The following is a 61,056-nucleotide window of genomic DNA, read 5'->3' on the forward strand; positions in this document are numbered from 1 at the left end:
TCTTCCTGTACTTAGAAAAATCATTAACAGAGATATCTGTTCTTTGTGACTAGCAGCAACCTTCTACTGAGATGTGTGCTTGACTGCATGTACCCCTTCTCCAAAAATCACATATGTACTGACCTCCCTCCTTACATCTCCAGAGCAGCTCCTCAGAGCTATCCCCAGGCTATAGTCCTCAATAAATCTCCAAATAAAACTAAACTCACAGCTCTCATGTTGTGTTTTTTTTTGTTTGTTTTTTTTTTTTAGTTGACAAAAGCCACACAAGAACTGGGAAGCCATGACACACTCAAGACATGTAAATATGTTTCAGCCTTTCTGGACACATTGCAGTGATACAGACCTAAGTTCAAAGTCAAGGCCATCTTTCTACAAGTACTCATTGAATAGGAAAATGAATAAACTGCATGGCCTGTTTGCACTTATATCCTAGATTACTACTGGGGTGTCTTGAGCAAGTCCCTTGACTTCTGTAAGCCTAGTGTCCTCATCCATAATACAGAGGAAATGGTATTTATCCCATAGAATTCTTGCATGAACCAATAAGAAATTATACCTAAAACATTTAACGCAGTACATAGATTATAGAAAGCTCTCAAAAAATGATTATTCTGATTATACTATCCTATGATCTTAGAGATATAGCAAAACAGGCTTTGCATTAGTAATTAACTCTCTTACAGTAATGCCTAAGGATAGGAAAGTTAATTTAAAGATTCCAACTGAACCTTCCTCTGATTTCACAGTCATCTGCTTACAAACATTCAGGCTTTTATTTAGAATTTAATTCATATAATTTCTCATATGTATTAGGCACTGGAGTAAGCACCAAGAAGGACAGAGAACGTATGATTCAAAGATTTGTTATTTTGGCTTCTTTGTGTGGGTGTGTATATTTCTGGACTTTCATTGGTGGAGCAGAGGTAGATTATTTAGTCCAGAGTTGTTTTCACAGCAATAAATGTGCATATTATACGTGTCCTGCTCCTTCCTGCTACCTTACACAATCATAAGAAATTTTCATGATCAGTAGCTAACGCTTCCACAGCTCAGCTTCTCCATCTAATGGCCTGAGTAAAACTCAAAGTTGAAAGTTAGGGAGCCATCCCCAGCCTTTTCTTAAATTATAATGGAAGGTTGATTTCCAACACTCACCCCTATGGTGTTGACTCTCTGAACGCAAAGAAGGCTTTGCTCAACACTGGACCTAATTAAGCCACCCTTGGGGCAGCGTCCAGGCTGTTTGCTCAAGCTGCCCTACCCAACGTCTAGGATAACTTAATTTATACTGGTGAGGAGTCAACAATTGCCCTACTCACTGGCTAACTCCCTTGTCCATTTTTTCTTTCCTCCATGATGCTGAAAAACTCTGGTTCCCTGCTTCTGACCTCTAGGTGGTACAACACGTAGAGAGGCCACTGAGGAGAGGGACTTTAAAGTAAATTTTTAATTTTTTCCTGAAAGTAATAGGGAAGAGAAAGGTTATTATAACAGTGTGTCAAGACACCTTCATACTCTCTCTCTCACACATACACACACACACACACACACACACACCACTTTCTTCACACACAAAATGGCAGACCATTGGCTGTTATCTCAGATTCCCTATATATGGTGTAGGGGAACAAAACTTGCCACCCTAGACTATCCCTTTAGCTTGAGAATTATTTGGATTGGAGATTTTTTTTAAAAAGCAAAAGGCTCAAGAACTCTTTCTTTTTACCCACCTCCTCCTTAACTGCCTAAAAGAATTTAGACAAAGAGCCTGGTCCAGGAAGAGCACTACCACCAGAGATACCTACAATGAATTCGGGCTACGTGTGGTATGGGGAGCTCACCAGAGCCTGGAACCCAAAGTCCTGTCTGTGTCCCGTTGTCTCTGCATGGCCCAGCAAACATTTGTTATCCAACATTTACATCTCCATCTCCATGTGAATTACCTTCCTCCCCTTTGAAGTCTCAGGTCCCTAACCCCTTCTTCTGCTCTCAGAAGGCATATTAGCTTCAACTGCCTAACTTGTCCTTGGGCCTCATATTCTTATGGAGCCCCCGTAAGTATATAACTAAATTTGTTTTTTTTTCCTGTTACTCTGTCTCCTGTGGATTTAATTCTTAGACGAGCCAGAAGAACCTAGAAGCGTAGAGGAAGTGTAGTTTAGTTTTGTTTTTTTTCTCCCCACAACAGAATAGAAAGCTTTAGATAACTTGGAAGAAATTCCTTAAAATTTATTGTAATTATTCAACTTGGGAAAGGAAGTGGTTTTGACACAGGAGAATGGGAGAAACAGATTAGGGCAGCCCCAGATTTCTTAGATCTGTATGCAGTAGACATCCCTAATTTTTATATATGCTTTGTTAAGAATTTTCTTTCTTCACTGTTCAACTAACTTACTGAGGAGAAGGTTTCCTGAATTTCAGATATTCCCAAGATAAGAAAATTTGCTATCTTAATATCTTTCCTAGGATAAATTACCCAAGGGATTAATGAAAAATTGAATGGAGGTTCTGTTGGAGAAATATAATTAAAAACGCACAATCTCCTGCTGCCCCAGAAAATCTCTCCACAAAAGTAGAAGGAAGAGAAAGTTTTATTATTGAATAAGCATTAAACCAGAATGTAATGAGAATCATAGGCAATCCGCTAAAGAGATTACAGAAACAAAGAAATCTTGCCCTTTTCTGTAGCCAAACAGATACAATCCATTGTATACACTTTTTCAAGATAAACAATGTCTAGTCCTCAAATAAGAGGACTTGACTGCACTATTTGTCACACATTATTCACCCTAAATGCATTTGGTAATATGTTTGCTGATTGTCCTTGAAAGAGAAATTTTCCTCTTATCCTTTTGCCTGTAGGTAGGTTTGAAATTTGGAGCCAGGGGTCAGCTGAAGTCTGGCTCCTATTCTCCCAGGAAAACTGGGACATAAGGGCCTTATCTTCCTTGTGATTGCATTTCAAAAAGATGGGTCCCAGGTTCCGGGGGAAATGTTCCGGATTGTTTATTCAATTTTTAAAAGATTTACATGTATTTGAAAGATGGAGAGAAAGAACTTACAAGTTTTCTAAAATAAATGCTCTAAAAAAAGGGAGGGGGAAAAGTCTCTGCCCTTATTTTCAACAGAGAGAATTAGGCTCTTATCTTTCATTTGTATTTTCCCTTGCAACACTAAAATGTTATCAATCATAATATATTTTACTTCATGCATTGAGCCCTCCTAGACTGGCATAACCCTTCTTTCCCTCTCACAAGCCCTACTCACTCCAGAATACTTTGTCCTCCTAGGCAAGTGTTGTCCACCTCTCAGCCCATTTGTCATAAAGTGCTCCTGGAAACCCCCCACATAGACAGCCTGATGTATGGAGAGCAGCAACGGGGGCACGAGTGATGTGTGATGGGTCTGGTGTTGCACAACTAGTACCCCAGCTTCTCTAACATGGTTTCTTCTAAGCTGCTTCCCCATGCTGCCCTGCCTGTTGCAGGTATGACCTCTCCATTACTCGAGGACAAGCAGTAAGGTCTTTTGCACTTTGTTTCATTTCATTTCAAGGAGCTCCATGAGGGCAGGCCTGTATCTGCTTCATTCACCACTAAACCCACAGTGGCCAGCATACAGTAGGTGCTCAGCATATACTTGTTGAAGGAATGAAGGAACAAATGAGTGGCCAAACTTGAACCAACCATCAACTATAAGAATAATTTTAAAATTCTGTAATTCCTGTCCCTAAGTTAATTTCTTTCATATTTAACCTTTCTTTCTATTGAGATAATTTACACATGGTAGAATGCATGCTTTTTGATATACAGCTCTATGAATTATGAGAAATGCATACAGTCATGTATGTCACCACCACCACAAGATACAGAACAATAACAAAAAAATTCCCTCCTGATCCTTGAAGATCAAACCTTCCCCTACCCCTTCTCTGGCCACCACTGATGTGTTTTCTGTCCCTACAGTTTTGCCTCATCCTGAATGTCACAAAAGGTAGATATTAAATCTGGATTCTTCCACTCAGCATAATGCATTTGAGAATCATCTATGTTGTTGTATATATTAGTAGTCCATTCCTTTTTATTACTGGGCAGAATCCCATCGTGTGGATGTGACATAGTTTGTTTAGCCATTCACTACTTGAGATTATCTGGGTTATTTCCAGGGATTTTTTTCTGTTTTGTTTCGGGGGCTTTTTGGCAATGATGAGTAAAGCAGCTATAAACATACACATGCAGGTTCTTAGAGATCTTAATTTTTTATTTCTCTTGGGTAAATGCCTAAGAGTGGGGTTGCTAGGTTGTGTGGTAAGGCTATGTTTAACTTTGTAAGAAACTGCCATACTCTTTTCCAAAGAGGCTAAACCATATTGCATTCCCATCAACAGTGTGTGAGACTTCTAGATGCTCCACTTCCCTTGTCAGCACTTGGTATTATCAGTTTTTGTTTTTATTTTATTTATTTATTTATTTTTTTTTTAAGAAGATGTTAGGGGTAGGAGTTTATTAATTAGTTTATTTAGTTTTGCTGTGTTGGGTCTTCGTTTCTGTGCAAGGGCTTTCTCCAGTTGTGGCAAGCCGGGGCCACTCTTCATCGCGGTGCGCAGGCCTCTCACTATCGTGGCCTCTCTTGTTGTGGAGCACAGGCTCCAGATGCGCAGGCTCAGTAGTTGTGGCTCAAGGGCCCAGCCACTCCGCGGCATGTGGGATCCTCCCAGAGCAGGGCTCAAACCTGTGTCCCCTTGCATTAGCAGGCAGATTCTCAACCACTGCGCCACCAGGGAAGCCCATCAGTGTTTGTTTTTGTTTTCAATGTTATCCATTCTAATAGATGTGCAAAAGCATTGCGTTGTAGTTTTGATTTATATTATTACACCCCTAATGACTATGGTGTTGAGCATCTTTTCATGAATTTGTTTGCCATCCACATATTTTCTTTGATGAAATATCTGTTCAAATATTTTGCCTATTTTGTTATTTGATGTTTGTTCTATTCTTAGTAAGTTTTGAGAGTTCTTTACACACTTTGGATAAAAATCTTTTTACCAGATGTATGTTTTGCTAATATTTTCTACTGGTCTATGGCTTGATTTTTAAGCTTTTTTGTTTTAAAACAAAGTTCCCCCCGTCTGATGTTTCTTGGACTACAAAGTGCTTTAGTAAGTTCAGGCATCTGAGGTGAAAAACCCCCATGGCCTGTTTACAATTGCAGATGGGGCTTCCCCATTTGTTCAAAACTCTCATTGACTAACGACTTCTGGTTAAGGGCAATAACCCAGTTGGTTCAGCCTCTTGACATTTTAGGAAGTTGTGCATGTGTGCACTTCTGAATCTCCTCCCCCCGGGCTCCTCCTCTCCTCTGCAAAGGGATACTCTCCTCTCAGCTCTCTCTGCCCTGGTGGCTGAGCAGCGCAGCCCTGTCTCTAAGTCAGGAGCAGCGCTTGTCAGAACACAGGGCAAGCCGAGGGGAAGGCACCAAGAGGACTGAGAGGATGGGGAACTCTCTGCTGAGGGAAAACAGGTGAGCCCAGACTCCCTAATGGGGAGCAGAGGAGATGGGTCTGGGCAATGTAGCCGGAAAGAGAAAAAGAGGTCTGCTCTTGGGGAGAAAGCAATTGGGTGAGGGACTGACAAGAATGAAGTGCCTACTATGTGCCGGAGAACACATTCAATTCCTTATAGGTTGGCCTTCTCCCCAGAATCACAGTGAGCAGCTGGTGGAGGACAGCTGAGAGGCAAGACTTTATCAAGGAAGTTCTGTGCCATCGACTACCCCCTAAGAAATGGAAAACTTTCTGGGGGCCCGGAGGGTATGCTCTTCTGAGGTTAAAGACACCACCACCCTTTTAGTCACTATTAAAGTTCGAAATAAACAGCAAGCTTCCTGATAGCATAAGACCTTACCTGGTGCACATTCCCTGCAACAGGTAAGCAGAGGTCATTGAAATTGGTAGAGAACTTGGCTTAACTTTTCTGGGCCTCAGTTTCCTCATGATAACTGGAAATAATAACACAATACCTATGCTGGAGGGTTCTAGTGTGTGTGATGTTAGCATAGTACCTGATACAGAGTAGGGTTCAATAATTAGAAGATATTCTTTTTTTGGACCATCATCTTCATTAATGTCAAAGCAGCCATTGTAAAAATTAGTACCACCCAAAACAAGGGAATCCTTATGGTACAAAGTGAGGTGGTTTGGAGAAAATGAGCTAGCTGGGGAGTTGGGGGGTGGTCTTTACAGGATTGTGTTTGGTGTCCCAGAGCTCAGTTCGTGCCATTGAGAGCTAGAACATAGAATCTAAAAAGCCACCTGCCAAAAGGAGGCTTGGTGAACCCGAGGAATGTCTCCCGGCCCTCCCTGAGGGTCAGTGTTGTCTGCGACTTCTCCTCCTCAGATCCTCACAGCCTTCATTCTGAAACTCTAGCATTCTTCTATCAGATTATAAGTCCCTATTTTTATGTCTAGATGTGAGGTCCTCAAAAGTAGAGACTGTTTCTTATTCATCTTTGAATTTCTGTTTCCTAACATTGTTTCTGGCATATAGTAGGCACTCAATAAACACCAAATGAATGACTGGAAACCTAAATAAATACTGTCTTGAAAAGAAAAATAAAACAAAATACAGGTATGATGTGACTGAGAAAGTTATGATTGATGTTACATTTGTAATTTTGTATTTTAGAACTTTAGTGAGGCAGTGAAGGATTGTGACATTAATACATGTTAGTTGTAAAAGAAATTGGAGAATAAATAAAGTATAAATAAGAAAATAAACTGGGAAATCACAGTTATAACTATTTATAACATTAGAAGCATTATTTTTATTTTACTGTCTATATCAGAGATGTGTATTTTTTCATCTGTGAAGAGCTAATATGCCTTTTGCCCGCTTTTGTTTTGGATTTCGGTCTACTTTGTTTTATTTATTGTAAAAGCTATTTTTACTTTGAAGAAATTAGCCCTTTCTCATAAATATTACCAAAAAGATTTTTGTCCAATCTGAGTGTCTTGTCCCATACAGAATTTTTATGTTTTTCTTATATATTTAAACATAATTGAATTAAATCTAGAAAGCTTTTTGGTTTCTCCTTCATGTATCATTTACGCTTAAAATTATTTCCCCATCCCAAAATAAGACAAATCCACAGTATAATTTTCATAGATTTATTGCTTTACATTTAGCATCATACATTCATTATATGGTGTCAGATAGAAATACATATTTTTCTATATAATTACTCAGCTGAGCATCTTCATTTCTATGCTGACTTAAAATGTCTTCCTTACTATACTCAAAAGTCTTATATTTACTTGGATCTTATTTTCAACTTCACCTTCACCACCTGGTTATCATCCAGTCAGCACACTCCACCATGTCTCTCCAGATCAAATTTGTTACAAAAAGCAGGGAAATTCCCACCATCAGGCAGAACGGCACCGATTTCCTTCATGAAAGGAGCTCAGAGTTTCAGAGGATGAATCTGCCAGAAGCAAACTCAGCTTCTCCCACTTGTCCTCAGACAAGTTGCATAAATTTTTTAACCTCAATTTCTTCATGGGTAAGACATAGAACCATAATACCTACCTCATGGATTTATTCTGAGATTAAGTGAAATATAACATAGAAAATGTATATGTTATTTACATTTAGGAAGTAGTATGTATAGTAAGTAATATATATATAATAGTAAGTAGCATTTATAGTGTGTGTGCATATATATATGTGTATATATATATATATATATATATATATATATATAGTAAGCACATAGTAAATTGTGTTTAATTTTTAGTTTCTTTTTCTCTATACCCTAAACTCCCCACAAATAAAAAGAGAGTTATACAGAAACCCAAACAATGAGCCAATTTATTTTCTTTATTTAATTCTTTCCTTCCCTTTTATCCCATGTTCTCTGCCTTGGTGCTTTCTGTGAAAATTGCAATTTACATGAGACAAGGCCAGTGCCCTTCTCGGTTCCTGTGGACAGTCCCTGAAACTGCATAGAGCGGATAAGCCTCTCTGTACACTGATATTCTTGCAGTTGTCATGAGGCTGTCTGGACATTTGGGAACAAATGATTGGGGCCTGGTGGTGTACGGCAGTTGCTGGAGAACGTTGCGAGGGCTGTTCTATGGCAATGGAGGGGAGGTCAAATCAAGGACAGACTGAGGTATATGCTTTAGAAGGGCGTATTAACAGATGGGAGGGCAACAAGAGGAAGCCGAGGCAATTCTGGGGTTACACACAAATAGCAGAAATGAAGAAAGCTGGAAAAAGTATCAAGCAAGGTGGGAAGCCTGGAAAGGAAAGACTTAGCTCATTCTTGATATGTTGAGGTTTGGGTGGCAGCAGATCTCTCAAGAGACACCCTGGAATCTGAGAAATCAAAGCCCCACACAGAGAACATCCAGGTGAGAGCAAATCCAACAAAACTTCTCCCAGGCTTTGCCTGTGAGGAATGAAGTCTGTCAGGTCCTGGACTTCACATACGCCCCAACAGAGGACCCTGCTTAGACGCAGCAGCAGTTGTAATGATAGTAAACGTGAAGACAAGACAGAAACACTCTGAAACCTTGGACAGAAGATGTGCCATTTTGCTAGGAATCTAGTGTAACTCCTGGCAGCTGGAAAGAAGACCCTTATTTCCTGTTGTCTCTTTGTCTGTCAATTTCATGTACCTTTCTGCTCCAGCTCCATCCTGGCCATTTCACTTTAAGCTCTGAGTTTCTATTTCTGAGGTAACCACATCCTCCACACGGCTACAATTGTTGAAAGGGCTGTGCAGAGAGACACTTGTGATTACCCCGATGCTCTTAAACAAAGTCTTCCTCATCGATCCTTTCTGACCAGGCCTTTCGAGTGTCAGGGAATCGCTAAAATATGGAACGAGCGTCCCTGAATCCAAGAATCCCGAAGTGTGGCAAAGTCGGTTGTTCCGTGGCTTGAAGAGTTATCTACACTTTCCCCATGGTTTCAGGAGAAGTTTTTGAAAGAGTATCAGTTAAAAAGCAGCTACACAGCCAAAGGCTACACAGGCATCCCCCCCAACAGGGTGCTTTTCTTTGCTGCAAATTAAGGATCAAATATTTGGTGTGTAGGTTAAAGTATACAGTCCAAAGGATGAAACAGACTGGAAGGGCCATGGGCATTAGAAGAAGGGAGAACACTGGGCAGACTGGAGCCAGGGAAGCTTTGTGTAAGAGACAGAAACCTGGAATTGCTGGCACATAGCCTGAACCTACCCCAGACCAAAACTCCAAACTGAAATGCAAGAATATATTGCAGAAAAGTTGACTGGGGGAATTAGTTTGAAAATAGCTTTTGAGCATATTTAACTTTACGTGACCCTTACAACTCCATGAAGTAAGCGGTATAAGTATCCTCATTTTATACATAAAGAAACTGTGGCTCAGGGAGTCCAGAGATATTGATCCAGTAATGAAAAATTAATCATCTCCTTTCATCTCACTCCTATATCTCCTCAGCGAACCTGATTTCTTAGCGTGAGTGTGATTTAGTGGTTTCCTTCCGGTGTTTCTTTAATGGCAGAAATAGGAGATATAAGCAAATAGGCTAAAGGACCCTGAACGAAGCCTGAAAAGGAGGAAGAACTACAGCCATACCTCTCAGCCCCAAAGGCTCTAATGGTACACAGACCCCAGAAGCTGTCAGAAGACTCAGCACGCTGGTGCCCACAGCCAAGCTCAAGTGCAGTAGCCTCTCTTCCACTGTCCTTTCCAAGAGAACTCCATGAAAAATCTCACTGGGGGAGATATTTTTGTGTTTTCCAAACATTTTTGCATAGTGTTACTGGTACATGCAGTACTTTATAAAGGCCTTTCCCAGTCAACCGTGTAGGTAGTTAACCATGCCTCAGTTCAGAAAGATGCCCAGACTTAGCCTCAATGTCTGATTGCAGAGAGACCCTGAGCCTTTCTGCCATTAAAGAGATAACAAGTCCTGTTTATATAGCTATACCTTGAGGTCAATAAGGCAGATCTGATGATCTGAGCCAGTTAGAGTTGCTCTGTTCTTAGCCACTCCTTCATTTATCAAATACTTATTGAAAATATATTTACTATGTGCCAGACACTGTGGCATATGCTGGTAATCTATACCATGATGAACAGACAAATACGGTCTCCAATCTTGTGAAACTCACCTTCTAGTGTAGGATATAGACAAGTGAGCAGAAAATTATAATAGAGTGTAAATAGGAGAAATTCAGAGTGCAGTGGGATCCTGTGTAAATATTGCCTAATCGGTGCCTAGAAGAAATTTCTCAAATGTCCACACACTTTTACTTTGATCTCCTGGAGATAACTCTGTGTGTCCTTCATCACAAGAGGCCACATAAATCGCTGGAATTGGAGATAAGCAAGCCTATTTTTCTTTGCTGGGAACACAGCAGAAAGTTCCTTCTCTGATTAGGAGTTGATAATGTCATATTTCCAAAGGTCCAGTTAATGTCCTGGGAGGACGAAGCCATTCTAGTATGACAGATGTGTCCAAGTCACCTAGAATGAATATTCTCTTGGGGGAGAAAAAAAAAAAAGGGTTTTTACAGAAATGACAAAGGGAAGAGAGTCACCCTAACAAAGGTGCAGAAACTAAACTTGTGATTTGTGTCATCTCTTGGGTATTTTAGATGCTGGGACTGCCACATCGCTGACGGGTGTTTCTGCCTTCCGTGGTGAGTGGAGAACTGTTTTCAGGGGTTATTTCCCTATAAGTGTAGTTTCAATGTGGTATTTGCTGTAAGTTACCTGTGAATTACCCACTGTCTGTGGCCACAGTGGAAGCTGGGCACTAGCCCAGGCACCATCATCTGAGAGTCAGTCAGGGAAGTGATGCTTCGAGTTTGGTGAGAAACAGGAACAATAGTCTCATGGGTGGTTACACACTCTTCAAACGGGAAAGCCTCAGAAGCAAGGATGAAACTGGCCATCAATGTAGAGAAAGGCCCCTTAATCACACTGCACATCCCAGCGTCTACCTGGGACAGAAGCATGCATTTCCGTCCCTTGCACAGAGAACGTATAGCCAGGGTGACCATATAATTCATTGTCCAAACTGGGAAACTTTTGCGAGTGAAAAGGAGGCTAAAAATAGTTAAGTGTCACTAAATGATTGATAACAACGTTAACTAAACTGTCTGTGTAAACCAGGACATATGGTCATTCTCCTTAGAGCAGATGCTGTCCTTGTCTCCTGTGAGGATAACTGGCTGCCATTATAGTTAGAATGTGTTTTTCCAAGGGTCATCAGTACAGTGCAGTCACCTCTGTGCTCACACGGGAGGTGTTTGATTGCTCGCTTGCTTGTTTGTTTGGATATCATAGATTGGGATTGAGGTTGGGATTGGCTATAACAATGGCTCCTTGATATAAAAGAAATTGAAATTTTGTCAGAAAAAAAACTCTCCAAAAAGTTATGTAGAGGGGACTGCCCTGGTGGTGCAGTGGTTAAGAATCCACCTGCCAATGCAGGGGACACGGGTTCAAGCCCTGGTCCTGGAAGACTCCACATGCCGTAGAGCAACTAAGCCCGTGCACCACAACTATTGAGCCTGCGCTCTAGAGCCCGTGCTCCGCAACAAGAGAAGCCATCGCAGTGAGAAGCCCGCGCACCGCAACGAAGAGTAGCCGGTGCTCACCGCAACTAGAGAAAGCCCGCGCACAGCAACGAAGACCCAAAGCAGCCAATAAAAAAAAAAAAAAATTATATATAACATAACCATAGTTCTCCATCTATAAATCAATTCCATACCAGCCTCAGAAAAAGGAGGAGGAAGGAGAAAAAGGGAGAGAGAGAAATGCAAAGGAGTAGATTTCTATTCGATCTTATCTTTGATTTTTTCTTTTTCCTACCCTCTTAGTTCTCTGGCTGAAGGCGGTATTATAAGAGGCTTATAACTTTAACAAATGAGTTAAGCATAAGTTTTCATAGTTGAGTGTAACTCCCTTTGAGAGTTTCTGAATATTAAAACAACCGATTTCTTTTCCTTCTCTTTTATAGGAAAAAAATGCACATTTTTAAAGTGAGACAAGACTCCCCAAAGCAAAGTAAGTCATTGCTTTCACATCATTTTTACTTTTGACAGACTTAGGTTTCCAAGCTGCCCCTTCCCTCTGCTCCCAAAGCTCCTTGGGCGTATTTCTAGTATAACACTCACACATTTGCTGCAATTTGTTCAATTGCAAGTCTCTTTTTCTCCACTAAATTGGGAGCTCATTGAGGCAAGAATGGGCTTATCGAACTCCATAGCCTTCTGTTATTTCCCGAGGTCTGCAGGCTGAAGGAGTTAAAAGGGAACAATAAAAGCAAAAGGTGGCGGTGTGAGGCACATGTAAGGAACTGCAATGAGGCCAGTGTGGACACAGAGAGCACAGAGGAGGGGCAGGGCCTTGGGGTCAAGTTTAGGGTTAGGGTTTTTGTCTTGAGAGCTACAGGAGGCACTGAAAGGCTTTAAGCAAGGGCCAAGTATGACCACATTTGCATTAAAGACATCACCCAGTTTGCTGTGCAGAGAACAGATTATAGGAAGGAGTGACAAGAGCGGATGCTGGAAGACCACTTAGGAGGCTGATGCAATGGTCTCTGGTGACTGAACAGGGCTAAAGTTAAGGAAAGAAAAGCATTTGAAGGAGAGAGTGGTGAAGAGTGTCACGTGTAAGGGGAGAAGCAAAGGAAGTACAGGCCTGAGGACAGGCCACAACGTTTCTAAAGAAGAAAAACAAATGAGTTTTGCCTTTGCCTTCCTGGGTTTAAAGAGGAGAGCCTGGTTCATTCACTCTGACTCTGAAAAACGAGCCCTACTGGTGTGTAAAAATATCATACAGCCCTCCCACCCCTAGACTTTTCACCCAGGGGAATTGTGGGCGCAGGAAACCCCAATCTGCATCACAGCGAAACAGAAATAGAAATAGACCTCTAATGGTAGAAATAAGACCTCTAATGCCGAAACTCACAGACCCTTCTAGTTTTTTTTTAAATTTTATTGAAGTTATTGACATATAACGTTACACTAGTTTCAGGTGCACAACGTAGTGATTTGATATATATACCATATATATCACATATATATAATATACCATCACCATACAAAATTATTATAGTACTATTCACAATATTCCCTATACTGCATACTATGTTCTCATGACTTATTTATTTTATAACTGGATGTTTGTACCTCTTAATCTCCGTCAACTATTAACTCACACCCCTGCCCCCTCCCCTCTGGTAACCACCAGTTTCTCCTCAGTATCTATGAGTCTGTTTCTGTTTTGTTATGTTTGTTCGTTTGTTTTGCTTTTTAGATTCTACATATAAGTGCAATCATATGATATCTGTCTTTCTCTGTCTGACTTATTTCACTCAGCATAATACCCTCTAGATTCATCCATGTTGCTGCAAATGGCAAGATTTCATTCTCTTTATGGCTGAGTAATATTTCATTGTATATATATATACCACATCTTCTTTACCCATTCATCTACTGAGGGACACTTAGGTTGCTTCCCTGTATTGGCTGTTGTAAGTAATGCTGCAATGAACATTGGGGTGCATATATCTTTTCAAATTCGTTCTTTTGTTTTCTTCAGATCAATACTCAGAAGTGGAATTGCTGGATCGTATGGTAGTTGTATATTTAATTTTTTGAGGAAACTCCACACTGTTTTCCATAGAGGTTGAAGCATTTTACAGTCCCACCAACAGTGCAAAAAATTCCCATTTCTCCACATCCTTGACAACAGTTGTTATTTGTTGTCTTTTTAATAATATCCAGTATAGTAGTAGAGTATTTGTACCATAGTACTACTATAGTAATAGCATACTACAGTAGTGTAATATAGTTTGAAATCACCAAGCATGATACCTCCAGCTTTGCTTTGCTTTTCTCAAGACTGCTCAGCTCTTCTGCATCTTTTGAGGTTTCATACCAACTTTAGGATCATTTATTCAAGTTCTGTGAAAAACAGTATTAGTTTTTCAAATCCATGAGCACAGTATATCTTTCCAATTTTTGTGCATGGTCTTCAGTTTCTTTCATCTATGTCTCATAGTTTTCAGAGTACAAGTCTTTTACCTCCTGGGTTAGATTTATTCTAGGTATTTTATTCTTTTTGATACAATTGTACATAGGATTGTTTTCTTGATTTCTCTTTCTGATAGTTTGTTACTAATGTATAGAAATGCAACAGATTTCTGTATGTTAATTTTGTATCCTGCAACTTTACTGAATTTATTAGTTCTAATAGTTTTTTTTTTTTTTTTTTTTGCGGTACGCGGGCCTCTCACTGTTGTGGCCTCTCCCGTTGCGGAGCACAGGCTCCGGACGCACAGGCTCAGCGGCCACGGCTCATGGGCCCAGCCGCTCCACGGCATGTGGGACCTTCCCGGACCGGGGCACGAACCCGTGAGCCCTGCATCGGTAGGCGGACTCTCAACCACTGCGCCACCAGGGAAGCCCTAGGGTTTTCTATATATAGTATTATATCATCTGCAAAGAGTGATAGTTTTACTTTTTCCCTTCTAATTTGCATGACCTTTATCTCTTTTTCTTGTCTGGTTGCTGAGGCTAGACTTCCAATATTATGTTGAATAAAAGTGGTAAGTGTTGGGCATACTTGTCTTGTTTCTGATCTTAAAGGAAAAGATTTCAGCTTCTCATCAAGCATGATGTTGCTGTGAGCTTGATGTATATGGCCTTTATGCTGAGGTATATTCCCTCTATATTCAGTTTGTTGAGAGTTTTTATCATAAATAGATGTTAACTTTTGTCAAATGCTTTGTCTGCATCTATTGAGGTGATCATATGATATTTATCCTTCATTTTGTTAATGTGGTCTATCACATTGATTGATTTGTGGATATTGAATTATCCTTGCATCCCTGGAATAAAATTCTACTTGACCACAGTGTATGATCCTTTTGATGTATTGTTGAATTTGGTTTGTTAATATTTTGTTGAGGATTTTTGCATCTCAGTTCATCAGGGATATTGGCCTGTACCTTTTTTTTTTTCTGTGGTGTCTGTCTGGTTTTGGTATCAGGGTAATGCAGGCCTTGTAAAATGAGCGTGGAAGCATTCAATATTTTAGAAGAGTTTGAGAAGACTAGGTATTAACTCTTCTTTAAATGTTTGGTAGAATTCACCTGTGAAGCCGTTTCACCCCAACCTTTTGTTTGTTGGGAGTTTTTTGATTACTGATTCTACTGATACTAGTAATTGGTCTGTTCATTTTTTCTATTTCTTTCTGAATCAGTCTTGGAAAATTGGATGTTTCTAGGAATTATCCATCTCTTCTAGATTGTCCAGTTTGTTGGCTTACTTGTAGTTGTCTCTTGTGATTGTTTGTGTGTGTCTCTCTCTCTCTCTCTCTCTCTCTATATATATATATATATATATATCGTTAGTTTTAAGCTGATAGTTACTTGTTTGAATGCATCCTAAAAGCACTACATTTTTACTGCTCCCCACCTATGTTTATGTTATTGTCATCATATTTCACATTTTTATTCTGTGTATCCCTTAACTTCTTTATTGTAGTTACAGTCGATTTTACTACTTTGGTCTTTTAACCTTCATACTAGCTTCTTAAGCGGCTGTTCCACTGGCTTTAATATATATTTGCCTTTACCAGTGAGATATTTTCTTTCGTATAGTGTCTTATTTTTAGTTATAATCTTTTCTTTTCTGCTTAAAGAAGACTCTTAAACATTTCCTGTAAGGCCAGTCTAGTGGTGATAAACTCCTTTAGTTTTTGCTTGTCTGGGAAATTTTACCTCTCCTTCAATTCTGAATAATAACCTTGCTGGGTAGAGTTTTCTTGGGTTGTTCAGGTTTTTCCTTTCAGCACTTTAAATATATCATGCCACTCCCCTCTGGCCTGCAAAGTTTCTGCTAAAAAATCAGCTCATAGTCTTATAAGAGCTCCCTTGATATGACTTGTTTTTTTCTTGCTGCCTTTTATCTCTTTAACTTTTGCCATTTTAATTATGATATGTCTTGGTGTGGATCTCTTTGGGTTCATCTTGTTGCTTCCTGGACATGGATATCTGTTTCCTTCCCCAGATTAGGGAAGTTTTCAGCCATTATTTTTTTAAATACATTTTCTGCCTCTTTCTCTCACTCTTCTCCTTCAGGGACCCCTATAATGTGAATGTTAGTTTGCTTGATGTTTTTCCCAGAGATTCCTTAAAACTATCCTCATTTTAAAAAATTCTTTTTCCCTGTTGCTGTTCTGATTGGGTGATTTCCACTCTTCGGTCTTCCGATCACTGATCCTTTCCTCTGTATCATCTAATCTGTTGTTGATTCCCTCTAGTGTATTTTTCATTCCAGTCATAGTATTCTTCATCTCCGATTGGTTTTCTTTCTTACATTTTCTAATTCCCTCTGGAGGTTTTCACTGTGTTCCTCCATTCTTCTCCTGAGTTTGTCAGCATCTTTATGATCATTATTTTGAACTCTATCAGGTAAATGACTTATCTTCATTTCATTAGGGTTTGTACCTGGGGGGTGATTTTGTTCTATCACTTGGAACATTCCTCTGTCTCCTCATTTTGTTTGATTTCCTGTGCTTGTTTCTATGAATTAGTCAAAACAGCTACCTCTTCCAGTCTTGCAGTCATGGCCTTGTGCAGGAGTAGCCTCTGTGTAGACTGTATGTGCTGGGCAGCTTTGGTGGGATGGCTGGAGCTGGGGTAGGAGTTGGGGGTGGAGAGCCAGAGTGCACCCCCCTGGTGTTGCTTTTGGGGGGTGGCTGGAGCTTCTGTGGGCCTGGAGCCTGCAGGGGCAATCTTGGCAGCCTGGCTGAAGCACCTGGACTATGTTCCCATCTGTGCTATCAAGGTGAAGGAGGAATGCAAAAAATGGTGCTCTCCAGTGCCTTTGAACGTGAGGAGTGTGCCAGTAGTTGCCTGCCCATTTGGCAGATGCTCTAGGGGTAGTAAATGGATTTCTTCACACAGAGTCTAGGTGCCTTTTAAACCGCTATTCTTATTGCTGTGCCCCCCCGGGGGTGGAGGCAAATGTACACATGGGCCCCTCAGTGATACCCCTCCTTCCTGCAGGTTGCTGTATCAAGGACGGGGTTCCTGTCCATACCATCTCTCCTACCCATCTTTGTTTGGTCCTTCTGTCATTTATTGTGCAAAGCTGTTCAGTCAGCCCTCAGTTCTTCTTCAGAAAGAATTGCTCTATATGTAGGTGTAGATTTGGTGTGTCCATGGGAGGTGCTGATTGTAGGGTCTTCCTAAGCCACCATCTTGGATCCCCACAGACCCTTTTCTTGCAGTGATAGTCACAGAAGTCCTAGATAGCCAGGGGAATTTACAGAGATGCGAGAATCTGGAATGTCAGTACTGAGGGAATATAAATCTTTACACAGCAAGGTGGCCTGCATCAGCACAACCACCTCCCAAGTAGGGTGATATCCTGAGGCTTCTTTGTGAATTCTCATGTTTGCTTATTCAGCTAGTGTGTTTGCCTCTTTACTGAGTGGCCAGAGCCAGCTGGTTTTAAGTACACTGGCTTTTGAAAAATTGGTCTGCTTATGTTTGTTTCTGCCAGCAGTCTCAAAACTGGGAATGTTCAGTTTAAGAGTTTCTTTCTCTGTAAAGCTTTCCCTGAGCACCAGCTTCCACACTGTCATCATCCCCTGTCACCTACAGTAGAAACGACAGCTTTCCTCTGCATTGTGGATCTCCCTTAGGTCCTTGTCTGCCTCCTATGCTTGCCTGTGAGCCCCTTGAGGACAGGGACTGTCTGATTCTTCTTTGTCTCTCCAGTTCCTGGTACAGGGTAGACATGCAACAAATTTTAGGGAAGGAAGGACAGAGAAGGAAAGGAGTGAGGAAGGGAGGGAAGTGTGATTTCCTATCCAAAGACCCACTGAATGTGTTTCCGTCCACTCAGCATCTCAGCACAGCTCTGGCTGTTTCTTGTCTGGATGGCCCTGTCACTCCCCAGGGAGCTGAAGATCAGGCTAGCCTGAGGAAGACTACCCCTGCTGTTCCTTGATTCTCTGGTTGCTTCTCTTTCAGTGTTCCTCTCCTCCCCTCCCAGAAATCTCCCCATGACCTGAAATTCATTAAGTGTGTTTTCTTTCTCCAGGTGAAGAAACATCATCTGCTCCCATCCAGGTAATGCAAACATTTCTGAGACTTTTTCTGAGATGACAGTAGAAATGCAGATACCTCAGACAGCAGGAGAAGACCTCCAACACCCCTTCTGACCTTAATATTGAATTCTTTAGACACCAGTGCTTGTGAGCCCAGGGACATATGCAGAGCCTGACGGCAGAAGCAACAGCCATCTCTGTTGTACAATTTATTGAAAGGAACTAATATTTTTTGAGTACTTGGTTCATGCCATGCAGTGGGCTGAGCGCTTCACATGCATCAGCTCATGTAACTGTCACAACAACCCTGTAAGATTTGTACTATTATTTTCCTACCCATTTTACAGATGAGAAAACTGAGACATTAAGTGATGTTCCCTCAAAGCCGGACAGCCGACAAGATGGCAGGGGCATGATTCAAAAACAAGTCTCACTGCCAAATCCATGCTCTTTCTCCTGTACCTTGCTGTTTTGCTTTTTATCTCCTGAGATTTCACTGAATGAGTCTTTTTAATAATGCAGATATCTCTAGAATGGGTGGTTAAACACCATAACCCAAGCACTTTAAGGTGTCTTCAGATTGTTCTCTTATATAAGAATGAGAAGCCTTAGGGTCCCGAGACTTTGGGAATTACATAGTGTGGTCTGGGGTCACTCTGGGACGTGGGGCAGAGAATGCATGCCTGAGTAGGCTGAGTTCTCTGAGCAGCATGAGAACTCTGGCAGCTTGGGCTAGTGGTTGGGCTGGGGCAGCCATTTAGGAAAACCAGACACAGGAGATGGAAGGGAAGCGGCCGTGTATGACAGACTTTGCCCCAGGCTGAACCTCTGTTGAGACGAAGTATAAAGGGAATGGCAAGAGGCCAGGTCTTGATGATGGCTGTCCTTTGACCAGGAGGAGAATGCTGACCAGGGCTCCTCGGAGGATCTGTGCTACACCCTCATCAACCACAGCGTCCTCGGGAAAAGGCCATCAGGGAACGCTGCTGAGGAGTGCTATGAGAACGTTTCCTTCAAGGCTGAGAGACCCAGAGAGTCGCTGGGCGGAGACGGGACTGAGTATTCGCTTCTTCGTGTGCCTTCCGCCCCTAGGCGTCCGTCCTCCCCAGAAGATGAATATAAACTTCTCATGCCCAGTAGAATCTTCTCTGACTCCCTGATATAGCCACATCCACTTACGCCCCCTTCTCAGGCTCAATCTTCTCATTTCTAATGAAGTGATTGGATCAGCACTTAATACCAGCAAATAAAAGCCAGGGTTGGGGAGCTCTGGTTGAAACAGGCATGGGGCACAAAGCCCTTTCAGCTTATCTGCCCCTCAACACACACACAACGGCCCTTTCTATAGGGGTCACTGGAGAATGTAGTTTGCAAGCCTCAGGGCCTCCTAGATCCTTCTCAATGTCCAACATCCAAAGATCAACCAACTATCCCAAACACCCACTCTTTGAGAAGGAAGTGACCATCTTTGGTTCTAAGTGGCTTTAAGAAATGGGCCATTCTACTCAGTGGTGGGAAGAACTCCCTCGTCCCCTGCTCCTCTGTTCAGGTTCTTCCTATAAAATGTCCACACGACTGTCCTCTGAAGTCACAGGGAAGCTTCACCCATCATAGTAAGTGCACCCAAAGGGGAGTCCTCATTCCACACATGTGTGTAGACCCAGCTCCTCACTCATAGCCTTCCGGGTGGGCACCTGTGGCGTTCCTCTTACTCCACACCTCTAAGCAGTGTCCTTCGCAGAGCGTCCTTTGACTCATTGGCTCTGGTGGTGTGGTTGGTTACATGGGTTGAATTAGTAAGTTCCAGGCCAAGTTTTTATATATTTTTAATCCATATTTTTTAACTTTGTATTTCTCCCTAGAAATCTTAGGAAAATCATAGCATCAGAGAAGGATAGGGTAGATCATTGGAGATCCTTTAATCCCATTATTTTTTCTGGCTCAAAGAGGATAACTAGCTCAATGCAACATTTCAAGTGACTGGCAGAACTTTACCTAGAGCCTGATTTCCTGGCTTCCAATTCAGTGCTCTTCCAATATACTACATAGAACGGCCTCTACTACAGGGTATATGTATGTGTTAAATAATATGCCACGTATAAACTATGAATAGTGTCCACACTGGAAAAATCACACACACACACACACCCCTCTTCTCTAATGAGCATTTCTCCCTACGCCCCAATTATTTATTTTCCCTTATCTTTCTTTTAGTGTTTCTACAATTATGCCTATCCCCTAAAACAGGGGTCAGCACACTATGGCCCACAGGCCAAATGTGGCCGACTCGCTGTTTTGGTAAATAAAACGTCACTGGCCCACAGCCCGCTCATTTGTCTATGGCTCATTTGTCTGTGGCTTCTCAACCTCAGGAGAGTTGAAAGGTTGTGATGCACACTGTAGGTCCTGCAAAACCAAAAATATTTATTTGGGGGCCCTTTTCAGAAAATAAGTTTGCAGACCCCTTCCTTAAATAATCATAACTATAGATAAACTAGACAAAAGTGTGTTTGGGTATTGGTGTAACCTGTAAGAGCTAGTACCAATAAAATGGTATGGAAATATTAAACCAAAAATTAGGGTGAGAGCAAGAATAATTAGCAAATTAGACTATTTCTATATGCACACCTGCGTTCTCAACTTCCTGTTTTATTTAACCCATAGCTATTGTCCTAATTTTTAGGGGTGTTAAAATAGTAAAAAGTTTGTTGAGATAAGCAGTAGATGCATTACGAGTTTAATTACTGTTTTGTTCCCCAACCGAACCAAAGTTAAATAATTTTGCTATTTAAAGTGTGCTAGGGGCCCAGCAGGGATAAATCCAGTGGCTTAAGGTTGGATGTGTCAACACAGGTTTGCTGAGACTTCAGCCAGTTGATGGTCTTGATCTAAGAGCCAATCACATCTTAATATCTTATACTCCACTAACTTCCTATTTTTAGCAAAATCCTTCCACATGGAATCCTAACTTTGACCTTTGGCCAGGATTCACACAAGTTCAAAAGGAGACATGCATGATAGCAGGGAATACAGTACAAGACGTAACATGGCTTAGGGCAAAGAATGCGGATACTGGAGTCAGATAATCAATGATTCGAATCCTGATTCCTGTTCTTCCTCCCTCTGAGAACTTGAGCAGGTAGATTGGAGGCTCAGTTCCATCACCCATAAGCAGGAGGATTATATTCAATGTACGTACATCATCTGTTACAGATTCTGAACAAATGATATCAAGAGTAAAGAGATACAAAACTCTTTATGATGTCTATAGAAAAACATGTGCTGATGGGCCTGGTGATGCAGGGCCACCTGGCAGTCTTCCAGAGAGGCAGAAACACAAAATTGCTGGGGTTTACACTGGGATTTTTCACTTGGACGTTGGACCCCTGTGGAAGTTGATTGGTTTAAATATTCTTAGTACAACATGATAAGTTGTAGTTGTTTGAGTCTTACCCCATGAAAGAATTACTTGTCCCAAATATGTTTTCTAGGGAACATGTTAAGTATAAATGCTTAAACAAAGAAAATTGTTCTTATAATGAAATGTAGAGGGATTCTGAAAGGGAATTATTTTTGAGCGGGAGAACCCTTTGGGAGTGCTTTGAAATACCTACTAGGGCTGTATATAATGCTGATCTATTTTCCATAGATTTCAGGATTTCTGATGAAAGCAGGGTACCCTCTTTACAGAAAATGTACATTCACACACACACACACACACACACACACACACACACACAAATATCTGTATACAATTTCAAGGGGTTGGGGATGCAACCCCTAAGTTAAAGAATTTCTGTTCTTGATAAGAGACTGAGGATTTAAATTGGTCCCTTAAGTCACATATATAATCAGAAAATTCCCCTCCCTGATGTTGATCGTAAAACTATACACAGCCTAAGTTCACAGAGGCATATTTTATGCAGTATGTGCAGGCTTTGTGGTTTCCGCTTTAAGTTCATACTAGTAGCTATAAATAATCTTAGTCTGTGAATAAATTCTTACACAGAACAGAAGAGAGGTACAAGAAAAAGACAAAGATAGGTCAGGAAATCCTACCGTTGACAACAAATAAATTCAAATGCTCACGTTTTTAAGACAACCTTGGGTGACAGATGCTTCCAATATGCTCAGGAATGGAAAGGCATAGGTAGAACAGGAAAGTTGAGTCCCCAAGATTCCACAGGAGCCTTCCGAGAAAAAGGAGATTCTGTTTACATTTATCTGACTCTGTTCTTTTCCGAGCCAACCTACTGAGTTCAGAAAGCCACTTGATCTGAGTGTGCCTCGGTTCTGTCAACAGTTACATGGATCTGTGTAAGTCTCTCCCCCTTTCCTAACAGAGGGTTCCTTTGCGAGGCACCGGGTGAAGCGTTGAGTGGTCGTTATCACCCCAGAGAGTCTTGTACAGTCTGATAATCACAGCTCTCAACCCATCCCTTCCCCCTCACCACCTGTGCTCCTCATGGATTCCCAGATGGTAGCCCAGTCTGAACTGAGCATGACCCTGGGGTGCCCACCAGTTGGAGGCCATTGATCATGTGTGGTTGCCCTCTAGACGGGACTTTGCTCCCCAACACTGTGGAATTCTGGGCTGGTCCTTTCACCCCTCCAGACTCCGGTTTCCTAACTATAAGATGAGAGGGCTGCCTTCTGTTACTAAGAGGATAATGAACTTTAATCATAAAGGAAAGATTGCTGCTAGCAATGCAGTAATAGTGTGAATTAGCTTATTTTAAAACAATGAAACAGTAATGGGAGCAGAGAAGGGAAGACATAGAGATTTCTCCCATTTTTCTCACCACTAATCAGACTCTGAATAGGGCAGAATCCATGTCTAGAGTCCACATCTAAAGGGGAAAGGAGAAAACGTGCAGCTCATCCTAAGACACAAACATGTGTAAAGGAAAGCAAATCTGTTTATTCAAATCCCACCATTGCTTCAAGGTTCAGCGCCAGTCCTACTTCCTAGGCAAAGCCTTCTCCAATTAAACTATACTTTTCACCCTTTTCTCTGACCATCACGCAGCCCTGCAGTTTGTCTTTATTTTTAACACCTATTTTTTCCTGCTGTTTCCTGTTTCATCTGTACAGAGCCTGACTCCCTAATAAAACCAGTGGCTTTTTTCCTTATCATCCTCTTCTTCATTGGAATATTCTATAGCCTTTTGCAACACAGATCATTAAAAAATCTGCAGAACTAAGTTAAATTGAAAGGGAGAAAAGAATAGGACACGTGGCTAGAATTTTTGTCAGTAATGGGAGGAGGGGCAGGTTCCACTGATCTGGCTGTATCCTTTCTGCCTGTACCTCAGTGACTCCCAGAAAAGACCAGTTTTTTTCCTCAAATCCTTCAGTGAGGGACTTCCCTGATGGTCCAGTGGTTGAGACTCTGCTCTTCCACTGCCGAGGGCCTGGGTTAGATCCCTGGTCGGGGAACTAGGATCCCACAAGCCACATGGCCATAAAAACAAAACAATACAGAACAAAACAAAACAAACAAAAAAAGCCTTTCAGTGATACCACAGATATTCGTTGAAACCTTCTTATGTACCTTCATTATGCTCGTCATGAAGATGTGTGATGGCCAATCAATTCATTCCCTATAGCATAGCAGTATATAAGTGCCATTTTCCCCCCAGACACCTCAAAATGCTTTAGTCACAAAGTTCAGTTCTTTCCACACCATTTGGGCAGAAGAGTCAAAACTAACGGAAAGTCCTCTCTATGACTTTCAAGTGGTCAGAACCCAAGACAAGGTGCCTGCACCTTGGTGGTTTACAAAAGAGAAGGGAAGATCAGAACCAAACCCGGTCCTGCCTCCAGACAGGAAACAGCCCTTCCTTCCAGCCCCAGGCTCTTCAGACACCTGGTCCTGCCTGAGGGGCCCCGGGGGCGGGTGGGGGGGGGGGTTGAGAGGAGAGACGGCTGCCCTGCTCCCCAGGCAACAGGAACAGGGAGAGGAAGACACAGGCCAGCCCAGTTCAATCTTATTCACTCAGAAGGGGAAGCTGCCCTTGGGGAAATGAAAAGGTCACTTCCAATACCATTTACTGTGAGAACATGCCAACCCAAATCCTGGCCCTGGAGAGTCAACCCCTACGCAGCAAAGGTCAACGTGGCAATGCGGAGGCAAAAATAAAGTTCTTCATTATTTTCTTAAAAGTACAAACATGAAGGTTTACGTTTGACATATAAAATAAGAGGAAGAAGGGAAATTCACCTGTTTCACTAGTTGGAGGAACTATCCTCAAAATGAAACACCGACTTACGATAAATGCTATCTTTTAGTTAAATAACAAAGCACATTCACATTATGCAGAGTCCTGGGTCATAAAGAGCCCCAGGCAAATCTAGCCTGAGACTCGTACTCCAACACATCCCGGAACGCAGCTGCCCCCAGCCTGACTGTCCACCCAGGGCCAATTTAACTGAGATACTGAGGCTGAGAAACTCTCATTACATGACCACAAAACTCTCCTGGAAATTTCCAGCAAAGCCATTTTCCTAACAAGACACTTTGTTCCCTCGTGACAGGTAATTCTATATCTGTAGAGGACCAATAGAGTCACTCTTGTTCACTACACCCTCACCCCTCCAAAAGGATCTGACGTTGAACTTCCAGCAGTTTATTTCCGAGCGTGGTTCTTCCTGTTTCACAACCATCTTCAATAAGATACACAATCAGTGCCTGAAGACACTGAATCCTACAGGAAGGCTAGTGACTCTGGACAACAAAAACCAACATGTACTACCTAGAGCAGATGGTAAGCAGTATTAATGATTCTCTGATGAAAGTTGATGAAAATATAAATGGAGAAACTATCCAAAATGAGAGTCGTGTGTTCAAAACTAACATGGACCCGTGTTTCCATAAGAGGTGTTCAGCAGTAGCAGGAACTATACACAGGAGGGAAATAAGAAACACACACCTCATTTCTGTAGCTCTACATAACATTGCATGGAGTGCCAAGGCTAGTTTGCTGAGATACGCGGCTATGGAAGGAGACACAGACGATGCTGCTTACATCTGGTGAGATGCCTGCCTTTTCCTCACAGGCTTGCTTGGAGGTAGATCAGACATCGGGGTGGGACGGAGGATTTCAGGGAGCGATTGGCTCAGCTCTCCCTCACCTTGCCTCTCCCCGTTCTCTCGCCAGGGGCTCAGGCTGGCGGGATCCTGCCTCAAAGGCCACCCTTACCCTGAAGAGAGCGTGTCCACGTGTGGGTGGAGGCAGAGAGTGCTTCAAGAACAGCAGCGACCTGGCTCTGCAGGTCCACCCGCCGCCTGGTCGCCCCGCCCCATGTGGACCCAGCTGGGGCAGCCCTGGGTGCTGTTTTGCTGGACGTAGTGCCAGACTCTGTGCAGAATCAGGAGAAAAAGGGCCGTCTCCAGCCCTGTAGTCACTGTGCGTCCTTCTACGTTAAGTCACAGGATCTCTTCTGTAAAACGGAATGAATTCTCCTCATCCCAGAGTTCAGTGGAGTGCTGCTTTCAGACACAGATCGACCTCGACCACTTCATTCTGAAAAGAAAATGCAAAGTCACCATTTTTTAAAAAGCATGGTTATTCTAAACATTGATGTTTTTATTTTATTTCATTGGGTTTGATTATAAACTCTAATGTAAAAGTGGAATATCTGTAAATTCCTAACAGAGGAGGTTTACTCTTCAGGCAACACACACACACACGCATGCACGTGCACACGTGCACACACATGCAGAGGCACACATGCAGAGGCGCACACATGCGCACACACGCACACAGAGGCACGCGTGCGCAAACACACACGCACGCATGCACGCAAAGGCACACAGCTCTGAACTCCTTTCAAAAGGCAAATGACATTGTTTGCTTATTTGCTTCGGTATAATTCATGATAAATAACATTTTGACGAGGCCCTTCGGATGCAGAGGACATTTTAACAGTCTTTTTGCATAATCTAACCATAAAAATACCTCTAAATTTTCATTTTTAATACAGCGCAATATTCAATGAGACATTCTGATGAGGGAAATGGCGCACAGCTGGCCTGACTAAAGCAGAGGAACCCAGGCAACGACTCGGGACAGGACACAGGGGACCCACGTGCGCCACAGCAGGGTTCTGGCCGTTGATGTTGGGGATTTCTTTGCCATCAGGAGCTGTCCTGTGCATTGTAAGAGGTTTAGAAAAATCCTTCTGGCCTCTTCCCACTAGATGCTAGTTTCCCACCAACACCCCCAATTGTGACAACTAAAACGTCTCTGGACTTTGCCAAATACCTCGGAGCGGGCAAAACTGTCCTGGCTGAGAAGCAGGGCTCTTTGGCTAAACTCTGTGTTTCCTGGGGAATCTACCCACAACCTAAATGTGTTCCCTTGACATCCCAGGCAGTCCTTTCAAGGGCAGAATGCATACACTGGCCTCTCTGCCAGCAGCCAGCCCATCCATTTACCCCAAATCTGTGCAAACGAGATTCACTCTTCTCATTGCCTAGAGCTTTTTCCTCTTCTCTCTCACATTAATCAGTTTTTGCTTTTGTTCCTTACTCAGTCTACTGGTTAACTCCTTCACATGTCAGAAAACACGACAAAATAACTTACCCCACGTCCAAAATCACTCATGCAGCTGTTTTACATTGTAAAACAGATTTCCCCTCCTTGTCTCTGGACCCCTCCCTCCACTCGGTGAAGAAGCTCAAAGGTAGAAGGGAGGTGGGCGCAGTGATCCAATAAAAAAAGTCCCTTAACCTTGAGGACATTGTGCCAAGTAAAATAAGTCAGACAGAGAAAGACAGATACTGCAGGATCTCACTTACATGTGGAATCTAAAAAAACAAATTCACAGAAAAAGAGATCAGATTGGTGGTTGCCAGGGGTGGGGTGTGGAGGGGGAACTGGATGAAGGTGGTCAAAAGGCACAAACTTCCTATTATTACAACATAAATCAGTCCTGGGGATGCAGTGTACAGCATGGTGACTATCACTAACACTGCTGCACGGTACCTTTGAAAGCTGCTAAGAGAGCAGATCCCCAAAGTTCTCGTAATGAGGGAAAAGAAACTTTTGTAACTATACGAGGTGATGATGATGGCTGTTAACTACACTTACCACAGCAGTCATTTCCTAATATGTGTGTCAAGTCATTATGCTGTACCCCTTAAACTAACACAGTGCTATTGGTTAATTATCTCTCAATAAAGTTGTAAGAAAATATAAATTTAAAAATTCACTTATGGGCTTCCCTGGTGGCGCAGTGGTTGAGAGTCCGCCTGCCGATGCAGGGGACACGGGTTCGTGCCCCGGTCCGGGAAGATCCCACATGCCGCGGAGCGGCTGGGCCCGTGAGCCATGGCCGCTGCGCCTGCGCGTCCGGAGCCTGTGCTCCACAACGGGAGAGGCCCCAACAGTGAGAGGCCCGCGTACCACAAAAAAAAACAAAAAAAATTCACTTATGACTATAATATTAAGGGAAGTTTTTATTTGTAGAAGGCATCAATATGCCTGCAGTTAGGCCAAAGAGTTGTCATATGTCCAAATTAGAGAATGAGAAATACACACAAAATCCCTTAGGAATCCAAATTACAAGCTAATTTAAGGTTCTGACTCTTTAGCACACACATAGGAACCCCAGAGGAACTGCAGCCCGGCTCCAGGGAATCCTTGGAATTCCTGAAATTGTAAAATTCTGTCTAGGGGGAAGAGTGTGTGCATTTTTTCCTGGGAGAAGGTACATGGCTGTCTCCAAATTCTCTAAGGGGCATATGAGCCAAAGAATTTTAAGAATCTTTGCTCTTTGTAGAACAGAATTGTGGTTGCCAAGGGGGATGGGGGTGGTGGAGGCATAGACAGGAAGTACGGGATTAGCAGATGCAAACTATTACATATAAGATGGATAAACAAAGTCCTACTGTATAACACAGGGAACTGTCTTCAATATCTTGAGATAAACCATAACGGAAAAGAATATGAAAAAGAAGGTATATATATGTATAACTGAATCACTTTGCTGTACAGCAGAAATTAACACAACATTGTAAATCGACTACAGTAAAATAAATTTTTTTAAAAAGGAGGAAAACGTTAAAAAACCAAACAAAACAGGGCTTCCCTGGTGGCGCAGTGGTTGAGAATCTGCCTGCTAATGCAGGGGACACGGGTTCGAGCCCTCGTCTGGGAGGATCCCACATGCCGCAGAGCAACTAGGCCCATGAGCCACAACTACTGAGCCTGCGCGTCTGGAGCCTGTGCTCCACAACAAGAGAGGCCGCGATAGTGAGAGGCCTGTGCACCGCAATGAAGAGTGGCCGCTGCTTGCCACAACTAGAGAAAGCCCTTGCTCAGAAACGAAGACCCAACACAGCAAAAATTAATTAATTAATTAATAAACTCCTACCCCAACATCTTCTTTAAAAAAAAAAAAAAAAAAACTTTTCTCTTTGAAGAATCAGAACATCATCTTTGTGGGACGGTGCCTGCCCAGCTCCTGACAGGAGCGGGGGGATACCTCGCCAAGCCCACCGTGCCTACGAACACAGGGAGCTGGCGTCGGTACCCCCGGGCCTCACTGGTCCCTCCCAGAGGCCTCACACCCCTCTCTTCCCTCCCTCTGGACTTGGTTCTGAGCTGCCCCTCCCTCTGCCTCCCTGCCTTCTCTGCATCTCTCTTCTTCCTTCCTCGCTTCCCAAATGGTCACTGTCTACCCTTCTATTTGAGAAGGGACTGATACTCATACTCTTGAAAATATCAAACACTGCTCATGCTCTGCAAGGTGGGTTGGGGGGGGGCGTCACAGAAATCCCCATCCCCAGGAAAAATGCCTGAGAGAAAGAGTACCGTCTCCTGAGGAGCAGAAACAGTGTCGCTCAGGCCTGCATCCCCGATGCAGAGTCTGAGGTTCAGTTCCAGGTCTTCTGTCAGACCTCATAAGCCACCTGCCCTCATAACGTGGACCTGCCGGCCTCATAATCCTCCTCAACCTTGCCTCACCCTCCTCCCACCCCATGGTCTTCATTTAGAAAGTGCTGGGGACCACAGCTTCAAAGAGGAGGCTCAGGAAGTCAAGGTCAGTCACCACACAGCAGGCAGGGTGGGCCTCCCCTCTCTCTGCCGTGCACAGGAGTGGGCTGAAAGGTCCTTCCTTCCTTCCTTCCTTCTCTCCCTCTCCCTCACCCCCTTCTTTCTTTCTAAAATTCCTGTACAGGGGGCAGAACCTCTTCACTCCACACAGTATGTTATCTGCCTGGCCCAGAGACACACTTCATTTATTTAGATGCTCAGTGAAGAAACTATTCATTTATGTGACTTTCCCAGTGAGCTAAAAGTTGGCCCTCTGAAAGTCATTCCTTTTATTCATTTGGGAAAAAGAGAGCTTTAAGAACTGCTTTATAAAACTCTCTGCCTTCCCAGGCCGAGATCAGTCCACTTCCACTTTCCGTTCCCAAGAATCAAGCGTCATCACAATAAACGCCTCTTCTCACAGCGTGTGGTAACGCGTGCGCTTTATAATCTGTTGCACTCTCCTGACCCTCGGCTGCTGGCCCCGTGCCTGCCACTCACCACACCTCCTTCTCGTTCACCTTTTTCATTCTTTCAACTAGTATTTACCACTGCTGATGTGCAGTGTTTCTGATGGGTTGTAGCTGAAAAACCATCCAAGACTGCTGGCATTAAACAAGAGCTAAAACCTCTCCAAGTGAGGAATCAGAAGTGGGAAATGAGAAGAAGAATGGGAAGTAAGGTCAAAGCTCAGTGCAGACACACGTCAGGGAAGGAGGTCTCGAAGGCTGGCCGTCATCTCACCTTTCCACCTTCCTTTCTGGCAGGTTTTGTACAACGTTCTCAGATTCTGACAAGTCGGGTATCTTCTACGCTTGTTAAAAAACATATCCATTTCCCCATCCTTTTCTTAGTTTTAAAAGTAGATGAGTAAATGTATTACAATCTTCTATGGAAAGAGACGAACTTGTCTTTTTATGTCCCTCTATTAATATCTTAATGCAGCAACCCCCAACTTTTTGGCACTAGGGACCGGTTTCACAGAAGACGACTTTTCCACAGACTGGGGGTGGAAAAGTCGGGGGGTGTTTCAGGCGGTAATGCGAGCGATGGGGAGCGAGGGGGAGAGCTGGGGGTGGCAGATGAAGCTTCACTCGCTCGCCCGTCGCTCACCTCCTACTACGCGGCCCGCCTCCTAACAGGCCACAGACTGGTACCGGTCCACAGCCTGGGGGGTTGGGGACCCCGTCTTAATGGACTCAGTGGCCTTCAATAGAAAAAGAGATAGATTCCCCATACCGAGGTCATCTTTCAACAATTTAACTATATCGTTTACTTCAAACTCTTCAGCACTTGCTTCTCTGTGAGACCACAGTGTTTCCATGAAAGTTTCTAATGATATTCTGATGTGGGATATGGGGCTTAGAAGGTGGGTAACCACAGCAAGGAAACACATAGCAACCCTCATGTTTATAGTTTAGTTGTTTCCGTAACATTTTTTCCAGTTGCTCTGTCTGCTCACGGAGGGCAGGGACTGGGTGACCTCCACGGAGCGTGGAACATCACCTGCTCAGAAAGCAAATCGAGCCATCTGCCCTGTCTGGTTCACTTGTTTATCATCACAGCTCTGCCTTCTGATGTGCTCGACTTACCAGAGAACCAGAGGGACGCTGGGTCAAGCCCCAGAGTCTCACAACCAGACACGTTCTGATCATGGAAATCCTGCTGCAAAACGCCCAGCACCAACTCTTCACTCATCACATACTTCATAAAGTTGTGGTCTTCTGACGGAAACCCAAAGTGCAGGTGGTAGGTTATTGTGGCGTTTTCACCACTGAAAGGCAAACCAAACAGAGACAGTTAAAAATATCAACAGAGGGCTTCCCTGGTGGTGCAGTGGTTGGGAGTCCGCCTGCCGATGCAGGGGACACGGGTTCGTGCCCCGGTCCGGGAAGATCTCACATGCTGCGGAGCGGCCGGGCCCATGAGCCATGGCCGCTGAGCCTGCGCGTCTGGAGCCTGTGCTCCGCAACGGGAGAGGCCACAACAGTGAGAGGCCCGCGTACGGCTAAAAAAAAAAAAAAAAAAAATCAACAGAATCACACTGCAACTCATGAAACTGATTTTAGGAAAAACATCCTTTTAGTTCTGCATTCCCTCCCAGGACTAAAGGGCAAAGAGTGTACTGCCCTAGAAGCCCCTTCATCAATGCATCCATCACACAAAGTTGAGGTGGTCCTAACCTCCTCCTTCCACCTAGAACCCATCCCCTTGGAGTCCGCCAGGAGAGGCCATGCAGGGGAGATACTGACTCGGCTATTGTCAACGAGGCTCCAAGAGCTGCCCAACACCAGGCTTTACCCCTGAGGCAGGCCAGGGAACCCCTTTTTTTCCCTGTTCTCACACCACAGCCTCTCCCTGCCCCAACAAGTGTGTGTCAGAGCTACTCAGTTTAACTAGTTCATTACTTAACCTATAAAATGTTCAAGGTAGGGCCCAAAGCTCCCTGCCATCGGCTGGATGCAGACTCCTAATCTCTCACAGATGACCCTGGGTACCAGCAGCAGATCATACCTCCCTGGTTTGTCCCCAAAGTGAGAAACATTTTCTGTCCCATTTCCACTTCCTAAGGTTTTGCAACTCTCAGTAAGGGGACCTAAGGAAAGGGAGTTTTCATCTTCTTAGAACATACTTTCCCATTTCTAAAATAAAAATAATCATGAGGCTATCCTCAGCTAATCAACAGTCTATACAGCTTGTTAAATGCTACCTTAACATTTAGATTTCTCAACAGATATCCTTTGGTTCAAGAAGGCCTAGATTTTTTAAAAAGGTCCAGATTAAGAGCCAGCAATAAAATATTTAAGAGTGGCCGCATCTGAGACCCTCACCCAAGGGCAAGTTTGGGTTTTTTTTGTTTTTGTTTTTTAACATCTTTATTGGAGTATAATTGCTTTACAATGGTGTGTTAGTTTCTGCTTTATAACAAAGTGAATCAGTTATACATATACATATATTCCCATATCTCTTCCCTCTTGCATGTCCCTCCCTCCCACCCTCCCTATCCCACCCCTCTAGGTGGTCACAAAGCACAGAGCTGATCTCCTTGTGCTATGCGGCTGTTTCCCACTAGCTATCTATTTTACATAAGGGCAAGTTTTGCAGACAAGCCAGTCCCAGGAGTGAATCAGAACACTGTCCCTGCCAACGACTGGCAAAGAGCTCCCTCTTGTGGCCAGAGGTCACATACACCAATACTCGGACTGATGCGCAGGCTTTGGAGGCAATGCGTTTGTTTCTCAGTTCGACACTGTTGAAACTCTGTCTGGACTTTAAAAAATGAAACAAAAATGTTTCCCAGCAGAATTTCTTTATCCGAAAATCCTAAAACCTCTCGGTTTTTCTTTCAAATAACTTTTAAAAATAGATTCTCTCACATTACTCTTCAGATTTTGTTTTACTCAGTTTTCTGATGGGATTTCTCAGTGTTTACCCCAGCCCATTATGCAATCCCACCTCCTCTAGACCCGTAATATGGGCTGGATTCTTGGTAAGACCCTTTACGCTCTGAATATCCTTCCTCTCTCACCTGTCTTTGAATTGTAAGTTAGGGCAAGCGCACTAAGAGGAAAGTTGGGTCTGATTATGCACTTCTCCCTTTTCTATTGGCGTTTTAATACCAGTAATTTATGAATAAAATAGGCTAGGTCAAAAGTGTCACCATAAGGTAGCATGCACACTGGCGGTCCATAAAGAAGGACGAATAGTGCTGTTGACAAGGCAACCTGCCACTGTGTTTTCAGACTCCAAATCCCTTTGGTTTTACCCCACTGTGCTCTGGTGCTTCCCCTCCCAGGTTTGGGAAATTTATGGTTTGAGTGGAGGAACCTCAATGTAAAATTGCCTTTGATGGTCATATTCCAGGGCTATCTTGGGCACAGCAGGTAATAAAGCTTTGCCTTGTAAATCTTGTCCTAACAATATAAAAGGATAATCAAATGACTCTTCTACATACATACACACTTTTACCTAAGTGTCTATAGACATATATAAAAACATAAGAGATTAGGAGGAAAGGAAACAATACATATGCGTGCGTATATGTTACACATATATAATACACAAAGTATATATGGTAAATACATGCACAGAAGAAATCACACAGACCAGTGATTGTTGTTCATTTTGTAGAAGGGACTGGAATTCACTGCGGAATTGATTGGCACAGGAACTGTCCAGGGGTAGTGGGGCAGGGGAAGGCGGGATGTGTACTTTGCTGGTAGCATGTATCTTTATTTTTTAATATTATACAAGGAGCATGAACTTGTATATGACTTGTGTTCCTCAAAAGCAAAAGCCAGTACATAATCCAGCACTATCTGAGATCTATTTCTATTTCTACTCTTAGCTTATTCGAGCATCTGCTGGGAAACAGAAATGGTTTGTCTGGGCTTTTGCTCTATTCCCTGTTACTGTGTTGAGTCGTATAATTTATCTGGGTTTCATTTTTTTCCTTCGTAAAATAAGGGCATTGAGCTAGTTGGCCTCCAAAGACCCTCCCGGCACTGACACTATGGTTCTATCTTCCGTTGGTCCCCTCCGTGCTTTCGGATTAGAGAAGTCCTATTTGGTAACTAGCGATGAGTGTCGATTTCCAGAGAGACACCAGCACATAATGCTCCACATTCTTACCTGAAGTCTACGATTTCAACTGAAGTAAAGTAACGGCTCAGAGCTGGTGATGAACTGTACACATCTGTGAGCTAAAACAAACAGAGCCAAATTAACAACCACACACATTACTGCCAGGTCATACTGCATATCTATCACCTGACAAAGCAAAACTACTCCTAAGCAAAGGAGATCCAACTCTAGGGAGGAATTAACTTACCTAGAGGCTCTGGATGAAGAAACAGGAAGGGGTGGGCCCCTCACCAACCAAAATTCAAGTTAGCATTCATTTCAAGGGATCTCATTTGTAAGGATCAAGTGACCAGGCTGGGATTTTCAACATCTCGTATGCTGCGCTGAGACCTGTGGCCTTACTGGTCGGCAGCCTGAGCCCACACAGACCCGAAGCACCATGGGAAGGAGGGAACCCCCGTGGGGCTAGGAAGACTGCAAAACAGGCCGCTCAGGGCCCCGTTTATAACCGAACAAGGGCCTCTTCTCTCCTTTCTCCAGAGCTTCACTCCAAGGAGAAACAGCCACGCTGTTTCTGGATAATGGGATTAAGTGGGGGAACAATGGCAAAGATTCGGAGTTCTTATTTTATCCATGAAGTGCTGCAACCATAAAAAATAATGACATCTGTGTTCCCAACTACCCAGGTTTCATGCCCTCACATTTTACCATATTTAGTTGAGCCCTTTAGGTGAAGAAACCCAGCACAGCTAAAGCTATTCCTACACACTATCTGTTTTTCCTCCCTCCCTCCCCACTACTAACCACTGTCCTGAAGCTGGCATGTATCCTTTCCATGCATGTTTTTATAAACCTAACACTCCCCTGTGTAATCATAACTATACATAAATTTAATGCACATTTTTATTTAAATAAAACATACCATATTCTACATAATCTTCTCTGACTTGCTTTTTTTTCCACTCAAAATCACATGTGAGGTTTACCCATAATGGTACATCTAGATGGAGGTCATTCAATGTGACTCCTAACTCTGCAGAGATTCCATGAAATGATTGCTCCACTTCATCCCTTCCCCTACTGGTGGCCATGGGCTTTGTTTCCGATTTTCTCCTGCTACAAGCTGAGGTGATCCTGCCTGAACCTCTCTGAGCCTCTCTTCTTATACAGGTAAGAGTTTCCCTGGGCCATATACCAAGAGATGGACTTGGGTCCAAGAGTTAGCACATCTCTACCTTAACTAAGTCTTTCTGAATTGCTCTCCATTTCACTCCCCTACCAGCAATGTATAAATGCTCTATTTCCCACAGCCTTGCCAGCATTTAATGTTACCAGATTTTTCCATTTCTGCCAATCTGATGAGCATAACATCGTGTTTTACATCATTTTCATTGGCAATGTCTCGCTTTCTAGTGAGGTTGAGTATCTTTTTGTGTGTTTATTAACTCTGTGGGATTTCTCACCTTTGAATTGCCTATTAGGGCCCTATCTTTCTCTTGGGTTGTCTTATCCAAACTGATTGGTGTTACATTCTGGACACTAGCTGTTGGTTTTGTGTCATAAATATCTTCTCCCAGTCTTTGATTAGTCTTTTCTTCATGCTTCAGAGATGTGAATTCTCACCTATGGTACCCGAGAACTTGTGCCTGAATGTATTTACGTTGCATCTCTTTAAAATTTACTTTGAAGGTTAAACGCCTTGCTCTTAGCAGGCAGGAGGACAGTGCTGGGATCTGGGTACACCCCCCAGCATGGACCCAGCTCTGAGGCTGGAAGCAAGCCCACGGCCAGGCCTCTGAGAGCCCGGCCAGAGACACTCCTGCCGGCCTAAAGCCTCAGCCCTGACGTTGTTCTAGAAATTCCACACCTACGGTTTCCCCCATGCTGAGCCTGGCACGCCCTGCAGCACCTATCACAGCTCAGTGCCTCACAGTTTTATCCGGCAGCAAGCAGCAGAACTACCCCCGAGGAAAACGTGCCCACCTGTCTCCCCCGCATCCCAAGCGGAATCTCATGCAGGCTGCATCCATATTTCGCTCCCACTTAACTCACTGGTGACAATTCATTCTCTCCCAGGTAGAGCAGATGAGATTAGACCACCTCCTCTAATCCTGTCACTGTTGCTGTGATCTGCATAGGAATCTTGACATAAGAGGCATTGCTATCTCTGCTATCTCTCCCTTTCTCACTGATCAAAAAAGAAAAAAAAATTCCAGGCATTCGGGGAGGTTACAGAACATGGCCCAGGCCACTCTGCTAGTAAGGGATTCAATCCTAGATGTTACAGACACTAAGGCCAGCTTCCTCATGTTTTATCACACCACGCAGTGGAGATGGAGCAAGGAGGAAAGTGGATCCTTCTGAATATCAAGGAGGAAAGTAGCATTAAGTGTTAAGAACTTTGGGGGAAAACGACTGGGTCATCTTACAGTTCTTGAGCCCAGAGAAAAGAATATTGCCAACAGGCCGACAGTCATTTAGAAAACCTGGGAGGTTGGAAAGTGGCTCTCCCAGGGCTGCTCAGAAGGAGAGGGAAGAAGATGAGGATGCTACAGACGGGATTATTTTTCAAGAGCTGAAAATAATAGCAATAATAACAACAATAATGCCACTCTCTTCCTTTAAGATTGAGCTTCTTATGTCAGGAGTTATGTTTGTCCTTCCTTCTTTTTTCCCTCCCTCTCATCCTTCCTTTATTAATCCTTAGGGCCCTAATCACTGTGTTTTGCACATAGTAGGTACTCAGAAGAAATGTTAAGTTAAAATTTTATGTTAAGAGATGGAGTGGTATACTAGATCACTTTCAGTATCCACTCTAACGTTCTTTTTGGCGGCATGGTCCCCGGCTATAATTAGGACATATTTAGGAGCTGTTAATCACACTACCCACTTTGGGACCAAAAAAGTGAAAAGAGGGGCTCCTCACCCCTTGCTCTGGTGTCTCTCACACTATGCCTATGAGGCTGGGTACAGACTGAGCTCAGAGCCCGGTGAGCGGATCACCAGAGTCAGGTGCAGTGGCTCATCAAAAACCGCTTCCAATTATTTACAATAGCCAAGACATGGAAGCAACCTAAGAGCCCATCAACAGATGAATGGATAAAGAAGATGTGGTGCATAGAGACAATGGAATACTACTCAGCCCTAAAAAAGAATACGATATTGCCATTTGCAGCAACACGGATGGACTTCGAGGGTATTATGAAATAAGTGAAATAAGGCAGACAGAGAAAGACAAATGCTGTAAGATAACAATTATATGTGGAATGTAAAAAATAAAACAAACTAGTGAATATAACAAAAAGGAAACAGACTCACAGACACAGAGAACAAACTAGTGGTTACCAGTGGGGAGAAGGAAGCGGGGACAGGCAAGATGGGGGTAGGGGATTAAGACGTACAAACTACTATGTATAAAATAAATAAGCTAAAAGGATGTATTGTACACACACAGGGAATATAGCCAATAGTTTATAATAACTATAATTGGAGTGTGACCTTAAAAACTGTGAATCACTATGTTGTACACCTGAAACTTATAATACTGTATATCAACTATACCTCAACCTTTTAAAAAGTGATAGTGTTAAAAAAAAAGAAAGAAAAGAAAACAGCTTCCAGAGGAAGAGGGATGCCTTCCCTGCATCATCAGAGGGGCCAACGCTAATTCGGCAACAAGCACGTGGACTGAGCTACGACACCACAGAGCTAACGGGCTGCCTTAAGCAGAGTATCGGCCCCAACCCTAAGAGAAGGAAACTGGCAGTCAGATATGAGAGGGGCCAGGAAAACTGTGCTTAGAAAAGCAAGACAGTAAAGCAAAAGAGAGGGCACAGTGTTTCAATATCGACTCCCATTTACCTTCCATGTCCAGAAGCTTCTGGAAACTGGCCTAAGTGGAAGAAAGGGGTTCTTGACCTGATAATTAGATAGTAATTAGATAGTAATATCTCTCATTTTTGTTCCTGAACATATTTGATTGGGAAGCCAGGGGCAGGAGTCATTTCAGCTCACTGCACCTTACGTTTATCATCTGCAAGTCAGATAATTCTTTTTAAAAATGTTTTACAGGGCTTCCCTGGTGGCGCAGTGGTTGAGAGTCGGCCTGCCGATGCAGGGGACACGGGTTCGTGCCCTGGTCAGGGAGGATCCCACATGCCTCGGAGCGGCTGGGCCCGTGAGCCATGGCTGCTGAGCCTGCGCGTCCGGAGCCTGTGCTCCGCAACGGGAGAGGTCACAGCAGTGAGAGGCCCACATACCACGAAAAAAAAGAAAAGAAAAAAAAATGTTTTACAAAGTTCTGTATAGGCACCTTATATGCACCTGTGGGTATACAGGGAAAGTGCAGGGATTTCCATTTATCAGAGCAGGAACAAGCTCAAAGAGGCCTGTGAACTTGCCCCAGAGATCTGCCAGTCCCTGTTCCTCAGCCACTACACGGTGATGAGTTAAAAACACCTGTAGAATCTGCTCACACCTGCTTCTGTGCAAAAGAGATATGGCTTTAAAGTGAGTGATTAATATCCAGTTCCCCTTGACGTAGAGTGTCCAGTCTGTAACAGGTGACACATGTGGATGCTGACTCACTTGGTTTCTGCTCGGCCAGTGCAAAACCCCTCAATCAATAAAGCACCCAATGGACTTACTTCCCTAGTGGTCCAGTGGTTAAGACTCCGAGCTTCCACTGCAGGGGGTGTGGGTTCGATCCCCGGTAGGGGAACTGGGATCCTGCATGCCACGCGACGTGGCCAAACTATTAAAAAAAAAAAAAAAAAAGGCAACCAAGAGGAAAGTAGCAATAGGCTATTCACTCAGCAGCTTGCTCTGGAAGCAGGTGGCAGGAAAGGAGGAAAAGGGAACCGCAGATAAGATATAAACAAGAAAACGAAGGAGGAAGAGAAACCTGGAATAATCCTCGCAAGGTAGAAACTCCTGTGATCAAAGGGGCAATCAAACGGAATGCAGCTGGCTGCCCAGAAACTGACTCTGGGGTGACCTAGATGGAATCAGATGGAAGCCAAATAAAGAGGGCTCACTCCATTCAAACTATCAACTGCAGGGAAGAGGGTAACAGACGGCAGGCTAGTCTTGCTTAGGTTTTCTTATCAAAAACTTTTCTGGGTCTGGCCGTGAACCACCCTGTCTTTGACAAGGTGACCAGGGCTGCCCACCAACCCTCGTGGTCTGGCTGCAGAGCCCCCATATTGCACAGAGGCTCATTCTCCTGCATTTCCTGCTCCGTGAATGATGTCACCGTCCACCCACGTGGCCACCCAACCAGGAGACTGGAGCCATGCTCTCCCTCAGACCCACATCCAACCAGCCATGAAGTCCTACTGAGGGAGAAGACCTCTGAAATCTCACTTGAACCTTAATTACTCCCTCTGACATTGCCCTAGTTCAAGGCTCTCTCATTTGTCACCCAACTTACTACAACACCCTCTAACTAAGCGCTCTACTTCCAGTGTTTTTCCATCATCACACAGAACAACTGAAATCAGAAGCTGACCATGTCAGCCTGCAGATTAAAATCTCTCAGGGCCTCGTCAAAGAACACAGAGACCTTCATGAGCTGACCCGTCCCCTCCTGTTCAGCCTCACCTCTGCAAGTCCGCTACACAGTATGCAGGGGCCCTGGCACATCCTCTATTATTCCCTGCTCTCTAATCTGGAACACCCCTACTTCATATTTCAAGATTCTTCCTGAGTGTCACCTCCTCCAGGAGGCCCTGCGTGCCTCCATCCCCACCTCCATGTTTATATAAAACACACTGTACGTATCTCAGTGATGGAACATATCACACTGTTTATAACTATTTAATTGCTTCCTCTACTTGGACCGTGAGCTCCCATTGAGCGCTCAGACTTTGTGACCCTAGCACCGGGCATGTTGTTGAGCACATCGCAGACCCTCAATGAAACTTCAGGTTGAATCAAGTATAAGACCAGAATGAGAAACAGAACACTCTCCTCCAGGATGCATTTAGCTGGAGGCCAGGGCTCCTCCCTCTGGCTTTGCACTACAGAAAATCCATTTCTAAGCATTGGTTTCTGTCACTACCCAGACAAAGAATCCAAGCTTGAAGCTACCTACCGGCTAGCTCCAAGCCAACTGTTCCAGGAGAATTCATACTCTAAGGCTAAGAACTCAGTAACAATGCATAAGGTATCTTACCCTTTTCGTGAGCAGGTCAGGCAATTTCTCTTCAGTAACACACTCCTCTGGAATCTTTAGCGTGACCAAGAATGTTTTATTAGACGACAATTCAAGTATTTCATTTTCATCCTCATCGACATAGGTTACTAAATAGAATGAGGGGGGTATAAAAAGTAAAAGTAAACACATGCATAAAATAATAAACTTATTTACTCCATTGGCTGCTATACTTAAAAAACAAACAACGAATATTCATCAGGGATAAAGCCTGGACACAGTAAGCAAGAATAAGCAGAAATGTTTTCTCTTCTCAGTAAGGCTGAATAAAGACAAGGGCTCACCTCTATCATGATACAAATTTTGTTGTTTTATTTGACGCCACGGGGGGGGGCTCAGATTCCACTGAACACAGACTGGGAGAAGGGCGGTGGGAGGAAGCGGGAAGAATGTGAACTCCTTTGTTAAACTGACCCTGTAGCTTAGCTACATGCACAGGTGTCAAGGCAGACCCTGGAGACGTTCTGGAGGGGCCAAAAAACAATGGGGGACGGGGGACAAGGAGTAGAGCAAGGAACTTTGCTGAATCCTCTTCGGTTCTGTACACATGCTGAGGAAGTGACCATCCTCGAGCAGAACAGCTCGAGAACAGGGATTAGAATCTGAGAGCGTGAGCATGAAGTCATCGCTCTCCAGGATGTCCCACGGCGGGGATGTTGACACACTCTGTTTGCACTCAGAGCCCCAGGGCTCACAGGACTTACATTCCTGAGACAACAGTTGGCTGCTTTGTTCTAAGGACTATGAGTTAATTGATTTCTTAAGCAGTTAGAGCCAAAGGAAAAACACACTAAGTCGGAGACAGGAGTTCAAAGCTGGCATGCTGGCACTAATTATGCTCCCCTGGCTTCCTGCCGGCATCACTCGGGGACAACCTCTCCGGCCCTGAGAAAGGCGTGGGTGACTGGAACCAGGTGTTTGTTGTGAATTTTTTTCTGTAATCCCACACCTCAAACATAACATTATCAGCCTCTTTTACTGGACTCTGAAAAGGCCACAGTGGCATCAATTCCGGGTTTATGATGGAAGAAAGAGTCCTGGTACTTATTCCCTGAGGAAGCCTGAAGTGTGAGGCATGAGAAGCAAGGGAATGTGCAGGAGAATTAACAGAGCGGGCCGGAGGCTGCCAGCCTTCGCAAGTCCAGCGCAATGTTGGCCCCTGGCTGGAATCTGGAGTGTTCCCACGTTTCCTGGTAAACAGTGGCTGGCTGTGCCTCAACTGTTTGCAGAAACAGTGTTGCTTGTGCTGAGCCTCTCCTTTCCTTCTGGGAGTCTGGAGTTTTGGTAGGTACCGGGCAGAGCCTGCCTATGAGACCAACTCCAATCAAAACTGAATCTCTAATGAGCTTCCCTGGTGGACAACATTTCACACGTGTTGTCACAACTCATTGCTGGAGGAATTAAGTGCACTCTGTGTGACTGCACTGGGCAAAGACTCTTGGAAGCTTGCACCTGGTTGCCTCCATATTTTCCTTTATATCCTTTAGCTGTAATAAATCAGTCATCTTTATGACTATAGACTGAGTCCTATGAGTCTTACCAGCAAATCACTGAATCTGGGGGTGATCTTGGGGACCCCAACACAGGGAATTAACCCTGCATCCTTATTTGTTGTAAGTCATCATGTTATTTTTGTCTGAGAATAAAAGTTATGCCCTCAAAGCAGAAAACTTGCAAAGTATAGGAAATTGCAGCAAAGCAAGAAAAAAATTACTAATAATTCTTTAATCAAAAGGTTCCCCCCCATATTTTATATTATATATTTGAGGTCTTAATGAGAAGGTAATTTGTATACTGCTTTTTGTTGTTTGTTGTCATCATTTCCTCTCTGTCTTGATTCTTTTGTTGCTGTTTACATATCAAAAGCCATTCCCCACGTGTTTAAAATTCCTTGCAAAGATTATTTAATGGCTGCACTAATGTTCTAAAACCATTTAGTGTTTTTATCTTTCCAATTTATAAATGCTGCTGCAATGGGTATCTTTGAGCTCTACACCCACCACATACATTTCCAGAGTAGATATCATTGCCTCAGAAAGGAATAAGGATGCCAGAGAATGGATACAGGAGTCACAGAACTGCTGAACTCAAGGGCACTAAGAAATGCCAGGTTTGCCATTGTATATTCTTGCCTCCTTTGCCACAGACTGATTGACCATAAGCGCATGGGTTTACTCCTGGGCTCTCTATCCTGTTCCGTTGATCTGCATCTCTGTTTTTGTGCCAGTACCATACTGTCTTGATGACTGTAGCTTTGAAGTATAGTCTGAAGTCAGGGAGCCTGATTCCTCCAGCTCTGTTTCTCTTTCCCAAGATTGTTGTAGCTATTCAGGGTCTTTTGTGTTTCCATACAAATTTTAAGATTTTTTTGTTCTAGTTCTGTGAAAAATGTCATTGGTAATTTGATAGGTATTGCAGTGAATCTGTAGATTGCCTTGGGTAGTATGGTCATTTTGAAAATATTGATTCTTCCAATCCAAGAACGCAGTATATCTTTCCATCTGTTTGTGTCTTATTTGGTTTCTTTCATCAGTGTCTTATAGTTTTCATAGTACAGGTCTTTTGCCTCCTTAGGTAGGTTATTCCTAGGTATTTTATTCTTTTTGATGCGATGGTAAATGAGATTGTTTTCTTAATTTCTCTTTCTGATCTTTCATTGTTAGTGTATAGGAAAGCAGGAGATTTCTGTGTATTAATTTTGTATCCTGCAACTTTACCAAATTCATTGATGAGCTCCAGTAGTTTTCTGGTAGTGTCTTTAAGATTTTCTATGTACAGTATCATGTCATCTGCAAACAGTGACAGTTTTACTTCTTTTCCAATTTGGATCCCTTTTATTAAGAAATGCCAAGTTCAGGACTTCCCTGGTAGTCCAGTGGTTAAGGCTCTGCACTCCCAATGCAGGGGGCCCGGGTTCGATCCCTCGTCAGGGAACTAGGTCCCACATGCATGCTGCAACTAAGGAGCTTGCCTGCCGCAACTAAAGAGCCTGCATGCCACAGCTAAGGAGCCAGCACAACCTAAATAAATAAATAAATAAATGATAATTTAAAAAAAAAAAAAGGAAGAAAGAAATGCCAAGTTCGAAAAGAGGTCTCCAATAATAGCTCTAATGACATATACTTAACTTGTATTATCTGAATGAATCTGTACCCGACCTGGCTAAATAGTCGTGCTTGTTAAAATAACAACAACAGCAAAAAAAAATAGGCTTACCCAGTCAGCAGAATTTTCATGTTTTTAATGGGATTTAACCTAGTCAGTATTTCCATGTAGAGAAAACGTCTTTAAAAAATTGTAGTACATACATAGAGAACACTGGAGGCACACAGCTCTTAGGCAGGAATATAAGAAATGAGGCTGGAGAGGTAGGCCTTCAATGCCAGATGTCTTCAAGAGATAATGGAGGTTGTTAAATGCCTCCCAGGAAGGAGATGAGGGTAAATCTGCTGGTGACAGATGGGATGAAATGGAACTGGGGGAGACTGGAGGCAGAGAGGCCACTGGACAAGAATGGGAGAGACAGATTTCGACTGACAGCAGTGGGAAGAGGAAGGAAGGAAGGGAGGGAGAAGAAAGACCAGGATGGTGGAAACAGAGCTGGCTGTAAAGGCAGCCAGACTTAGTTTGAATTCCAGCTCAGTTAGTCATTAGCCATGTTACTTGAGCAAGTCACTTAAATCTCTGAAGCAGTTTCCTCAACAGAAATGCCTACACTGTAGGTGACGGTAAAGATAAGAACCACCATATATAAAGTATACAGCACAGAGCCTTGCCGTAGGCAGGTAGTCAATGTTGAAAGTTTCTATCAAGACACTACCAAGGAATGATTGATAAGACCTGGTCATTATCTAGCTATAGGAAAGAAGAAGAAATCAAAAATGTTCCAAAGTATCAAGCCTAGGTAACAGGAAGAATAACAGCTACCGTATTAAGCATTACGCACATGTATGCACTTGGATTTACCTCATGTAATCCTCAAATCAACCCTATTAATTAAATATTAATGTTTTTATTTTAAAATGAAGACATTGAGGCTTAGAAAAAACTGCATAATTTGCTTAGGTCAGTCAATCGAGCTAGTAAGTAGGAGGGTCAAGGTACATTTATAGACACAGATCCAGAAATCATTTATATTTTACAAATGTGGAAACTGAGGCAAGGAGCATTGAAGAATTTGCCTAAAGTTACACAATTGGATGATACAAACCTGGCCTCATGACTCACCATGAAACTATAAAAGATGAGCTCAGTGGAGAAGGGGATACACATGACTAGTAGTTTCACATGGATAATGATAAAGATGATGACAGTTATTTCCAGGTAGAGAACTACAGCAAAGTGCATGACTACAACTCAGGAAACGTGTTCCAGGGGGCACCTCCGAGAGGGGATGGCTACTGCCTTGGGACTAAATGAGCTTCTCAAGGGAAAGAATGAAGAATGAGAAGAGTGAGAAGGCTGAAGACATGCCTCCTGCAATCACAACATGGGGCCAAAGGCAGAAATAAAGTCCTGAAGTCCAGAGTTCTGAAGGCCTGGAAGAGTACAATACAGGGGACAGAGCTGAAGGCTGCAGACAGGGCAGGGGAAGGGAGAAAGGCCATTGGGTTTTATGATCAGACACTTGCTATTGACCTTTGGAAGAACAATTTGGGACCAATGGATACAGTGGTTTAGGAGTGAGCAGGAGATAAGATCACAGACCTCTCTAGAAGTTTGCCAGTGAAAAAAGAGGGAGAGACAAATATATAAATGAAGTAGCAAGATGCTGATGGAAGACTGCTCTGAAGGAGAGACTATGTGAGCACGTTTGAAGAGGCCCGAGAGGATGCTTAGAAAGAAAGGGCGCTATCTGAAGGTCCACGGGTCAGAAGAAGCTGGAGAGGATTCTACGGAGAACACAGGTGAAGAGGTCAGTCTTGGGAAGACAGGAGAACATATGAGATGTGAGGGAAAGAGAAGCAGGTGAAAATGCAAAGAAATTTCAAGATACCGGGCTTGCTGTCTGCCTAGGATTTTCCCATGAGTCACCCTATACCAGGGAGCAACCTGTGCAACTTGCTTGTCTGCCAGGACCATGTGATGTCATAAGATGTGATGCTTATTCCCAACTCAAGGCAAAACAAACCCATCCAATACAGCATCACGTAGGAAGTCCCTGCCTGTATCTCAGTACCAGAGCCTCCCCTACTCATAGAAAAGCCCGTATGGTAAGAGAGCTGGGGGACATCACATAAGGGTTCCTAGACTGTTAAAACTGGTCACCTTTAACTCATATTTCTAAGCATCCACCTACTTTGATAGTCACAGTTTGGTTTCTGTAACATTTAAAATATTTTGCCCAAACCAAGGAAAGGTTTCACCAGTTAAGGCATTCCTAGGGTCTCTCCCCTCACTGTTTGGACAAATTAGTAAAGAAAGCAGAATCCTTGAGGATGTTTATCTGATTCTCCAAATTATCCAGACAGGAAATGACTTTGAGAGAGAGGAAAACTTTTTTTTTCCTTTACCCTTCACACCAAGGAATTTATAATTCCTTAGGGAGAAAGAGAAAATCCATTAATACTTTTTTCCTAAAGATCTGGGACAAAACCAGGCCTCTAGATTTAACGGGAAGGATTCCCTGAGCTCTGCCCGCGTCCCTCCGCCAACCCCAAATTGTCCATTTTGAGAAGGTTTCATTGTCTCTTGTGAGCCTGGTGGAGTGCTAGCCTCTCCTCCACACTGTGGACACAGCCCAGGCTCAACGCCTTAAGCCGAGCCGTGATCCTGAATTTGCCATCACTTCAGTGGCGGACCATGGGCGGAGTCGGGGGAGAGCCCACTCCAGGTGCAGGCAAGAAGGGGTGCACAGTCTGTAGAGAATTAATAATAATAAACCTGACCACAGGTTGGTCTGCTTGTATTATCACCACATCATGGCCATTCCTATCAATGTCAGTGACAAGCTACAGCTCCCCACTGGGCACCTCCTTCTGGGTACCCTATTGGCCCCTCCCCAGATGGGATATCTTTCCGTACTGGGATGTATTTAGTGTACCCTCTGGGTCCACTCCAGCTCCACATTTATTATCACCTCCACCTCTGAGCCTCAGTCTGGAGACTACAGAGCCCCGAGACAGAAGAGTAAGGAGTTGGGAGAAAGGGAAGGAGGAGGGGAATGGCAAATGGAGGTGCTGAGAAACTTCACTTCTTAATGAACCAGACAGCATCACTTCTTAAAGAATGTACACTCATTCTTTTTTTTTTAATTGAAGTATAGTTGCTGTACAATGTTATATAAGTTACAGGTGTACAATGTAGTGATTCACAATTTTTAAAGGTTATACTCCATTTACAGTCATTGTAAAATACTGGTCATATTCCCCGTGCTGTACAATATACCTAATAGTCTGGATTTCTTTCTCCCCTACCCACATATCGCCCCTCCCACATTCATTAACGAATGCACAGCCTTCGACTCTCCCACCTGCCCTTTTCCCAGACAGCAGCATTTTCTACACAGCGCCCAGAAGTTCTACCAATACTCGATTCATATCAACGGGCTTGACAATTGGACAATGGCTGATTTTTGCAGACTGTCATCCCAGAAGTGCCCGCGGAGCTGCTCTGGGTGAGGCTGGGACTGTCATGGAGGGAGTCCTGCCCCTGCTCCTTTTTACCCATTAAACCCGCCACTGCCTACTATGACCCTCCCCACAAGCCCAAACTCTTGAAAGTTGAGATGCCAAGTAAAATAAAAGTATTTCCCTGATTTAAAAAAAGTAAAAGTTTGAAAATCTCTCTTACGGCATTAACATATTTTAAACACAATTTTATAGCCAGACTGAAAACAAAGTTTGCAAGGCAAGTGTTAAAAAACTCTTCCCTGAATCTGATCCTGTGAACTCTCACGTCCCCCTGAGAAACTGTGGAGGAAATGGAATCCCTTCTTCTGCAGGTTGGTCTTCGGATCTGAAGAGGTCAAATGACTTTCTGAGAATGAAAATGGAAGACACCTCTTGGATCCTGAGGTTTTTTTTTTTTTTTTTTGGCCACTCAGCTTGCAGGATCTTAGTTCCCCAACCAGGGATCGAACCCGTGCCCCCTGCAGTGGAAGCATGGAGTCTTAACCAATGGACGCCAGGGAAATCCCTGGGTCTTGAGCTTTAGAATCCTCAATATCAAACCAACCAAATCTGTGGCATCATCCTTTGTTATAGGCCCCAGATGCCAGCCGATGGTTCAGCCAACTTTTAGGACAGCACTGGCTGGTTGTGATAGGACAAGGCTGTGTGACTCAATTTCAGTTTCAATATCCACATGTGGGAGATGATGGGAAGAGGGAGTATCAACACTCATACCAAAGCGATTGTCCTCAGTGTGATGAAGGAGGGGCAGCACCTCTTATCAACTTCTCCCTGCCTCAGGACCAGCCTCTGGCCTCAAAGACACAGCCATTCCACCTCGACACTGCCTTAAGTAACTAAGCAAACATGCTGCCTGCCTGGGAAGCTCACATGCTAGAGGTTGGCACACCTCAGCAGAGTTTTCCTATTTCTTCAGGTACTGTAAAACTTTGAGACAGGAAATGAAAGTGTTGGGACAAGGAGGAACAGGAGGTGAATGACAAATGCAATTCCTTAGGAGAATTCCCAGGGCCCCCTCTGGAGAAACTCAGGGGCTGCCATGCTTGCTCTCATCCTGTAACTTGGTTTGCTATGGAGAATCCAGCTCAACCCTTATCTTGTGATGATCGGATCACCCTCACAAGTATCCCGGTTCCAGAAGAGCCCCACTCACGCCCCTGTACCCTACAATCACCCACACATAGAAATGAAAGCACTTTTCTTCTTTCCTATTTTGAAATTGAAATATTGCCCACTGGGGGCGGGGGGGGGGGCGCTATATTTATGCATCATAAAAACCTTAATACTGATAATCATAAAAAAATTAGCAACTACCTAAAAGGTTTTAAAAAGATGTGGAAGGGCTTCCCTGGTGGCGCAGTGGTTGAGAGTCCGCCTGCCGATGCAGGGGACACGGGTTCGTGCCCCGGTCAGGGAGGATCCCACATGCCGTGGAGCGGCTGGGCCCGTGAGCCATGGCCACTGAGGCTGCGTGTCCGGAGCCTGTGCTCCGCAACGGGAGAGGCCACAGCAGTGAGAGGCCCGCGTACCGCAAAAAAAAAAAAAAAAAAAAAAAAAAAAAAAATGTGGAAGAGTACATCATGCAGTTATAAAAAAAAATGTTCACAAATAATTTTTAATGAATTGGCAAAATGATCTCAATGTAACATTAAAATCCTAAAGGTGAGCCACAGAATGATAAAAAACAATCTGATCGCAAATTATTTTTAAAATGCAAGTAAGAAAAAGACTAGAGAAAAATATAACAAAATATTAATAATGTGGATGGGCTTTATGGGTAAGTGAACATGTACTATGTTCATATTCATAATAAAAAATAAAATGAGATAATGCATGTAAAATATATATTTAGCACCATGTGAGTTTTTGTTTTGTACCACATACAACACAAATATAACAGTGATTTCTAAAATAAGTTAAAATAATGACAGCTTACAGATGCATGGTTCTATAAAGTTTTTTAAATGCTTCCAAATACATTATTCATCATTTTACCATTACAATAATATACTAGGTATATCAGATAAAGTTATCGTTATACAATAATTACCTTTTTACAATAATTATCTTTACTAAACAAATTATTTTAAAAACTTTTCAAACATGCATGGGTAAGATACAATAAAACATAGTGTTTATGGAAATTAAAAATTTTAGAAATCTTCAACATCCAATGGGTAGAGTTTAAAGTAAAACAATGACCCCCATACTTTTTCCAGAGTTTATAAAACACACAAAAAAGAAAATAAAAAAGAAAAGCAAAAATCATGTATATCTCCCATCTAGTCAACATATTGCAAACCAGTTTTAAATTCATATTATAAACGATGAAGTAGCAGTGAGTACGTCTTTGATTTCAGCGTTTAAGTGTCATAAGCATTACATGAGTTCTCAAAATGCATCAATTTAGTCATGTTAAAACCTCTTACCTCCAATCAGACATAAGCTTATGATGATGACTATAACGAGACCTAGGAAAACAGAGGCGAGGACCATCCACAGTTTGCACTTTCCAACCAAGTTCTTATTACAGGAGTTCCAAGGGCTTTCCTTGTCAGCCTGGAAAGCAGAAGGAGACTTAGAGGCAGGCATTTGGTTTCAACAAACATTTTTTAATACTCACTATGGGGCAGTGACACTGAAATGAAGGCAGCAGGATCCTGACCTCGAGGGGCTCCACCCTACTGAGTCAAGTTTACAAAAGGACGGAATGGAACCTCACAAAGAAGTTAGCAAGAAAATGCTCTGGGGACTCTGAGGTGGGAAGGACAGGCAGGATTTTGAAGGATGGACAGAGAAAGGCATTGCAAACCCAGGAAAGAATATCCTCCCTGTCGACTCACAATGAAATTGGCCAAGAGATGCATCTAATAGGAATGTGGGTTTCAGAGGCAAGTAATGAGAGTTAAGATTAGAGGGAGTGAAAGGTTGAAGCATATCTGAGAGGGTCTTAAATGCTGCTAGAGCAGTTTGGACTTAAATTGGCGTGTACTGGGAACTCGTTGAAGGTTTCTGGCACAAAAAAGCTGAGGAGAAGATTAAGAGAATGATGTATAGTTTAGACCAAGAGAACCTTCTGCTGGGGCCCAGACTCTATGTAATAAGGGCCTGGAAAGGGAATGAAAGGGAGGACAAGGACGGGAGAGATACCAGAAAATAAGCTGCAATGTGTGTAGTGAGGCAGAGGGTGGGGTTAAAGTAAATAATTTCAACCACTCTGGTCTACTGAACATCAACACCGTTTCACTTCATCTGAACACCCCTGCAAGGGAGGTATTAACCCATTTCAAAGATGCAGTTGGGAGAGATTAGCCAGGACTAACCCCTGCTGCGTGACACTGCCCCGCTCACTCGCTCTCCCATTGGTCTACAGGGTCCCCCAGGCACTGTGTGGGGCTCCAGGTTAAGAGTGCGCCCGGCCACCTCCACGCTCAGTACTGCCACCTGCCCCTAAAAGGTCCCATTCCTCTCCTCCTACTTCCTACATGGAGACCATGGGAAACAATGGAATATGAGGCAGAAAAAATGTGTTTCTCTATCAGGATCCCAATCCCAGCTATATCACTTGAAGGCACGGTGACTATCAGCAAACTCCTTACTGAAACTCACCAGCCCCAAGGTCCTCACCTGTAAAACACACAAGTAATAAATCTAGCTCACGGGGCTGTTATAAAAACTAGAGATCACACACACGAAGCACTTGCTAAACAAGGGTAGAGCGGAGGTCACACTCCGGAGCCCCTGAGCGCCCTTGACACTGGCTCTCAACGCACAGGAGCCAGTGGTTACGTGGAGTATTCACCTGCCTCGCCAAGCGGCAGCAGGGCACTTCCTGAATCCGCGCCTCGTTAACTTTCTCTTCCGTCGTGATTTTAGTGGCAGCTATCAGAAAAGGAAACTGTCCACGCAAAGACTACAGTTTAATCTTTCTCAATGAGAGGGTCCAAGCCTGCATATCGGAATCATGTGAAGGGGCATTTAAACAACACCTAGGCCCTACCCGGACCCAGGGGATCAGCTTGCAGGGAAGGGGGGAGCAGACCCAGTTTGTCAATGTAGACTTCCCAAGGTAAATCAGCTGCTTTACGAGAGGTGGACCCCTGGTCTGGAGCCTCCCTGCTCTTCAGGAACCTGGTCAAATCTCTCCTTTCGTGGAGGCCTCCCTACCAGCCCACCCGTGGAGAGATCTCCCAGTACACACAGCTCGTCTGCCGCTGCCACTGCTGCCTTGTCTGGTTTCAGGTCCGAATATAAACAGATACTGGCCTATCTTCCTAGGGAAAGTGAAACCACATAGAAGGAAGGGTGGCTCTTAAAATTCCCCACTCTTATATCCCATACCTCTGCCTCATACAAGTAACAGGCACTTAATAAACGTGTGTTGCTTAGTTATAGTGGGCGCCCAAAATTTTGAGAATGCACTTTGAGAAGCTCTAGAGTAGAGGTCACACTTTGGAGCCCCTGCGTGCCCTTCAGGGGGGGTATGAGGGGTACAGTAAGGGCCCCGTCAATATCTGGACAGAGGGAAACCCTCTTGAGGTAAGTGGGTGTGGAGTCCAGGGACGGCACCACCGCTCACCCCTACCCACAGACTGAGCATTGCTCCAAGGTCACCAAAGCTAGCGGCTCAACAAGGCACACAAGAAAGAGGAGTCCCAGTATAAGAAGCCTTGAACTTCTCAGGGGACAGAAACATATCTTCCTATTTACAGAGCTCCTGAGACACATGCCATTTTCAGTCCTTGTACAAGACACAGCAGGAACCATAAAGATTCGTGCAAAATGAAATGGTCTGGAGTCTCAAATGAGCCCATGAATGAGGGTCAATGCACCTCTTTGGCCCTTTGTGCCTTCACCTATGCTATCCCTTAGAGACCACAAACTAGGACGCTGGTGGTGTGAGGAGACCAATATTCTGACTTCCTGGGGGAACTCAGCTCAGAATTATATAGCCCTCCTCTGTAGGAAATGCCTCTTCCTGTCCAGCCCATCACTGCCATCCTACAGGCCGGCCCCTTCTCCTGCCGTCAGCCCGAAGGCAGAGACCACTATCCTTTGAATGACTAATCTTCACATATTTTAAGTCATCGTAAAATGGTCTGTCAGACACACCCAACCCATCAACAGAGTACAGCGCTGCTCAGCGGTCTGCACACCAGAATCAACACAGGAATCCTAGTTTTTCGAAGTGCCCCCAGGAGAGTCCACCCTGCCTTGAGAGAGCCTCTGATCCAGCAGATGCATGCTACCCACGCACACCGGGCCATGGAAACACAATGCCTCCTTCACAGCCTTCTTTAGCATTTCTTGCCCAAATTCTAGGTCATGAGGAGAGGCCACAGGCAGGTTCTTCTCCAGAGCGGCTTCTGAAGATTTTTGCAAACTGCATCTTACACTCTATGATGGCAGCATATGGCCCAAGAATTTCTGTGACTTTCCTCTGACTATTCCCCCAGATATATTCACATGCCTCTTCAAATAAGGTCCAAATACATGACGTAAGGTCCTGAAACAATGGCAGGACTACGTATCTCTTGGATACAAAAAGCTTTTCTTCTCTTTGGCTCAGTTAGGAAAAGGTATTATATAGATCAGGGGAAATTTTTCCTAGCACACAGTAAAATCTATATTTTGTAATCTTCATTGTGGGATTTAATCCACTTGTTGACTCAAGCACAAAAGAGCCAGCTGATTCTTGTCCTAAATTCTGAACAACACATGTCAATGGGCTAATTTTTAGCTAGCCCATTCATATATGTATTGCCTGCCTCAAAACTACCCATGGATTATTACTGCTATTATCAAAATGATGCTGCCACCCCTTAAAATGCCTCTGGGACTTCCACCTGAAAACTGAGGTCAGAGTCCGTGAAATGAGCCATAAAAGAAAAGTAGTCTTACTCAGTTATCCCTAATGTCTTTTCCAGTTTTGACCCAACTGTATTGCCATGTTTACAGTGATGGCAGGCAAAGTGAAGTTCACTGGCTTACAATCTTTTTCCCTCAAGCCCCAAACCCAAATTAAGAAACAGAAAGTTCCTTCTACTGCCTTTGAATACCCTCCCAGATGAGCCCTTCCAAGTAGGAAGATACCCATGATATGGGATGTCTTCTTCCCGATGATTCTCAAACTCTTCCCTGCTCGTCACGCATCTACCCGTCTGCTCACATCTCCCTCATCATGCCAGATACGCTACTCAATTCCTCATATTTCACCTACGTTCCATAACTTACAGAAATTAGTAATAATATATAACAGGCAATTATACATAAATAAATATAAGTTATATATATTTATATATTCAAATTATGTACATATATATAGACATATAAAATAAATCAACAAAAGCAGCATAGGTTTGAAAAACAGCCTGAGTTCAGTCTCAGAGCCACCACTGGGTGAACTTGAGTATTTTGGTAACTCCGCCTGAGTCTCAAGTTCTTCACTCAGTTTCTTCTTCTGTCAAATCAGAATGCCACCCCCTTCCTCTGAAGTTTGTTGTGCTCATTAAATGCATCTATGTAGCAGAAGTGTTTGGCACACGATAGGTACAAAATATATGTTTAATAAAAACACATGGACTTAATGCTACATTTCAAAGTTGGAAATCTTAACATACAGTTTAAAGAGACCTACACACAAAAGTCTTAAGAGTCTGGATCTTGCGCTTGTGGCTACATTAGTCGACTTTTCAATTTAAAATACACTTCAGCTGATTCTATGGAACCAAAGAGAATGATTAACACATTAGATGAGGATTTTTTTTCCTCTTTTTAAAAATTATTCCTCTTCAAGCATTTCTAGAATGTTCTCCAAGTGCTGATGTAACCCTTCATCTTCACGCCATTCTGTCCCTCACACAGCTTTCCTATTTCCTACACAGCTTTGTATTTCCTACAAAGCTGGTTCACAAGGAAGTCTCAGATATCGGTATACACCTGGCTAACAAGGAAGTAATTAAAACATGAAAAAGCAATCTCTACCAGGTAGGTTAAATGATAATAAAATACTGACACCCTGTATGTGTCCTGCACAGTCTACTCCTCCACTGTATTCAACATGCATTCCCAGGCCTCACAAAGAAGACTGGCTGGCCACATTACATTACCACCAGTTGACAGCTGGGAAAACATAGACCTTAGTGCCTTGCCTTGGGACACACCTTTTAATGGGGAAGTTGTCACCAGAATTCAGATCTCTGGATTCGGTCCCAAACCATGGAGTCCGTGGGGTGTCCTGGGTCTATCTGACATGAGGCAAGTACTCCCAATTCCCATTCCTAGACATCGCCTTGGAGGATCCGTACAGCAAGTCCACAGTTGCAGCCACTTGCACAGAGATCAAATCATCTTCCTCCAACTTTCATTTTTCTATGGTATTCATCTTTCATTCAAATATAAGGTAGCAAATTACTCTCCAGGGTACCTATAAAAGCAGACTTTACAGTATTACTAGGAATCAGGGAGGAAGCAAAAGCAATGCTTTCAACTTCTGAATTTCCTGCTTATCCCCGAAATCAGCAGTTGAGCTGCCAAAGGGATGGCAGTAGAGGAGAGGGCCCTAGAAAAATCAGGTTGGAACCATATGTGTATATATGTGGAGTTCCATATACCAAGTAAACATCAAGCCAGTTAGAAGGGTTAATCAGAAGGTAGAATTCAAAGTCTCTGCTGTGTTACAAGCATTTGATCAGAATGAATAATTTTCCTGCCCCTGTTAGAGCTGAATCAGAAGAGTTCAGCCTAAACATCACCAGGGACTTACTTAGAAACTGAGATGAGGCGAAAGCGAATGAGGCAGTCTAGTTCTTTGAGACAAGAACTTGTAAATTATTCCCCTTAGTTGAGCAGGGCAAGTTCACCCCCCAGGCCTTCTGTACTTGCTCTTTTCTCCCTTCTCCCCTACATCTCTTCCTGTGAAATCAAATGGCCAGACTGAGAGAAGACAAAAAGTGTAGACCCAGGGGATGGCAGCCGGGATGGGGGATGGTGGGCGGTGGGTGAAGGCTGGGGGAGGGTGGAGGGTGAGGGCAAGTAGCAAGGTCGTATAGGAAAGGAAGACAAAGAATTCTCAAGAAAAGGAGACACCAGTTATCGCTGGTTCTCTCTACTGGAAACAGAAAAACCAAATTAAAAGTTAATGAACTTTTTAAAACCACCTCTACCTCTGGGGATTCTCTCTCTGAAGAGAGGAGCCGCACACCTCCGGGATAAGATTCCTCAAGTTCCTTGGAGCCGGAGGGATCCGAGGGGCCTCGGGCAGGCTCAAGGTGGAGGGCATTGTTGTGTCTGCTCCATTCAGAATATTCCAGCGCGCACCACCGGCGCTTGGGGTCTGCTGCGCCCAGAAAGCTGGCTGGAAACCGGAAACTGCGGTGCCAGGCCCGGGTCCTGGCCAGCAGCCTGGCTCAGAGCCCGTCGGATAACGCTGCCAGAGCGAAGACGGCCTTACCTGAACTGGGCAGGGCTCCTCCTCCAGAGGAAAGATGCCCTGGACGGCTCCACTGAGAGGCGTCTGCTCGTCTGGCTGCCCCTGGATCACCGAGAGCTCCAGGTCATCTCCTGGCGATGGGGGCCCGGCCCCCTCCATGGACGGGGAGAGGAGGATTAAACAGCCCGCCAGAAAGCAGGACGCGTACACCCGAGGGTGCAAAGTGGCCTCGAGCGTGGCTTGCCCTACGCCCCCGGTGGGCGGGGCGGGGTGCCCTCGGGCGGTGGGCGGGGCCTGGTGGGGCGTGGGGGGTTGGAGGCGGGCTTTGACGCCCGGGAAGCGCCCCTAGCTCCTGCCAGGTGCCGCAGCCTTGGGCTGCTGTGAGCTCCGGAACACAGCGGAAGAGGGCTGTTTTTCTGGTTTGTTCAGGGCGCTGCTTGCTCTGCCTTTTGCTATTTGTACATATACAAAGCAGAAGCTGAGCCGAGGGCCTGATTGGGCGTCGGGCTGTGGCATGGATGGACATTCCACCCTCCTCGAGGAGCTGTCTGTTGCACGGGCTTGCCCCAGTTTTCGCTGTCTAGCAAAATTTCATTCATTTAATCAACATATAACTATGAACATATAACTATCTCCTGCGTGCCAGGCATCGTGCGAGGTTCTGAGCCAATGAAGGTGCATAATACGAATACACTCCTTCCTCTTACGAGTCCAGAGTCAGGCAAAGACACCGTAGTGAGCGGTGGAGGGAACAGCAGGCTCAGGAACCAGGCTGCCCAGATTAATCCCCTCTCACTGGGTTCCTAACTGCGAGACCTTGGACTTTCATCTTTCTGTGCCCAGTTTCGTCATCTGGAAAGCTGACATAATGTTAGTACCCCCCTAAGGGAGTTGTTGCCCGATTTATAGAGTTGATGTCAGCAGAGCACTCAGACATATAGCAAACATTCATAAACGTTGGCTATTATCTACCTTTGGGAAGAGGGTCAAGATACCCCACCGTCACCACCTCCACACACACACACACACACACACACACACACACACAAACAACCTGAGGAAAAAGTATATGCACCCACTCACAATCCACAGTCCATAGTTCAGAACTTCTGGTCTTGAGAGCCTGAAATTATGTTTGCTCTGCAGGGTGTGCTGATGCTCTCAAGCTTCTGCTCAGAGCTGCCTTGCTTCCCTACTTCTTCCCTGCCCCCAACAAACATACATACTGAGATGAGTTTGAGACCTGGACCTGGCACATATAAATCAGCTCCATTTCAGAAGATGTTGACTTGTGCCCAAAAATCCAGCACCCTCGATGCCTACAGTTCAGACACTACCTAGATATCAGGTCTCTAGTTGTCTCTTGCCTGCTGCCAGCTCATCTGGACTCTGGACTCCATCTGCCTGCTGGATGGGGTTGTGCTAACTGCAGCCACTCAGCTGCTGGCCGGCACTGACTTCTGCTTTCTCTGCCCTAAAAGGCAGGACTCAGTCTGCATTCTCAGCTGGGATTTTGTAAGAGGCTTTCTGATGAAGGAGCAAGGGTTAAGGGAACCAAGAAGGGGCACCAAGGCACCCAAGGACTAGCAACAGGAGAAAGCCCTGCGTACCCTGAGGCTTAAAAGGGACTAGAGCTTGATTAAAAACTAGAACCATCAGTTGGGCCCTCTTGATAGGATCCGTAGTCACAAAAATTTGCAGCCACTGCCAGGACTACAGTCCAGCAGAGAGGAAAAATTCTCTGATCTTTGTCTCCACCTGCCAGGGTTTTGCCCGTTAACTCCCACTGGAAACTGGTGATGGAGGTTGGGGGTCGGCCTCCCAGGCTAAGAGCAGAGAATGAATCAGAGGTGAAAAGAGAGAGGAAGCCTGCATGTATACCTTTCCCTACAATAACTAACTTCTAGTCTTCCTTCTCAGACATTCAGTAGTCAGTAGACTCCTCTGGTCTGACCAGATTCCTCTTCCTGGCTGGTCCTTCCTTCTCCCATTCTGTTGCCACTCCCCACGTCTTTGTTTATGATGCTCCCTCTGCTTGAAATGCTTTTCCTTCCACTCCAGCCCACTTTCTGTACGGACAGCTCCCCTTCATCTTTAAATCCAAGCTGAAACACACTTTTCCCAGTAAACCTTCTCTGATTCCCTTCCTCCACCAAAAGTTATCCACACTCTTCTCTGCTACCCATACACGTTGTTCCTGTGCTAACCATGTCACATGTTCAGTCTAATTTAATTCAGCAAGTAGTGCTGAATTCTTGCTCTGTGTCAGGCATTCTTCTTGGTGCTTGAGATGTAGCTGAAGAGATAGCTAAATAAAACACAATCACTGCCATTGTGAAACTAATATTTATTAAGGGGGAGCAAACTTAAATAATGTTTTTAGAACATCAGGAGGTGGTGCATGCTATGGGGAAAAAAAAAAAGGTAAAGAAGAGTATGGGAGGTTGGAGAGCTGAGCGGTGCAGTTGGGAGTTGCGATTATAAATAAGGTGACCAACTTAGGCCTCATTAGGAAAGTGAAATTTGAGCAAAGAGTTGAAGATGGCAAGGAATTAGCTCTGCAGATTTCTGAAAGAAGAAGGAACTCCGGGACAAAGGTCCTGAGACTGGAATCTGTCTGACTTTTACTGTCTGAGAATCAGTAAAGAGGCCAGAATGGCTAAAATGGAATATAAGCAGGAATTTTTCTTTTCTTGTCTGCCTCCACCAGTTGTTTAATCTCCTCGAGGTATCTATGTTCCCAGTACTCCGCTCTGTATCCAGCACAGTGCCCTCTGTAAATGTTGATTAATTTGAATATTCTCGGTAATGACAGCTTGCTAGACCCAGGGCCTTAGACCCTGACTAGAACCATTAAAACCTCTCTAACCCTGACTCCTATCCTTACCCAGCCCCAGACCACATTTCCCATAATTTCCTCATTTGACTGCAGGAGCTCATTCTCAGTGGGAGATTCCCTCTGTTGTGTAGGATGGACTGTAGCTATCTTCCAAGCCTGGTTTCTCCATGAACAGATGTCTAAAATCTCCTTCACTCTCCCAGAGAACCAGAAAGCTACTGTTTCCTGTCACAAACATATTCTACACCACATCTCTCAATGCCTTCTGAGTACCACGAGGCGAGGTTTATTAATTCTCTTATCTAGACGCGAATGCATTTCCAGAATTTCATAAGACTAGCCCTTGTGCACTGTTGACATCCCTATGGTAGTATAGGTTTTGAAGACAAGAAGAGTTAGGATCAAATTTAAACCCTCACTAACTGTGTGTTCTTAGGCAAGTTGTTTAAAGTCTATGAGCTTCTTTCCTCCTTATAAAATGATTCCTACCCAGTAGAGTTAGGAGGATTAAATGAGGTAATTAAAGTAAAGCATTTATTCCTGTGCCTGGCAAAAGCAGAATCGCAGTAAATATTCCTTTCCTTTCCATAACTATGAGTATCTCTGTAACTAATACCCACCTACCCCAAACTCTTTGCACCCAGCAATAACGTTTGATTCAATATACTTTCTTTTTTTTTTTTGTGGTACGCGGGCCTCTCACTGTTGTGGCCTCTCCCGTTGTGGAGCACAGGCTCCAGACGCGCAGGCTCAGCGGCCATGGCTCACAGGCCCAGCTGCTCTGTGGCATGTGGGACCTTCCCAGACCAGGGCACAAACCCGTGTCCCCTGCATCGGCAGGCAGACTCTCAACCACTGCGCCACCAGGGAAGCCCCAATATACTTTCTTTTGATATTGATTTGTGTTCCTGTCTTGTCACATTTTCTGGATTGCTGACACTTGCTCACACCTCCCCATATTGCCTGAACTACTTAAATTCTTATTTGCAACCTGTTCCTGATTTCTGATAACTGCAAATTTCTTCATCTCCAGACAGCTGACCTAGAATGTAGGTGAATGTACCAACTTCTACTTGAGGACTTTTTTTATCCTGCCAGTCTGACTCTAAACTGAAGATTCAGATGAGTTAGAAAGAAGTGTTTTTCCCTGGAGGTAGAACCAGGTTTAGATTAAATAATTCTTGTTGAAGTTTAGGAGTTGTGAATGAGGAATCAAATTCTATCTAGATTTCTTTTTGCATTTTCTTCAAAACTGACTTCTATAGGGGTAGCTTTTTAAAGGATATTGTTCTTTCATAAATAGTTTTTTAAATGTGTTTTTAAAAGTATACTGTTCTTGCACAAATAGTTCTTTTTAATATAATCTAAAAATTATTATTGACTCAAGTACTTTAGTTCGTTCAAGGGGGTCAAATGTAAATAACATTAAAAAATTCAAACATACTTCTTGCCAAGACTTGCTGACCAGTATAAGATTTTCAATTTTGCTTTTCTTGTCATAGTACTTGCTCTTCTTTCTTCATCTCCTTTAAGAGCAAATAATTTCCTAAATGGTTATCATATAAAACAAAAAATAAAGTAACATCATTAAAGTGAGGTCACCAAAGCATCTCATTAGCTTCAAATAGATCTATGCCTCTTCAAAACACCACATTTTGGGGGCTTCCCTGGTGGCGCAGTGGTTGAGAGTCCACCTGCCGATGCAGGGGACACGGGTTCGTGCTCCAGTCCGGGAAGATCCCACATGCCACGGAGCGGCTGGGCCCGTGAGCCATGGCCGCTGAGCCTGCGCGTCCAGAGCCTGTGCTCCGCAACAGGAGAGGCCACAACAGTGAGAGGCCCGCGTACCGCAAAAACAAACAAACAAACAAAAAAAACAGCACATTTTGTACCCATATGTTGACAGATGGCAAGCAGTACTATGCTGAACATCAGCAGTTAGAGCAATTGGATCAGCCACTCAGGATAATCAAGCAGAAAACAAATGAGAAATAGTTGGTTGGCTTGTGGTATTTCATTTTGCAGTTTTCCAGGCACTGTGAAGGGTGAGTCCCTACAAATTCTCCCCAATAGTCTAGCACATGAAAATGCTCCTGTCTTTGTTTTTGGAGACCATTCCACTCTATCAACTAAACCAGTCTTGGAATTTGCCTCTACTCACACCTTTGCAAAAATAAAGTCGATATTCCTACATCATTCAGGTTCTAAAGGCATCTTGGCATGAAGTAGCCAAGTAAGTTAAACTGGTGTTTCTCAACCTTTTCCCCGTGTCTGCACTGATGAGGAACATGGTACACACACATTAGCACCAGCAAATGCTTAGAATGGTAGCATGTATGCGTGGTTTGAAAACTCCCTCTGATGAATCTGATAGATCATGCTAGCCATCCTCCACCTCCTAACTGAGATCACAAACTTATGCAAAGTTGTGAGGTATTTTGTTGAATAGCAAATCTCCTTAGAAATCGCCATAAGTAAAAAGTACAATTCACCGTGTACCTAAGTCACAGCAATACCAGGCAAAATAAACCTAGGTTTTAAGAACTGTCAGCCTAATTTGTTCTTCTATGCCATGGGTTCAGTAGCTAAATCTCCCTTTGTGGATTAAGGGGAACACTTGGCCCTCTGAATTGCACTATGCCACAGCCAGTTTACTGAATCCTCAGGGACCTATTCAGAGGTGTATCGTTAAAACATTTTTCCTTTATCTGAAGGAAACAGTCTTTTCGCAAATCAAAATATGTTTTGTGAAATGGAAAACATTCACTATCTCAGGGAAATCATATCCAGGTTTCAGTCTTACTATCTGATCTGGGTTATGACACCTTTTACTCTCTCTTCTTTTGCTGTTACATTAAGATTTTCCGAGGTCCTATAAAATCCAGTTTCATTATTTTGGATCCTACTTAAAAATAACATTGCTATTACTTTCTTTAACTTTGTCCCAGGGAAAAAAATAATATCATTCTTCTCCTTTCTGCTGTTTTTACCTACTTGGTGATATTGTTAAGTACAGCCTCTATTAATGAAAAGTTTATTCTGAGATTATGTGTGAAACACTCTAAATCAAAACAAAATAAATCAATAACTATGATGTATTGAGCATGTACTATAGGTTTACAACTATGCTAGGTATTGCACGGCTCTGATAATAAAAGAAAGTTTTGGCCTTTGGAGTTTT

General features: G+C 43.6%; 2 protein-coding genes across 5 annotated transcripts; one reads left to right on the plus strand and one right to left on the minus strand.

Moving 5' to 3' along the window:
* The first annotated feature begins 5,388 nt into the window (after nucleotides 1-5,388).
* GCSAM (germinal center associated signaling and motility) lies at nucleotides 5,389-20,461 on the plus strand. Of its 3 annotated transcripts, none has more exons than XM_033432170.2 (5): nucleotides 5,389-5,523; nucleotides 10,654-10,698; nucleotides 12,024-12,070; nucleotides 18,127-18,155; nucleotides 19,029-20,461. In XM_033432170.2, the coding sequence occupies exons 1-5, from the start codon at nucleotides 5,495-5,497 to the stop codon at nucleotides 19,296-19,298; spliced, it is 420 nt and encodes a 139-aa protein (XP_033288061.1). In that variant the 5' UTR covers nucleotides 5,389-5,494; the 3' UTR covers nucleotides 19,299-20,461. The 3 variants fall into 3 exon arrangements, 2 of the variants coding, with proteins under 2 accessions (XP_033288061.1, XP_033288062.1); XM_033432171.2 differs by having other exon boundaries at nucleotides 5,392-5,523; nucleotides 19,032-20,461; XR_007477592.1 differs by lacking the exon at nucleotides 5,389-5,523 and having other exon boundaries at nucleotides 9,915-11,653; nucleotides 11,704-18,155; nucleotides 19,032-19,129.
* Nucleotides 20,462-20,622: 161 nt separating this feature from the next.
* Nucleotides 20,623-55,492, minus strand: C5H3orf52 (chromosome 5 C3orf52 homolog). Of its 2 annotated transcripts, XR_004484473.2 has the most exons (7): nucleotides 55,058-55,492; nucleotides 49,035-49,164; nucleotides 39,935-40,062; nucleotides 33,808-33,878; nucleotides 30,768-30,949; nucleotides 25,336-25,659; nucleotides 20,623-22,323 (listed from the first exon to the last, which is right to left on the minus strand). XR_004484473.2 is itself a non-coding variant. In XM_033432169.2 (6 exons), exons 1-6 carry the CDS (start codon nucleotides 55,193-55,195, stop codon nucleotides 25,655-25,657), a joined length of 654 nt encoding a protein of 217 aa, XP_033288060.1. In that variant the 5' UTR covers nucleotides 55,196-55,492; the 3' UTR covers nucleotides 22,347-25,654. The 2 variants fall into 2 exon arrangements, 1 of the variants encoding a protein (XP_033288060.1); XM_033432169.2 differs by lacking the exon at nucleotides 20,623-22,323 and having other exon boundaries at nucleotides 22,347-25,659.
* Nucleotides 55,493-61,056: the final 5,564 nt, after the last annotated feature.

The sequence above is a fragment of the Orcinus orca genome, chromosome 5 (genome assembly GCF_937001465.1).
Source record: "Orcinus orca chromosome 5, mOrcOrc1.1, whole genome shotgun sequence".
NCBI classification, from domain to species: Eukaryota; Metazoa; Chordata; class Mammalia; order Artiodactyla; family Delphinidae; genus Orcinus; species Orcinus orca.

Excerpts from the sequence above, each read along its gene's own strand:
- GCSAM (XM_033432170.2), top strand. The coding sequence starts at position 5,495 with ATGGGGAACTCTCTGCTGAGGGAAAACAG. Across the intron at positions 5,524-10,653 it reads TCTCTGCTGAGGGAAAACAG|ATGCTGGGACTGCCACATCG; the intron begins GTGAGCCCAGAC and ends TGGGTATTTTAG. Across the intron at positions 10,699-12,023 it reads GGGTGTTTCTGCCTTCCGTG|GAAAAAAATGCACATTTTTA; the intron begins GTGAGTGGAGAA and ends TCTCTTTTATAG.
- C5H3orf52 (XM_033432169.2), bottom strand. The coding sequence starts at position 55,195 with ATGGAGGGGGCCGGGCCCCCATCGCCAGGAGATGACCTGGAGCTCTCG. Across the intron at positions 40,063-49,034 it reads AAGCTTATGTCTGATTGGAG|TAACCTATGTCGATGAGGAT; the intron begins GTAAGAGGTTTT and ends CATTCTATTTAG. Across the intron at positions 33,879-39,934 it reads CTGACCTGCTCACGAAAAGG|CTCACAGATGTGTACAGTTC; the intron begins GTAAGATACCTT and ends TGTTTGTTTTAG.